This window comes from Emydura macquarii, unplaced genomic scaffold, assembly GCF_026122565.2.
Source record: "Emydura macquarii macquarii isolate MOO-44397 ecotype Brisbane River unplaced genomic scaffold, CSIRO-AGI_Emac_v2 contig_3472, whole genome shotgun sequence".
Taxonomy (NCBI): Eukaryota; Metazoa; Chordata; order Testudines; family Chelidae; genus Emydura; species Emydura macquarii.
This window is the reverse complement of record NW_027133609.1, coordinates 100,785-171,361: the sequence shown is the minus strand read 5'-3', so window position 1 is coordinate 171,361 and position 70,577 is coordinate 100,785. Positions and strand designations below refer to the sequence as shown.

At 46.4% G+C, this 70,577-nt stretch overlaps 3 protein-coding genes and 1 long non-coding RNA gene across 16 annotated transcripts in view; 2 read left to right on the top strand and 2 right to left on the bottom strand.

Annotated features, from left to right (window-relative positions):
• The window catches only part of LOC137144623 (uncharacterized), a 2,436-nt gene extending 1,698 nt beyond the window's left edge, over window positions 1–738 (bottom strand). The window contains exon 1 of the long non-coding RNA XR_010917440.1: window positions 1–738. This exon is cut by the window's left edge and continues 92 nt beyond it. This is a non-coding gene — a long non-coding RNA (uncharacterized lncRNA).
• The window catches only part of NFE2 (nuclear factor, erythroid 2), a 20,302-nt gene extending 9,156 nt beyond the window's left edge, over window positions 1–11,146 (top strand). For both annotated transcript variants that reach the window (XM_067535042.1, XM_067535041.1), the window contains exon 4: window positions 9,958–11,146. In XM_067535042.1, the coding sequence (XP_067391143.1) occupies window positions 9,958–11,064 (1,107 nt within the window). In that variant the 3' untranslated portion in view covers window positions 11,065–11,146. The remainder of the gene's footprint in view (window positions 1–9,957) is intronic.
• Window positions 11,147–16,294: 5,148 nt separating this feature from the next.
• HNRNPA1 (heterogeneous nuclear ribonucleoprotein A1) lies at window positions 16,295–25,604 on the bottom strand. Of its 12 annotated transcripts, none has more exons than XR_010917445.1 (12): window positions 25,061–25,209; window positions 24,640–24,756; window positions 23,390–23,536; window positions 22,747–22,957; window positions 22,540–22,653; window positions 22,351–22,443; window positions 21,927–21,998; window positions 21,429–21,563; window positions 20,831–20,956; window positions 20,289–20,351; window positions 16,697–16,786; window positions 16,295–16,404 (listed from the first exon to the last, which is right to left on the bottom strand). XR_010917445.1 is itself a non-coding variant. In XM_067535062.1 (11 exons), exons 1-10 carry the CDS (start codon window positions 25,475–25,477, stop codon window positions 20,296–20,298), a joined length of 1,086 nt encoding a protein of 361 aa, XP_067391163.1. In that variant the 5' UTR covers window positions 25,478–25,604; the 3' UTR covers window positions 19,712–20,040; window positions 20,289–20,295. The 12 variants fall into 12 exon arrangements, 10 of the variants coding, with proteins under 10 accessions (XP_067391163.1, XP_067391165.1, XP_067391166.1 ...); XR_010917446.1 differs by having other exon boundaries at window positions 16,295–16,401; XM_067535062.1 differs by lacking the exons at window positions 16,295–16,404; window positions 16,697–16,786; window positions 25,061–25,209 and adding exons at window positions 19,712–20,040; window positions 25,463–25,604.
• A 413-nt stretch (window positions 25,605–26,017) lies between these two features.
• Window positions 26,018–64,230, top strand: CBX5 (chromobox 5). Its single transcript, XM_067535040.1, has 5 exons — window positions 26,018–26,361; window positions 54,577–54,755; window positions 55,924–56,110; window positions 60,002–60,099; window positions 63,938–64,230. The coding sequence occupies exons 1-5, from the start codon at window positions 26,152–26,154 to the stop codon at window positions 64,086–64,088; spliced, it is 825 nt and encodes a 274-aa protein (XP_067391141.1). The 5' UTR covers window positions 26,018–26,151; the 3' UTR covers window positions 64,089–64,230.
• The last annotated feature ends 6,347 nt before the right edge of the window (window positions 64,231–70,577 follow it).

Below are 70,577 nucleotides of genomic sequence, written 5' to 3'. Positions count from 1 at the left end.
ACGTGGCTCTGACGAGGTGCAGGAGATGCTGCTATGTTATCCTTGTAAAAGAAAAGACAAGCAGGATCTTATTCAGGGGGACAAGGCAATACGCCAGGTCTATTGTATATGTAAGAATATTAAAAAGCAGTTACATTTACACACACATTTATACCCAAGAAGTTTTGCAAGCTGGTGTGATATAATTACCAGTCCTTTTATGCATTGCTTGAGTCAGCCTAGTGGCCAACTAGACTGGACATGAGGAGGGAGCCAGGCCTCTGTCAGACGCGAATTCAATGCTCCAGATGACAATTGAAGAACAAGACCCAAAGTTTTTATGTTTTTACCCCATTTTTTATACTTGCTGGCTCTCACGTAAGTCTATGGGCCTTTCCGTGTTATGCTGCCTTCAAGTTTAGTATGGTTGTTGATTACCAGCTAATTGCAAGCATGACTATTTTTTAATTTTTGTACTTTGTTTCTGGGGTGGATCCTTCTGTACTTTAGGGTTGTTTATTTGCACTTTACGGTCGTTGATAAGCATTTTTCATTCTTCAGGGTCAGGATGGCAGTTTGCATTTTTACTCCCCGGTCTATTGTCAGAGAAGTTTAGGTGGGTTTTTTTATGCCCTGCACATACATTCCTCACTTACACACACAAAGAGAATTTATCAAGATATTTTTAGGTTTAATAGTACAAGTTTCAGGAAAGAGTTTACTTTAAGAAACTAACAAGATGGAGTCCACTTATGCCACACTAAACAGACCCTTTATTTCTCCTCTTTTGTACCTGATAGAGGATGGTTTTGTAAATACACTTGCAGTGCTCATTGATTATTTTTTTCGCTTTATGCAGTACCTTACCTTTTTTTTAAAAAACACAATACCATACACAACTATGTTAGTAACAAGACAAACAACACAAAACATAAAACACAAAACGCAATCTTTGTTGCAACAGTAGATTCATGGTTTTGTTTTTTAGATGCTTTGCTGGCACCAGCTTTTCCTGAAGTTCTGAAAGACAAAAAGAACATTTTTTTATCCCCTTGGGGGGGGGGGGGGGATATTATTGCTTAAAATACTACTTTCTTTTACAACTGTCCTTTTTGATTGCAGGCAAAACAGAGGAATTACCCTCATATTTTCCTGTGTTTTTGTTATATAGGCAGGCCAGGTTTGTAATGACTTTTACCTTTTAAGGTTTTAGGGTGAATCTTTTTTTTTTTATTATTCATGAAATTCATGAGGTGGTGTACCTCAGTTTCCCTTTCTATACAGCAGGCCAGGTTTGTAACATTTTCTCTGCTGTGCCAAGTTTTAAGATTATCTACAGGTAATAACTGAGAAGTATCGTTACCATAAGGTTTTTAACATGAGGTGTATTTTCAGTTACTATTTTAAAAATACTGTAGCCATTATACATTGTTACAGGGTTACGCATTAAACTTCTTTCAAGGTTTAATAAGAACAATAACATTAGCATCAGATTTATTACAAGTATCACACGTGGGTGTTTGTGAGAATCTTGTTAGACCAGGCCTTTTATGTAGACAACTTGTCTCTGAGGCCAGTGTGTTCAGTACCCTTTTGGAATCTGTGCATAGGCTTTCATTTAATTACATCCTTGGAGTTCTGGTGGGGTAAGTTTGTAAGGGACGATATGTTTCTTACCTTTCTTTTGTGTCCATTATCTGCTGCAGCCCCTTTGTGCTACCATCTCTGGGCAGTTTTCTTCTTTTCTTATCAGCTATGTAATTTGCACCGAGGGACACCACTGGTTGTCAGTTTTTGTTTGTTCTTAAAGCACCCAGTGATCTGAAAAAGAAAACACAACCTGTACTGGCTCCTTTCTGAGCCCTTGTAGGATTTTAATTAAGTAGCAAGTTTGGTTTACATTTTTTTTACCCTTCTACGATATACACTGCATATGTCATGGGAAAATACACATTTCTTTCATAGTTTAACTTCTCTATAACATTATAGTAACCATATCAATTTTTACATAAGGTGTAACTGTTTGTTTTGTGCTTCGAGTTTTCATGTACCCTTACCAAAGTGACAGTCTGATTACTCAGAGTCACCTTAAGGCTCAGTGGTTCTTTTCTTTCCTTTTTTTTTTTTTTTTTTTAACATTGCTTTTCTGTGCATCTTACTCCTGATGTTGCTCCGGGTGGACAATTTCCTTTTAATTTTTTAGTATTTTACTGCCGCTCTGATTTGCTATTTTCTTACCAGAAATAAAAAGAATCCAGAATTTTTTTTCTCCTGTTTTTGGCTGCCCATCCACAGCCATGGCCACATTCTTTGGTCCTTATTTAAAAAGATATTAAACCTATAAAGCATTGAGGTCCCTCTCAAGGGTTAAATGCTGAATAACAAAGCCAAACAGCACTAATTTACCTGTGCCTGGCAAAAAAGTGTTTGTCAGTTTTGTGACTTTGAATGAAAGATTCAAATGGAGTTTTAGTGGCATCATTTTAAAAAAACAAACCAAAACCAATTTATTTTAAATTTACAAAACAGGATTTCACAAACCAAGAATGCTGGTTTAGGTCCCTAAAACCTTACAGATTTACACAATATATTTGCACACACAAATTCCTTTTTTTTTTGCACCAATCTAATTATTTTTACACAGCTGTACACACATTACATTCCCTTTTATACATTTGGAAGTAGTTAAGTTCCAGTGAAATCCTTTTTTCCTTTAGGGATTTTAACTAAATTATCCATATTCAAATTATTTCAATCAGGATTCACAGACCATTCCTTTGGGAAATTTTTTCCCATTTTCCCCTCAGAATGGGTGCAAAGAAACCAAGAATTCTTTTCCTATAACACTTTTCACAACTTTCAATTGCAATTCTCTTAACTCTTCTCTTTTCCTTTAAATCACTTATTTTTTGCCTTCAATTTACTATATCTCAGCTTTATTATGTTATTCTTTGCTGCCATAGCTTTTAATATTTCACTAGCAACATGGTTTTGTAATCTTAAACTCTCCATTCTCTTACTCAGAGTGCTGTGTTTATCGGCCACTGTTTTTACGGAGCTGATTCTAATGTATTTGATTCATTTCTTAAGGTGGGATATTGTTCTTGTAAAACCTGAGCCACCAAGTACCATCTTTGCAACACAGCTGCCTTGGTCTGTGCTTTGTCAAAAAAACCTTTTACATTCAAAGTGTATCCAAAGTTCCTTCCATCAAAATCTCTGAAAAACAGAAGTGCAAGTGGGGGGGAGGAGGGGAGAGGGAGAGAGAGAGAGAAGCAGTAGCAGAGGAAGAAGAAAAACCTAAGCCAAGAAAAGTATAGGCAGTAACAACAAATCTAGAAGTGGGGTTCCATGGGCCAGAGCATCTGAACCCACACCCCAGCCCCTATCCCAGCCAGATTAAATGACAGTGGCTCTGGTGTCCTCCTGGAGCTGTGCCCAAACCTTTGCGAAATTTGTTTAAAAGGTGCAATTTCTTGAACAAAGGGTAGTGTCTGCTGAGTTTCCTGCCCCTCTCTAGGGGCGTCTCCAAGCTGCCTTCTTTTAAACATGTTTCTTGAATCAGATTGCTGTAAACCCCTCTGTCCTTCAGGGTCTAATAGAGAAGCAGGATTGCCAAAACTCCTATATCCTTCAGAGTGTAAGGCAGGCAAACTCAACTCCCAGAGTTGCCAAACAATGTTATGTGCTATAACAATAACTCCCGTTCCCTTCAGAGTTAATTGCATTAGTAATAACACCCAAACGCCTATGTCTGTCAGAGTCGGGGTAGACAAACTCCTGCATCCTTCAGAGTTTGTCTGGTTAACCGAAAGAAAAAACAAACAAACAAACAAATGTTTCGATCTTCCTCTATATTGCCAGGCTTACTAAAGCCGGTGGTGTGCACGCCAGTTTTTACAATAATCGTGGGATACTGCTATGCTCCCCCTTTCGCAATTCTCCTCCAAAACGTTGTACTTGTAAAAGAAAAGACTAGCAGGATCTTATACAGGGGACAAGGCAATACACTACGGTTACTGTAAATGTAAGAATATCAAAAAGCCATCACATTCCCACACACATTCATACCCAAGAAGTTCTGCGAGCTGGTGTGATATAATGACCAATCCTTTCATGCGTTGCTCGATCCAGCCTAGTGGCCAACTAGGCTGGGCACGAGGAGGGAGCCAGGCCTGTCAGATGCGAATCCGATGCTCCAAGATGATAATTGCAGAATGAGACCCAAAGTTTCCATGTTTTTACCCATCTTTGATACTTGCTGGCTCTCATGTCCGTCTATGGCCTGGCTGTGTCATGCTGCCTCTGGGTTCAGTGTCGTGGTTAATCACCAGCTAACTGCAAGCAGAACTAGTCGCTTATTTCTGGACTTTGTTTGTTCCCAAGGTGGATCCTTCTGTACTTTAGGGTCAGGATATGCATTCTCTGGCCTGTAGGGTCAGGATGGCAGTCTGCATCTTTACTCCCCTTTCTGTTGTCAGAGCAGTTTAGGTTGGGTCTTTTTATGCCCTGCACATACACTCCTTACTCACACAGAGGATTCATCAAGATATTCTTAGGTTCAATAGTACAGGGTTCAGGAAAGAGCTTACTTCAGAAACTAACACGATGGAGTCCACCTATGCCACCCTGAACAGTGCTACACCGTTATCATAACAGCAAAGGAGAAATCTGTCTCTATCTCTGTCTCACGTGGGGCTTGTCTTCACTTACCTTGGAGATTCGGCGGCAGTCGACCGGAGTTACGCAAGCGACGCAAAAAACTTGCGTAACTCCCATCGACTTCTCTGCTTCTGTTCTGCACGCCGTCTTCACTACACTGCGCCGACGGGAACTGCATTCCTGTTAACGCAGCGCTATGCCACTTGAGAAGGTGGCCTTAATACATCGATTTCTGGAGCGACTGAGCGGGTCTTCACTGACCGCTCAGTCGATCCAGAGAAGTCGATCTGACGGCAGCAAATTTGCCACCATCCGTGAAGACATAGCCTTATACAATAAAACAAGGAGTCTACGTCTGATTTGTTTGCCCAGCTCCTGGGTTGGCTCACAGTTACACAGTGGAAAGGGAACTACTGGTCGTATCTACCTTCAGCAATGGAAGAGGTTCCAGATCTGGTGCCAGCCCAAGCATGTCACCCTACTGCAGCCACCCTACTGGTGACCTGTTGGCTTTAAAGAAGTCGGGATTCTCTATTAGTTCGCTGAAGGTTCATCTGGCAGCAGTTGCAACCTTCTACCAGCAGGTAGAAGGATCCTCAATCTTCTTCCACCCAACTATGAAGAGGTTTCTTAAGGGCATAGGAAACCCCCACAACCCAGGCTCCCCACTCCCCAGTGGGACTCAGTCTAGTGTTAAAAGGACTGACTAGACCGCTATTTGAACCTGTGGACACTTGTCCATTAACTCACCTTTCCATGAAGACGGCGTTCCTCATCGCCATCACCTCTGCAGAAGGACAGGGGAGTTAGCAGCTTTGATGGCACATTCCCTTTTTACCGTGTTCTTCCCAGACAAGGTCACACTTAGACCACAACTGAAGTTTATTCCCAAGGTGACTTCTGCATTTCACAGGAATCAGCTTATTCAGCTTCCAGCCTTTTATTCCAAACCACCTGAGGATAACAGGGAAGCCATCTTCCGTACGCTCAACGTGAGAGGAGCCTGGGCCTTCTATTTGGACAGGACAAGGGCTTTCAGGAAATCCCTGAGACTTTTCCTATCCATTGCAGAGAGGTCAAAAGACACGGCAACCTCAGCTCAGAGACTCTCTCAGTTGCGTAAGGTAGCTCCACCACCTTCCATACTCAAGCATTCTACGAGGTTGGTCTCCTCGTCCGTCACCTTCTCCAAGGGTATCCCAGAAATCTGCAGAGCAGCTACCTGGGCGTCTGCGCGTACCTTTGCAGAACACTATGCCATCCTGGGGGATTCGGTGCCGAATTCGGTGCCACAGTACTATCCTCTGTATCAGATTCGACGCTGAAATCCCAGCCTCTAGAAGTGGGTACGGCTCCGGAGTCACCTACAGTGGAGCAGCCATAGGGGCACTTCTCGAAGAAGAGGAAGTTACTCACCTGGTGCAGTAACGATGGTTCTTTGAGATGTGTGTTCCCATGGGTGCTCCACCACCCACCCTTCTCCCCCCCGCTGCGGAGCGGTAGTGGTTGACTCTGCAGTAGAGAAGGAAGAGAGGAAGGAATGCCAGCACACTCTGGCTGGGCTTGTGGGCGGGACGGCCTGCTCCCAAGCGTCTCCGATCAGCAGCGCAGGGGCACAGACACACCTGCAGCGGACATAGGGACACCCATCTCGAAGGGACGTAGGGACACACATAGGGACACCCATCTCGAAGAACCATCGTTACGGCGCACGGTGAGTAACTTCCCCTCCCTGGGCGGCTGCCCGCCATAGGCTCACACAAGTGACATGCGTCTGGCCAGGCGCAGAGCCCTGACCCCTGCGGGTGACTCGCTCCCAGCACCCAGCGAGAGGAAATTCTGATCCGGATCGAAAGTGACATGGGTTCCCTTGAGCCTGGCACGGGGAGGGGACTCACCGCCCAGCCCCTGCCCCACCTTGGCACAGGATGGCTCTTGGCCTTGGCCAGGCTAGACTAGTGGGGCGCTCCTGCGATGGGCCGGCTGCCCCAGCCATTCTGGCCCTGGCTGGCCCCAGTCTCCAAATTTGGATCAAGTTTCTCCAGACTGTTCCTGCTCCCCCGTTTGGCCCCAGTTCCCAGTGGTGGCCCCCAGGGCTGACTGAATCCCCCTGCCCCTAGCTGGGGTCCCTGAGCGAAGGAGCAAGGCTGCCCCCTAGTGGCTGGGCCCACCAAGGGGCTCAGGGAGCTAGTAGCTGCCCAGGCCAAGGGAGCGCTCCTCCTCCTGTTGGTGAGTTCTCGCCCTGGCTCCCTGAATTCTTTGCAGCTGCTGGATCCATCCCACCAGGGACGGGCAACCGGGTCAGTGTGGGGAGGCAGTCCAGGCTCTGGGGGCACACAGGCCCCCCCACAGCACCCTATCCTCCCCAGGCGGAGCAGCAGGTATTCATTACATGCAGCCGGCTCTTTAATCTTCCCAGTGGGACGGAGCCGCTCACCTGCCCCCGCGCCAACACTGCCCCATTCACTGCAGGGCCCTGGCTGTGGTGTTCGGCTGGTGGGGGCGGAGCCGGGGGGCCGGGCGCACAATGGGGCGTCTGTCTGACGGGATGAATCAGCTCCATTGTTCTGGTGGGGACGGTATCACGCTGTCCATCTCTGCAGGGCAGGCACCTGCTGCAGGGCTGGGCGCCTTCCCAGCATGCTCTGGGCCCTCACCCCCCTCTCCGAGGGTCAAGGTGATCCCAGCATGCTCCATTCCCCCCTCCCACCCAGGAATTACATATTCCCAGCATGCTCTGGGCCCCCCATTCTACCCCAAGGGGTGTTGAGTTCCCAGCATGCTGCATTCCCCCACCCCCATAGCCATAGGCCTCGCTGACCCCCTTTCTAGGGCTGGTGGTGCTGTGGGGTGTGGGTGGAGGGGAAGGGAATGATGGAGCATCCCACCCACCATCCAGCCAGCCTGGCGACACTGACTGTGAAATGCTCAGAGAGGCTACGAAAGCAGAAAGCGCAATAATAATGGGGGAGTTCAACTATCCCCATAGTGGGTGGGTACAAGTCACCTCAGGGCGAGACGCAGAGATAAAATTCCTAGGCACCACAACGACAGCTTCTTGGAGCAGCTAGTGCTGGGAGCTGGTCCACAAGGGGAGAGGCAATGCTTCATTTAGTCCTAAGTGGTGCACAGGATCTGGTCCAAGTGGTGAATGTAGCTGAACTGTTCGGGATCAGCAACCGTAATGTAATTCAATTTAATATCGCTATAGGGGGGATAACACAAAAAACCCCACTACAGTAACATTTAACTTCAAAAAGGGGGACCGACAAAAAAATCAGGATGCTTGTTAGATGGAAATTAAATTAGATGGAGCTGTCCCAAGGGTGAAAAACCTGCAAGCAGCGTGGGGACTATTTAAAACCACTGTAATAAAGGCTCAGACTAAATGTGTATCCCAAATTAGGAGAGACAATGAGAGGACCAAAAGTCCGCAACCAGGGCTCAACAGTGGAGTAAGAGGCAAAAAGGCATTCTTCAAACTGTGGAAGTCAGGTCCCAGTGCGGATAGCAGGAAGACACACAGACTCCAGCAGAGTAAGCGTAAAACTACAGTAAGGCAGGTCAAGAAAGAATTCGAGAAGCTAGTTGTTAAGGACACAAAAACTAACGGTAAGAATTTTTAAAAACACATCAGAAGCAGGAAACCTGCCAAACAGGCAGAGGGGGCACTGGATGACCGAGGTGCTGAAGGAGCACTGAAAGAAGACAAGGCCATTGCAGAGAAGCTAAATGAAATCTTTGCATCGGTCTTCACTGCAGAGAATGTGAGGGAGATTCCCACACCTGAGCCATTCTTTTTTAGTGATGGATCTGAGGTACTGTCCCAGATTGAGGTGTCAGTAGAGGAGGTTTTGGAACAAACTGATAAATTAAGCAGTAATAAGTCACCAGGACCAGATGGGATTCACCCAAGAGTGAAGAAACTCAGAAATGCAATTGTACAACTACTAACTGTGGTATGTAACCTCTCGCTGAGACAAGCCTCTGTACCAGCTGACTGGATGGTAGCTAACATGATGCCAATTTTTAAAAAGGACTCCAGAGGCGATCCTGGCAATTATAGGCCGGTAAACCTAACTTCAGTGCTGGGCAAATTGGTAGAAACTATAGCAAAGAACAGATTTATGAGACACATAGATAAACACGATTTGTTGGGAAAGAGTCAACATGGCTCTTGTAAAGGGAAATCATACCTCACCAATCTATTAGAATTCTTTGAGGGTTTCAGCAAACTTGTGGACAGGGTGAGCCACTGGATATAGTGTACTTGGACTTTCAGAAAGCCTTTGATGAGGGCCCTCACCAAAGGCTCTTAAGCAAAGTAGGCAGGCATGGGATAAGAGGGAAGATCCTCTCATGGATCAGTAACTGGTTAAAAGTTAGGAAACAAAGGGTAGGAATAAATGGTCGGTTTTCACAGTGGAGAGAGGTAAATAGCAGGGTCCCCCAAAGATCTGAATTGGGACCAGGGCTGTTCAATATATTTATAAATGATCTGGAAAAAGGGGTAAACAGTGAGGTGGCAAAGTTTGCAGAGGTTACAAAATTATCCAAGATAGTTAAGTCCAAAGGTGATTGTGAAGTGTTACAAAGGGATCTCTCAGAACTGGGTGACTGGGCAACAAAATGGCAAATGAAATTCAATGTTGATAAATGCAAAGTAATGCACATTGGAAAATACAATCCCAACTACACCTATATAATGATGGGTCTACACTGGCTGTCACTGCTCAAGGAAGTGATCTTGGTGACGTCATGGAAAATTTCAGCTCAATGTGCAGCGGCAGTCAAAGCTAACAGGCTGTTAGGAACCATTACGAAAGGGATGAATAATAAGACAGAAAATATCATAATGCCTCTATATAAATCCCTGGTACGCCCACCCCTGGAATAGTGCGTGCAGTTGGTCGTTCCTTCTCTAAAAGGCCATAGCAGAACTGGAAAAGGTTCAGAGAAGGGCAACAAAGATGAGTGGAGGAAGGGGGCTGAGGGAGCACGAGTTGGGGGAGGGGTCATTGGTCCAATCTGAATCCCGTGTTGCTTTTGCACCAATATTTTGGGCTTAGGGAGTGGGGAGTGTGGCCATAGGGCTATAGGAGGAAATGGGGAGTCAGGACTCCTAGGTTCCATTCCTGACTCTGCCACTGACCAACTCTTATCCAAGCAAGCCACTTACCCTTCCTGTGCCTCAGTTTCCCCACCTGTACTATGGGGTCAATACCCCAGACCCCTTGGGTTGGGAGGCCTGGCCAGCAATGCCTCAGGGGAAGCTCCTGGAAGCCACTAACCAGCCTGCATCTCTTAACTCTATAGGGCTTGGATGTGCCGAATGAGACCCCCTACGACCCTGCGCTCTACACCCTCATGCACCAAATGGCACCCGCTGCCAACTACGGGCACTGCCCAGCGGTGGGGGACAGCCCGGTGCCCAGCTGCAGCCAGTCTGCCCCAGTCTATGACCACCACTACCTGGATATCATGGCAGCCACATGCCCCCGGCTGGGGATGGGCCCTGGGCCCGCTATGGACTCCCCGTATGGCTACACCGGGATGCTGATCTCCTCCACCCTTGACCCGGGAACCACTGCTGTGGGTCAGATGGGCACCAACAAGACTCCATCCCTGTCTGGGCCGCTAAGCGAGTCCCTGGGGGAGGCCAGGGCCCAGGCCGAGGGGGGCCGGGCTGAGGGCTACGGCCCCCCACAGCCCTGCAATGCCCAGGAGGACTTGGAGTCAGACTCGGGCCTGTCGCTCAACTACAGCGATGCTGACTCCATGGAGACAGAGGGGCTGGAGCCCAGCAGGTTGCAGCCCAACTATACAGAAATGTACCCCGTGGACTATGGCCCACACTACCCCTTGCTGCCCACCTTGCAGGAGGCGTCACCCTTCGCCATGCAGCCCCCCCAGCCATTCAAGCCCCAGCCAGAGAAGGGCCGGGTGCCCCCCCGGGCCGAGCTGGCCTGCAGCCGGGATGAGCGCCGCGCCCTGGCCATGAAGATCCCCTTCCCCACCGAGAAGATCGTCAACCTGCCGGTGGACGACTTCAACGAGCTGGTGTCCAAGTACCAGCTGACGGAGCCGCAGCTGGCCCTGATCCGGGACATCCGGCGCCGCGGCAAGAACAAGGTGGCGGCCCAGAACTGCCGCAAGCGCAAGCTGGAGAACATCGTGCAGCTGGAGCAGGAGCTGGAGCAGCTGGGGCGGGAGCGGAAGCAGCTGCTGCGGGACCGCTGCGAGGTGGACAAGACGCTGGGCCTCATGAAGCAGAAGCTGGGCCAGCTGTACCGCGAGGTCTTCCTCATGCTGCGGGACGACGCCGGGAACCCGTACTCGCCCGACGAATACTCCCTGCAGCTCACCGCCGACGGCGGCATCTTCCTGGTGCCACGCAGCAAGAAGTTGGACAGCGGTGACTGAGCGGGGCAGCCCGGGGGCGTCCCGACCAGGCCCTGCCTGTGTGTGCACTGGAGGGTGGGGGGGCTCTGTTTTTTCCCAGCAACTACACATACTTGTTGGGGGGGCCCTTTAGTGTGTTACACACCTGAGCCCTGGACTAGTCATCTGGGGTTGAGGGGGGCCTGGCACTGTATTACACGCCCATGCGCTGGAAGTGTCATCCGGGGATGGGGTGGCCTGTCAATGCGTTACACGCTCACGTCCCAGATGTGGCCCTGTTTCTGTAACGATTGCCCCGTCCCCCTTCACGCCCGCCCAGAGACGAGTCCTCTGGGTTCTAGCAGGGGGGGATTTCTTGCAGCAATTGCAGATCCTGTCCCTGCCAAGTCCCTTGCCCCCACCCCCTTAATCTCTGCTCCTCGGGGATGTTTGGGGTGGTGCTACCCTCTGCCGACTGAGGCCGCTTCTCATGTCCGCTTGCCCCACGGAGCTGGCCCGGCCTGGAGAGAGGCAGAAGGTTTCAGCCCCACAAGCCCCCAAGGAGCCAGCCCGGCCAATGGGGGGAGCCAGGTTCTGCCCCGTGAGCCCCACAGAGCCAGAGTCCCTTCCTGTGCATCAATAGGCTTTTGCCAAACTCCAGTCAGAGCTCCAGGTGGCAGGGCTCTGGGGAGCAGGGGGGCGGGGATGGGGACAGGAGGGGATCCCTGACAGCAGGGCGTGAGCGACAGAGCCTTTCTTCCTGGCGTTGCGGGGCAGGGAGAGGCCGGCTGGACCAGGGGCTGTGGTGCTGAACCCGTGTGGCTGGGAACAGGGGCCAATCCATTTTCATGGGCCATGGGGGCACGTGCTGAGCACAGCAGCCTGTGGCCCGGAGGCTGGCCAGCAAGAGGACACCAGGGCTCAGAGGATTAAATGTAGGGAGCCACGGGCCCAAATTGCCCTGGCACAAGGCGCCCTGGGCAGCGTTTCCCCCCTTTGGATTGTTGTAAATAGAGACGGGACCCGGCCCGCGGCTGCCGACTGTCCAGCAATAAAGTGTGCCCAGAGGGACCTGCTGGGGGCCCGCGTCTTGGGGTCTGTTGTTGGGGGGGGCCACTCACCGATGCACAGGGAGCGATTGGGGCGACCCATGGGAACAGGCCGCAGCCTGTGAGAGATGGGGAGGGGTGTGGGCAGTGGAGGGGTTTGTGTGTGTGTCAGGGCAGTGGAGGAGTTCATGTGTGTGTGTGTGTGTATGAGGGCAGTGGAGGGGTTCGTGTGTGTGTGTGTGAGAGGGCAGGAAATGGGTTTGTGTGTGTGACCTAGCCAGTGCCTGCATTGGTGGGGGGAAGGGGGGTCTGTGTGCAGCTGGGGGCCTGGCTGAGGGGCAGCGGGCAGAGCCCAGTCCTGCCCCCCATCCCCAAGCTGTAGCTGATCCTGGCTGCCCCGATCCATAGCCTGCAGCTTCTTGGCATCCCTGCAGCACGGTGGCCTCGGTGACCAGACCAGGGCCAGGCAGTGCTGCCCTGCACTGCCCCTGGGCGTTGGGGAGGGGCTGCTTGTGAGTCCCCCCCCAGGGAAATGGATGGGAGCTGGGAGAAGTGGGACTTGGGGCAGTGTTGCTGGGAGAGGCCAGGGGGGCAGAGCATGGGGGACAGTTTGAACAGGCCATGGGGCAGGGCAACTTTCAGGGTCAGGCTCTCTGCTCCTCCCTGTACTCATGCCTCTACCACTCCCTCCCCCCAGCCCTGGATGTTGGGCTTTGGTTCTGGGGCTATAATTAAGGAAGATCACAATTACTGATGGCCCCAGAATGGGCGTGTGGTGTACGTAGTGTGTGCAGACCTTGTGCAGTGTGCATTGCGTGGTCCAGGTGTGTGTTATACAGTGTGTCTGTGTGTTGCACATTCCCTTTGTCTTGGCTGGTTAGACAAACTCTTTGGGGTAAGACCCATCTCACACTGCAGCCATACAGCCACAAGCAGGCCTGGGACCCGACTGCTGCCACAGCATGGTACCATTACTGGGGTAGCTGATGTGGAATAACACCCCCGCCTCACCGCAATTCCCCTTGGAGCAGCCAGCCCAGGGCAGGGGCGAGAGGAGACAGGATGATGGCCTGGAGCGCAGGATGTCTACAGTGCAAGCAGAGCGCACTGCTGATGAAACTGGTGAACGATAAACAGGGCAGGCTGTCCCACAGGGTGAGCTGCAGCACCTGGGAAGCCCAAAGCAACTTGGATTGAAGGCCCTAGTGCAGCCAGCGATTTACACTAGCCTCCCACTCTTTGAATATGGATGGTCAGAGTGGACAGTAGGTTCCACAGGGATCTGTTCTAGGTCCAGTGTTAAACATCTTCAGTAATGACCTGGATGCAGGAATAGCCAGCATGCCGATCACATTGACAGGACACAAAGCTCGGGGAGGTTACAAACACTTAGGAGGATAGCGCTAAAATTCAGAGGGCTCTTGATAAACTGGGCTATAGCCACAAAATGAAATTCACCAAAGATAACTGTAAGGTGCTACACTTGAGAGAAGAAAAACCAAATGCACCATTTCAGAGTGGGGGTAACTAGCTCGGCGGGAGCACTCCTGAGGATGCAGGCGCTGTGGTGGATCACATCAACGTGAGCCAGCAACGCAATGCTGCTGCAAAAACAGACAAGGCAGTTTTTGGGTGGCATTAAGAGAGGCATAGCATGCAAGTCACAGGCGGTGCCAGTCCTGCTCTGCGCGGTATTGGTTAGGCCTCAGCAGCAATCCTGTGTCTAATTTTGGATGTGGAGAAACTGGATGAAACTGGATGTGGATGTGGAGAAACTGGAAAGGTGAGCAACAATGATGAAAGGGATGGAATGCAAGCCATGTGAGCAAAGGCGGAGTATGAAGGAACTGAGCGTGTTTAGTTTAAAGAGGATATTAAGGGGAGGGATATGATAGTCATCAAGTACTTAAAATGCTGCCATGAAAAAGATGGAGAAAAGTTGTTCTCTCTTGCTGCAGAGGGCAGGACCAGAGGCAGTGGGTTCAAACTACAGCACAGCCGATTCAGATTAAATCTCAGGAAAAACTTCCTGACAGTAAGAACAGCTGGGCAATGGACCAGACGGCCTCAGGAGGTTGTGGAAGCTCCTTGACCGGCAGTTTTTGAAAAGAGGCTGGACAGCCATCAGTCTTGAATGGCTTAGACACAACAAATTCCGGCACCCACCCAAGGAAGTGGTGCAGCTGCTTGCTCCACAGCCCAGCCAGGCTTGCAGGCAGAGTTGCGGCCCAGCTGGGCCCTGTGCAGCAGCTGCCCCTGCCACTCTCGGCTCACTTCATTCAAATGCCAGTTGTTTGTTTGTTTGTTTGGCTGAAGGCCTCATGTCTGTGCATCAGCCCAAGCCGAGCTGGGGTGCAAGACTCGTCACTGCAGCAGGATTCAGCAGATTTCTGTGCTGGCACCACAGGGCAAGAGATTAGGGACCACCACATTTACTGCAGCCCTTACTGAGGACCAGGGACCAGCTTCAAGCATGGCTTTGTGGGGTCTTCTGCTGGGCCTAGGAATCAACGCACTTAGAGGATCAGTAACATGGCACGATCTAAAGCTTGCAGAAGCTTGTCACTTTGTCTTGCTAAATTCGGGATGCTCAGAATCACGCACGGTCAGTCTGAGAAGCAGCTGGTCAGTGATGGTGCACAGGGCTGGAGAGCCGCTAGAGCATGACTCCAACTCTGCCATAACAGCACCGAACCCGTAAGAGAGACTGACCATGTCGATTGGAATGACACGGCCTCTCCCCCCCTGCATGGATACAGGTTTCTGTTCTTCTGTCCCCTCCTCCACTTGGCCTAGCCACCTCAATCCCTTCCCTAGCTGCCCCACTTTCGGCCCCTCCCTTCACCTACACCTCTGCCTCACTCCCCTCCTGATACAGACATGCTTCAGGGTGTGGCTGTTTGGAGTGATTTGTGATTAAGTGTGCACACATGGTGTTCAGGAGACAAGCCTGTAGCATCTTCCCTGTTAGTGAATCCACCTCTTAATTCCACTTGCTTCGGACTACATCCAACAGGCTCTCTGGTGCGCCTATCCCATTTTAGACTCTCCAATCCAGCTTCTTCCCCACACACTGCCCCCAGAGACCTGTTCCTGGCCAAGGATGAGAACCAATGCCCCCGCCTCCACTGCAGACTGTGCTTTTCTCAATACCTTGCCCTCCCTTGGCTTGTGACAACCCTCTCTGGGTTCTCCTCCTCCTCTGTCTCTAATCACTCCTGCAGCAGGTTTGGAGGACTCCCCTCATCCCCCTCAGCTGTCTGCGGGGGTTCCATAGAGCAGCAGCCATGGTCCCTTTCTCCACACAATCTCATCCACACGTACCACCTCTACATGGAGGATTTTCACAACCTACCTCTACTCCACAGATGTCTAATGTGGGCCTATGCCCAAGACCTCATGTGTGTCCAGCATTGTTTGAGCTCAGCATCAGCAAGCTAGACCTCCCAGTCTCCATCACTCCTTTTGTCACTCAAGCCTATTACCTGGGTGTCACCTTCACCTCAACCCTCTCTAGATTCTCACGTTCTTAAGTGCCTTCCTCTTCATCCACACATCTAAAATTTTCATCCAGGTTCTCCTCTTGAACTGATGACCACAACATCTTCTTCTCTGGCCTTGACAAATGTTACCTTGCCCTGCTCCCATCCATTCAAAATGCTGCCATAAAGATCATGGTCCTAGCAACAAGCTAGGACCATGTCACCTCTGCGTCCTTCCACTGGTTCCCCTTTCTCCATCACATCAAACATAAACTAGCCTTCACTTCCATGTCCCCTCGCAGCCTACCCGTCTGACCCATCATCTCATACACTACCGAGATATCAACTCCCACCTCTGATTGCCTAAACATGGCAGCTTTTCATAGCCCCTTGGTTAGAATTTCAGCCAATCCATGCTCTCTCTCCCCTGGTGCCCCTCGTGCTTGGGAGGAGCACCCCACAAAGCCACCTGTCTTTCAATGGCCTTTGTCTACAAAGTCTTGGCAATGGCCCTGCAGCTGCTCTGCTAAGACCACTGTCTATCATGTTGACCAATACGGTCATGCTCCCTTATCTTTGTATTGACCTGTTGTCTCTCGTTTCATACTTAGATGTAAGCTCATCGGGACAGGAACGTTCTTTGTTGTGTGTCTGTACAGCACCTAGCACAACAGGGCCTTGACTCATGCCTGAGGCTTGGAGTTGCTACTGCAATACAATAAAACTTTCAACCACAACAGCTTTACTGTAAAAAAAACTTTATTTAAAAAGATGAGTTCAAATATGAACCAGTGAACACAGCTACACAGCAGCTCTGTGACTCTCCATGGAGACATCAGCTGGGCTTCCTGCTGGATAAGAGAAAGCATTGCAGGGAAATGAGAGAGCACATGAGTAGAGACTTCACAACTGCAAGTCTTTTGGGATCACTAGCTGGTCTGCTTCTTGTGTGGGCCTCTAAATTCCTTCACACTAGACAAAAACCACATCCCTTATTCCTGTCTGAGGGTTGAAATCTACCTCCGGACTGAGATGTAATTTTCCAACAAAGCACACTAGAGCCGTGAACAGAAGATACCAGGCATTAACAGCAATCATGAACAGAGCTTGGCTTAACATGAGGAAAAACCCCCGAGATCTCACCTTTTAAAGCAGCCACTGCAGATGTGCACGAATCCTCTAGTTTAGAGGGCAGGCTTAGCAGAGGGCAGGCTTAGCACTGGGCATTTCCTCCTACAAAAGTGAAGGCACACGTTAGATTCTTAGCACAGCTGCTCCCCGTGACATTTAAAAGCTACCCTGCATGACCACCCCGTTGCAATTTAAACAATTAACTGCTGGCCAATTTGAGTGCCCTCTGAAAGGTACAGACAAAGCACGAAGGCAATTTACAGAATCTGGACTTCAGTGCGAAGCACATGGGTAAAAATTAAGCAGTTCCAATAATAATGGCAACAGAATGAGAGGCAATGTGACTTCAGAATGAATGTGCCATAAATAGATTGGTGAGCGTGACTGACTTTAAAGTCACTATATTCTAGCCATCTGGTGCTTACACTTACAGCACTGGGCGAGTTTAAAGAGTAGTCCATCTTGTTGATTTCAAGACAGCTAGCCTGACTACTTGGGTGCATTTACATAGAGCTTTAGAAAAGTACTTGACAAATTAATTTCAGGCAAAACCATATGGACGTAAGTAAAATCTGTTCTTACCTACCAGCATAGAAATAAAACCTTGCCTTCTGGATCTGACTGCTAGTCCTAAGACCAAGGATCTTTACTCTTGTCTGCCTCCTTCGATGGTCACTGATACTCCACTCCCTCCTAGAGTGCAGAGCCTGCACCTGGCTTATCTGTGTACACTGGACTCCACACACAAGTGTCTACTCTCTCTCAGCTGTAGCAGTGTCTGAACTCGAAGCCATTGGTGCTATGCTTGCTAGCAGCTCCTAGTAGCTCAACATCTGCATGTCTCCTGGATCTTTAAGCTACTTAGTTCTTGGCTCCTGGAGTGCCTTCCTCTGTTGTGGTATGCTACCATGTCCTCAACGTTATCAAGCCATGCCAAGAGTATACTCCATGAATCCTGAGGTCTCGTCTCCCTCTATAGTTTAGGATCCACCTGCTATTGCAAACTCAGCCACATAAAACCCAATGGGACTAAAACTTTTTATGCATTCCACATTAACACACTTCGCAATCATTCAACTGAAGAGATCTGTTAGAAATAAGCCAACATCATTTATAGACAGGCCTGCTTCAAACAGTTACCATGGATCTAAGTTGTTCTTTTATTGAGATCACAAGTGAATGCCTTCTGATTTGACACACCAGTAGAATACAAGAACTGAGAGCTCTGCAAGGACTCCTGTGTACAGAAGGAAACTAAAGCTATGCTTTTGAGGCAGCTGTAGAAAGCAGCACCACTCATCTACAATCTGTATTAGAGGGCAACTGCAGAACGAAGATTTTATGCTCTGATGTTAGAAACTTCAGGTCTTCACTGTGTTGGAGGCTTAGATCAGAGGGAGGGGGTACCAGTTCAGAGTTTTTATCCCAACTACTTCAGCAGGTGGAATTTAAACCTTTTACACCGACAATAAGATTGTAACGTTCTTCAAATTACAGGGATGTCCTAGGGGAGCTTGTCTGTCTCACCTGATCTCCAGCCCTCTTACACATGCCAGCAAAAGATCTGATATTCCTAACGAGCAGAAGCTTGTTTACATTTTGGGGCCATCTCTAAGGCCGGTTTCTTCCTCTGCAGTTCCCTTTAAAACAGGCTGAGGCATGGTTAGTTACCAACCAGTAAAAAAAGGAGATTCAGTTACAGCAGTTGGATGTCTAGGTTTATACACAGGTTTAAAAGTAACTGTAATGGAATCTCACTGCATCAGACAGAAAATGCCTCAGATATCAAGAGGCTACCATCCAGACAACTTCTGCAGAACCCACTCAGTGCTTAGAAGAGGCGGACATGAGTTTGATTTCAGTAGTCTTTGAGAAACTGCAACTCCTTCTCAAAGCTGGGAGCTGTATTTGAGAATCTACCCCTTTGCTGAGCACTTGTGTTAAGGAAAAATGCAGTGCAACTTTCCCAGCATGAAGTTCAAGCTGATCCAGTGTCACGCATCTACCACTTAGTCTGCTTACTTACAGTCACAATGCCACTGTCTAGCTGTTGCAAACACTTAGCATAGGCATCTGTGCTGGATAGATTTGCAGTTTACTTTAAGAGAAACAAAGGTGCAGCTTTCTTTTAAAGTAACCCTGGATGCACTCAGCTTTCCTTTATCATTTACACATGTAAGATTTCACGGCCACCTAGACTGGCCTCCATCTGAATCTCCTGCTGCTTGCGGTAAATTTGGGGTGTGCTTTTTGGCAGAACTAGACCCCACTCCCCTCAGTGCAAGAGTTGGGCTTGCGCCTCCTTTTCCAAAAGTTGGCAACAGCAGTTTTAGCTCCGACCTCTGCCAGCCATTAGGGTTTGGTTAACTGGATAGAAGGGCCCATGCCAACAGAAATTAATCCCCCATATTTTGTGAGCTAACCCAGGGACAGTCTCTTATGGGAAGTTTTGGCTGGCAGGGACTGGTCAATATCACTTCAAGTTTACAGCCCTCGCTACTCAACTTCAACTGACATTTGTTCTTAGTTCTTGTGTAGAGCAGGATCCTGATACTTTGTTCATTCAAGTTAATCTTGTTTGGTGAGAAAATGACTTGTTACATGGACATGTGCACCATACCAGGCATTAGCCCCTTTTGGTTGCTGTAAAACTAAGACAGTTTCTGGACCCATCTACACTGGCAGACTTGCAGCTGTAATTCACCAACAGCTGCAGAAGTTGCAGCTGGAGTACAGGATACACAAATCCTGTCTACAAAGGATACAATAGGTAGCACAACTAAATCTACTTGTTGCCAACACTGGTATTAGTTACAGCTGTGAAGTTTGCACACAGCCTCTGGCATTAGTATTCAGGACCCAGCTCTGGAGTGCTTACATGGCCCACAAAAGGCTGTTCCTGCCCAGTGACATCGCGGTGAACTTTTGCTGAGCTACATCTGGTCTAGTTACATACAGGTAACTGAGGCATTCACATAGCTAGGATGGCATTTGATTGACTTATATCAGACTAACTTACACAGCACATTTAAAAAAGACACATTTATTCAGCGTCATGATCAGTCTATTACAATTAGCAATCAACAGCATGGGTGCGGAAAAAAAATAAAATAAATTCTACATAAAAACCCTTGTTGGAATGCTTTGCACTTTCCACAGAACAGAAACTAAAATAACCTGTTATACAATTAGTCACAAATACAGTCCTTATGTTTGCAAAGGAGAGTTTGTCTAACACATGTCTTCATGTAGCAGCTACACCCTGCCACAACTGTGTTTGGCTGAGTTCACAACTGTTGTAACCTGTAGCTTCCCTGTCCCTTCTCTGGCTCTCCTCTCCTGCTAAGCTTTGTTTCCTGTTGAATAATATGGAATAAAGTTGTTAATCTAAACACATTGATACTCAAGGCTATAATCCAATAGCAAGTTCGTTCCCACAGATTGCTGATCTGAATATTATCTTAAACATCCATATTTTACTGCAATTAAGTCTTTTAACTACTGTGTACTTGCTCCGCTACATTAGTTACTATTACGGATTCACTTGTATGGTACGTTTGACTGAGGGGTGTAACATCCAGATGCTAAACATCCAGATGCTTACCTGGTAGTTAAAACCTTCTCCCACCGCCATAACTACTGCCGCTACTTGAGCCGCCATAGCCACCTGGGGAGAGAGCAATTGGAGACAGTGTTATAGGGAACACTGGAAGAGGGAGGGTTTGGGAAAACTGACAATAAAGGTGGGGAAATGGATTAGATTCAACTAAACCACAATTGCAAAGGGCTGCATTTGATCCCAACTGTATGTTTGAACGTCTGCAATATAAGCATGCTCTGAAGTTAGTTGCTGTTGGATATTCCAGTTAGGACATTCAGCTAAAATTACATTTGATTTACTATAATCACAGCAAGTTGAGCACCTCTGACAGTGGTATAATCAGGTCTGTATCAGGTTAATGGACTAGGACATTTTCATGACAGGAAAAAAGCTTTTGACTGTGGGCTATTGACGGCTCCTTTGGTTAAAGCTGGGAAGACAGATTTCTGGCCTGTAGCACAAGAGTGGCATCGTGATATTGGTTTTGGCTTCCCTCGTGCCTACCCCTGCCTTTACAAGGTCCGACACCTCTTTTTGATACTCACCGCCACTGCCGTATGGACCAGAGCTCCTGCCTCCAAAGTTCCCTCCTTTCATGGGGCCAAAGTTTGAAGACTGGCTGTTGTAACTGCCAAAGTCATTGTAATTTCCGCCACCTCCAAAGTTGCTTCCTGAGGAGTGGAAGAAGCAATGAGCATGCTATGATTTTTAATGCCTTTATCAGAATGCCTCATGGTGATTTATTTGTAGCATTAATCACGCAAATTAACAATACACTTTGCAGTGAATTAGGTCGCAGATCAAGTTTTTCCAGAAAGGATTTGAGAACTCAAGGGCAGTCTTCAGAGTGAAGATGTTTCTCTGGCCTGTGCAACATTGCGCCCGGGGGGGGGGGGAGACGGGACGGGACAGGACGCGCACCCAAGGTTGCGGATGTGACATTATGGAATTTTGGAAAACAGGAGATGAAACATACAATGTGGTAATGGGGAGGTTCAGTTATCTTAGGAAATTACGGCCCATGTCAGTCAACTAATAGTGAAGGCTTTTGCCATGAAATTATAGCATAGCAGAAAAAAAATCAGAGCTGCTGTTCGACAGCTAAATAGTCAACTTTGAGTAAGGGGGAGATACAACACGTACGGGATGGGGAGTTACCTCCACTGCCACCACCAAAGCCACCACCTCCGTTGTTATAGCCATCATAGCTGCCACCGCCACCATAGCCTCTGCTTCCTCCAGAGTAGCTAGGGCCACTGCTGCCGCCACCACCATAACCTACGAAAGAAAAATACAAGACTACTGAATTCAAGCATTTCACAACCAAAGCTCATTGATGGAATTAGAAACTTCCATAAGAACTGATCACAGCATGCACTTGGGTAAATCAATATATCTGTGCAGAAACTTTGTGATCAATCAATCAGTGTGACACATGCTTAACACAATTGTTTTATCTGGATGGATCCAGTTGGGTCCATGCTGTAGTCAGTTTATATCAGTCATCCACCAGGCCAAGGGATTGCAGTTTAGATGTTTTCCTCGTGTCACCAGGGCTTCTTCATGGGCTTAGCACCTTTGGATCGGGAAACAAGGCAACCTGGCTGCTGACATGTCAGTAAAGTTATGCTCTGGCCTTACCCTCATTGCCAAATCCATTATAGCCGTCTCCACTGCCTCCATAGCCACCACCGCGGCTGCCACCAAACCCACCTGAAAAGAACAAACCTTTGTGTTCAGTCTATCTGGGAAGGGACACTGTCAGGTGCTGGCGCCCAGGGCACACGTTTTGTAAGCTAGTTTTACAAAACGAAGTGGCTGTACAAATTGATGGAGGTTGTTGCAGGGAATCAGGGATTCCAAGCTGTGCCTGAATGAGCCCTTGTATCATTTGTTAGAATGCAAGATCCAAAAAAGGAGTTATACTTAGTCAAGTGTCCAAAGTAAAAATCATCAATCAAAAGTGCAGCAGCATTTGTGTTAACCTAGGGGCTAAAACTTGAGTTTTGTTAGGCTGACGTAAGAACTCTTAACTTTAGTCTGAATGATCCCTCCAGTCACTTACCACGACCACTGAAGTTGCTGCCACGGCTAAAGTTGTCATTTCCACTAAATCCACCTCCACGGCCACCACTGAAGTTCCCAGAGCTACTCCGACCTAGAAGAGGAGAGCAGCGTTTGTGAATGGCACAGCTAATTGTCAAGTGTCAAATCTGGATTAGTGCCAATCTGATTTATAGAAACTAGCACTCACCTCTTTGGCTGGACGAAGCGCTGGCCATTTCTTGCTTTGACAATGCTTTTCTCACTTCGCAGTTGTGGCCATTCACAGTGTGATATTTCTGAACTGAACGGGAAGAATCAGACACTACTAGGTTGTCATTGTTACATTCCCCTTCAAATACAATCAATTCTTCACTGGTTCATAGAGCTTTGCGCAATAGGCTTGCTGGATACTTACTAACAATCTTGTCCACAGAGTCATGGTCATCAAAAGTGACGAACGCAAAGCCTCTCTTTTTGCCACTGCCACGGTCTGTCATGATCTCAATCACTTCGATTTTGCCATACTGTTCAAAGTAGTCTCTCAGGTGGTGTTCCTCTGTATCTTCCTTAATCCCACCAACAAAGATTTTCTTCACTGTCAGGTGAGCACCAGGCCTCTGTGAGTCCTATGCAAGATAGGACAATATGAATCATCATCAACCCGATATGCAAAATTGTGGTGATTGTACACTACAACTGGGAATAGAAGTTACAGGCTAGTGCCCAGATGAAATTTTGTCCCCCTCCAGTACCATCTACACCATACCCCCCTGACTAATGTCCTTTTTTGCATGTGTTCTGGCAGGCATCAGTGCAAGGAAACATTGTATAGGCAGTTACAGCCAGCATGGTTAACGTACTAGAGCTGTGTGTGTGGGGAGTGCTCCTCTCCCAAGTCACGAAGAGGACAATTTAAACCCTTGGTTATAGCCAAAACAAACTAAATTCATATTAACCTCACCCCACTCCATACACAAGCACATGGGGCCATTTAACACCATCACTGCTCAATTTAAGCCTATAGAAACTTCATGGTTAAACTAAATATTAATTCATACCTCTCTGGATACAGCCCTCTTTGGTTCAACAACTCTGCCATCAACTTTGTGTGGTCTAGCATTCATAGCAGCATCAACCTCTTCAACTGTAGAGTATGTAACAAACCCAAAGCCCCTGGAGCGCTTGGTGTTTGGATCTCTCATTACCTAGAAATGACATCTCCATTAGTGACCAAAATAAATAATGTGAAACAAGAAGCACGCAGATGAGAACCAACAAACGTCTAACGGTTATTCTGTCAGAGAATAGGATACTGGGCTAGACAGACCACTGGTCTGACCCTGTATAGCCATTCTTCTGTACAGTGAACCGTTCAGAGCAACACTAAATATGCAACTAAACCAATTACATAATACTCCACCAAGGCTATGTTACATTTATAGTTACACTATCTAGGGCAGCGGTTCCCAAACATTTTCCCTGCATGACTCCATTTCAGATGTGTTGTTTCCCCACTACCCCAGATTACATGGAAGTTGTCATTTAAAAATGGTGTCCTTCATGCAGAGCAATCTCACACGCACCATACATGAAAGGTCACGCCGCAAGGAGGATACCATTTTGCTTTACAAAACAGCCTCTGGACCGCATGACCTCACACACATATGGTGTGTGTGAGGTCATCCTGCATGGAGGTGGCCATTTTGTAGAGGAAAATAGTATCCTCTGCAGTCAGGATTGACTCCATCTGCTGATGAAGCGACCCCACTCGGGGTCACAACCGAGGCTGAGAACTGCTGATCTAGGGCTTGATCTACACTACATACTTACTTTGGTAGAACTATGTTGCTCATGGGTGTGAAAAATCCACACCTATGAGTGATGTAGTTATACCAACCTTAACAACACCTCCCATCCCCCCCCCCCCACCAAGCCCTAGATAATGCAGCTGTGCCGATGTAAACTGTAGACCTGCAGTATTTTTGTCCCTGCGCCAACGTAACTGTAGATCTACAATATTAAATTTAGGAACAATAATGTAAAGATTAACAATTAAGTAAAACTAAATTAATCATCTCTCCCCACTGCATAAAAACAAATGCTGCTATAAAATGAGATTTCTTCACCCATTTAACTGAGTTTTAAGATGAAATACATACTAGTCCACTTGCCCTCTCGGAAATATTTTTACTCAATTGGGCCAGAAGTATTTGGAAAGCTGCTAAGTGGTTTCAACACAGCTGTCCTGCCCAAGAAAAAAAAAGGCCCTATGGCACTTCAGAGATGGCACTGGGACCAGGACACTCACCACACAATCGGTGAGCGCGCCCCATTGCTCGAAGTGGCCGCGCAGGCTCTCGTCTGTTGTCTCGAAGCTCAGGCCGCCGATGAAGAGCTTGCGCAGCTGCTCGGGTTCCTTGGGGGACTAGAGGGGAAGAGCAAGCCATGAGCTGGGAACAAGGTAAACAGCTCCCTGGGGCAAACAATAGCCCGTCTCTCCCACCCAAGATGCAGTTTAGGGAGCAGGGATGACTCCTTTCTCCCAGATGAGCATAATCGCCTGAGTGGGGATGGGGGAGCCACCCCCATTGCACGATGGCCTCCAGGCTACCCACCGCTCCTGCCCCATAGGCCCTGAGCTCTGAAGAAGGGGAACAGCCGCCCCTCCTCCCCATGCACTTATCTCCGGCCTAGCGCCCTGCGCGGAAGCAGGGCGAGCAGACACGCACGCGCATACGCTGTTCGCCACGCGCTCGGCCGGCCGCCATAGCCCACGTCGGTTCAGATCAGCAGCACAAAGGGGCAGCACACGCGCGCGGGCCGGAGCGCGGGAGGGCCCACCACACCCAAAGAATGGTCTCCGCCACGCATGCGTGAAAAGGGGGGGGGGGGAAAGAGGGGTCGCACTCCGAAGCGCACGCGCAGCATGCGGACGCCCGCGGCGGAGCATGCGCAGTGAAGGCCAAGCAGGGGCCTCACAGGGAAAACAGAAGCCTAAGAGGCCACCGAAAGCAGTAGGGCGCCCCCGAAAGGGGACGATGGCTCCGGAGTAGCCAGGCCCAGGGGAGGCCACTGCAGTGCTGACGGCTGCGGGAAGAAGATGGCGGCCGGAGTCCTGGGACTTGGCTTACCTCGGACTTGGACATGGCGGCGGGTGGGGGGAGGTGTGGGCCTCTGTCTCAGTCAGACTACTGGGCGCGCGATGCTTCCTCCGTGAGGCGCCGATACAGAAAGGGGCTGAATGGCCAGAGCGTCACCACCTCACTCCACCGCCCCCTCGTACTGCCCCGCCCACCGTGCGCTCCTATTGGACGGCGGGGTCGCGCCACGCCCTCCCATCCGATTGGATAGACACGAAAGGTAGTTACTTCTCATTGGTGGAGGAGATCCTTGTCTTACCTACTACGGTAGCTTACTGGCTAAGGCAGCCTAAGCCCCGCCTATGACGTATGTCTTCGGGCGTCCATGCCTTTTCCTCCACCCTCTCTTTCCCGCTCCTCCACTCTCGAGAGACTGTAGCTCACCTCTGATTGGTTCGCTCATGGACAGTCATGATATAAACTGCCCAATGATTGGCTGTCTCTATCAAATGCCGCGTGTGACTGGAGGGGTGCATCGTCAATCACTAGGGTGAGGCGGGGGGGAGGAATTAAATAATCTGGTTTGTGTCGCTGCTAGTGGTTTAGCACTGGTCCGAGGGGATTGATTAACCCTGTGAAACAGTCCGGGCCGAACCTGGGCTCCTGCCTGGCAGCGTCACGGAAAGGGGAAATAAAGACACATAACACAACGAGCTGGCATAGCAAGTGCTCTTCTGCGCATGCGCTGGGGTAACCCCAAAGGCGCTTTCTTATGTGCGCGAACGGGGGAGGGAGCAGACTATCCGCGCGTGCGCAGTGCGGGGAGCCAGGCGCCTGCGCGCTGGGGGGGCTATTTTGGCGGGCGGCGGGCGTTGCGCAGGAGCGGCCTCGGCTCTGAGGGTCAGCGAGAAGGGGAAGTCGGTGCCGTGCCGGACCCGTTTCATCCCCAGGTACCCGGGTGGTGGAAGACCTGGTGGGCGGGGGTATCTGTCTGCTCGCGCGGAAGGAACCGAAGGGAGACAGGGTCTCATTGTATGAAATGAAAGGGAGGGGGCGGGCCCGAGGCGCCTGATTTACAGGCTAGCCAGCCAATGGATGGGTAGGGCGGGGCTAAGGTGGTATGACTGGCAGAGGGATGCACCAGTGCTAGCTGTGCGGAAGAGGGTGGGAGCGATAGCGAACTTGTGAGCGACAGCCTTCTCCGCGAATGAGGCAGCCGCATTGGGAGGGGCGGTGGCCTCCCCCAAGATTGATGGCGCGGCGGGCCAACGGTCGCGCGGTGTTTTGCGGCGCGTGCCTGGAACTCAGGAGGATGGTGCTTCAGCCTGATGGGCGGGGCCGTGGACCAATCGGGGCCTGGCATCGCAGTGGACGCCGTCCGGAGCCGGACCCATGGACTGAGGGTTGGAATGGGAAATGGGGCGTGACCCACAAGTGCAGGAGGGGACCCAGGCAAGGCAGCGGGGAGCGGAGCGCTTCCCCTAAGACACATCGTCTTGGCCTGTGGGACCCGTGCACCGCCTCGTCCCTCCTCGAACCCCCAGTAACACCCCCGCTGGTCTCCCTGGAAGCTCCCCTTGGATTCCCTGCACCGCTGTGTTCTGCAGCCGTGCTCCTGCTCGCCTCCGCCCCCGCTCCCGCTGGCCTCCGCCCCCGCTGCACCGCCTGGTCCTGTAAACCCTCCTCCCCCCAAAACTCCGCATCCCCTGCACCGCCTTGTCCTCCATCCACCACCCCAATCCCCTGCAACACTCCCGCACCTCCTGGAAACCTCCCCCCCACTCCTCCTTGGATCCCCTGTATCACCCTGTCTTCCAACCCTCCCCCCAAATTTCTTGGAATGCCCTCGCTGCTTCCCCGTTACCGCCTGCACTGCCCAGTCTTGCAACACTCCTCACCGCTCCACCTGGGACCCTCGCTCCAGTGCTCCTCCCCCTTGGATCTCCTGCACTGCCCTAGTCCAGCATACACCCCGCCCCCAATCCTGTACTGCACCCCTCAGTGTCCCCTACACCATCCTCCTATTCTCCAACACTGCCTCTGGACTCCCCTGCAACACTCCCTCTCCCTGCTCTTCCTGGATACCGTCCTCTGGGATCCCCCTCAACCCCTCCCTTGAAGCTTTCCTTTGGGATCCCCTCCATTGCCCTGTTCTGCAGCCCTTCATCTGGGATTCTCTCCATCTTCCCCTGCTATTCCTCCAGATCCCTTACAACAGCCCCTGGATCCCCTGTGCCACCCTGTTGTGCAACCTCCTTGGGATCCTTGCAACCCCCTTCAAGGCTCTGAAAATCCCCCTGCAACCTCCCCAAATCCTCTTCAGTACCCCCCCGCTGGATCCCCTGCAACATCCTCCTCCCTACTGCTCAGTCCCTCCTAGATCCCCTGTAAATCCCCCACCTCAAGATTCCTGCTACCTCCTCTCCCCCCCTTTCTGGTGTCCTGCAAACTTCCCCTCATGCACCCTCCTGCAAAATCCCCAGCAACCCACCTCTGGGATTTCTTGCACTGCCCTGTCCTGTAACTCCACCCTCCCAGGATCCCCTGCAGCTACTAATACAGTTCCCTTTCACAGGATCCTCTGCAACTCCCCCCACCAGCTGCCCACCACAGATCTCCTGTATCCCCTCCCAATCCCCTGCTACACACCCTTATACTTGTCACTCCCCCCCAGGATCCCGTGCACCCTTCTGCCCGAGAACTCCTGCAATCCCATCTCCCCTAGTGCACAGTCCTCCCCCCTCAGGATTTCCTGCAAACATACCCCCACAGCATTCCTCCCCATCTCCTGCAAAAACACCCTCCCTGCAGCCCTCGTCCCCTGCAGGATCTCCCATAACTCTCTCTCCGCAGCTGCAGCCCTCTTCTCTTTGTCTCCTCTCAGGAGGATCCCCTGCAATTGCCCGCCCACACCCTTGGGTGGGTGAGGGGTTATTACAAACTTCACTCTGAGTCTGCCCTGCTGCAGCCCCCTGCAAACCCCACTTAGTTTTTTGGCCCTCCCCACTATTCTTTGCAAACTTCATCATGGGTGTTCCTAGCCCTGAAACCCCACAACACATCCACTATCTTTGGATCCCTCACAGTAGCCCTGCTTCTAGCTCTGCAAATCCCTCTGTAGCCCTGCTTGGGATCCTTTGTGAACATCTTGTCCACTCCCATTTTTCATATCAAAATCCTGATGCTCCCAGGTTTTCACCGGCAAGTCCCATGCTGCTCCCAGCCCTGCATAGCCTTCTGTACCTTCTCTTGTGCCTATTCATCCTCCCAGCCCTGCAAATCCATGTCGACACCCTCTGCTCCCAATGCTCTCTGTAGTTACACTCCTCTTCCCCATGTGGGTTTCATGCCTTCGGGAGAACTGGCTTCATTTCACATCCAGATCCAGTTTGTTGTAAAGCCTTCAGAGTAGTGATCCTGTCTTAGAAGCCCAGACTCTGCCACATTCATTCAGGATTCCTCCTGTCCCAGGTTCCCCCCCCCCCCCCCCCCGCGCCACACACACACATCCCAACAAACTAAAAACTGTCTGCCCAACTATTGACCCATCTACATTCTTGGGAATAGTAGTTTGCAGATGTGTTCACGACATTTTTGGTTTTGAGGACAGTATAACTCCACAATGTACTAAAGTCTCCTGGGACAGGGTCTCGTGCGTTGTTATGGTATTTAAATTTGTTTACACATGTGAAAATTAATCCGGAATAAAGTAGGATGTGAATTTACAGTGGCTTATTACAACTATCTGTAACCCACTAATTCTCCTTTGTCCTATGATTGTAATGGTGGTAACTGCTCTCTTCACCTGGAATGGTCTCTTGCAATGTGTTAATTTCTTATCTGTTCCACCCTTGTATTTAGCTATAACACTGCATACCTTTCTGGAAGAAGAGCTCTGGGTAAACTTGAAAGATTGTCTCTTTCATCAGCAGAACTTGATCCAATAAAAGATATTACCTTACCCATCTTGCCTCTCTAATATCCTGGGATCAATATGGCTACAACACTGCAACTTGATGTGGGTAACTATTCCTGACCACCTCCATGTATGAATCCATTTATTCCAGAATAAGCGTGCCTTGTTCTAAATTAGTTTAAAAAGACATGCTTATTCTGGAATAAGTGTCCATATATGGAGTTAATCAGAAATAGTTAATCCAGTTTAAATTCATACACACTCTACCTTATTGCGGATTAACTTTCATGTGTAGATACAAAACTAGGAGCAACACAAGGGGCAGATGGAATATGGACTTTTGTGTGTTGTACACTATAGCACAGTGGTTTTCAACCTCTTTTCATTTGCGGACCCCTAAAAAATTTCAAATGGAGGTGCAGACCCCTTTGGAAATGTTATACATGGTCTGTGGATCCCCAGGGATCTGTGGACCACAGGTTGAAAATTACTGCTATGGCAATTACCATGTTGGGGCACTCGGATACAAGTTACTGTTCTATACATAGCAAGATAGAAACAAGCTTTAACCCTGTATGTAAAGAAAAAGCATCTGGATGTCTGACTGAATTTTACCACTCCTGTAATTGTATAATAAAGCAAAGGAAATCTAATTTCATGCTGATTGTCTGAATTCTTATTAACTCTTCCTTTACTCTTGCCCGCAAGATTGGTCTGTGTGGCAAAATTGCCTAGGTGTCTCACAAGGATCAGAGCGCCGTTTCCTCCCTCTGAAAGAAGGCGCGATTTCAGAACTTGAACCAGTTACCTGCTCTCGTTAAGCAAATCCTATGGTTGAGTGTTTCCTTTGAGGAGACTATTCTGCCCACCTACTTCAGAACAGGGGCAATGGGAATTTAATGGCGGGAGTGGGTATTCCTTACTGAAAAACAGGGTTTATTTCTCACCCCCACTGTCTGATCAGTCACCATGATGTTTGGAAACCAAGTTATATATACATGCACATAAATTAAATAAAAATAAATGTGAAAGAATATTAAATTAGACGAGGTAACTGGGGCCTACATATCAGAATTTACATTTGGGTAACTTTAATTTCTGTCTGACTATATACTCGTATGGCTCTCATTACCCTGGTATCTGAGCGCTTCCTAATATAATAACAGCCAGATTTGCTTGTTTTAATAACTCTCCAATGCTGTTTTAAAACATGTTACTAAATACGTTTGTATCCCTACACCGTGTGTTCTATATAAAGGCCTTTTAGTTGTATATCCTAAAGCAGAGACAGCCCTTGTAATTTAACACCCCTGAGTTTCAGATTGGTAGCGGTGGTTTTATTTAATAGTCCGTTTAGTATAATGACAAGACTAAATGTGTTGTTGTTCCAAATGTTTCTGTTTGATCTGTAACTAGTTTTCATCCTCCTTAATATTGGTTTAGCCATCTTCTATAATGCTTCTATGTCAGTCACTTCTGAGCAAGATGGCTGCCACCAGTTTGAGATTCAGAAATGTCAATTGATACTTCAGATTTAAATCCAGTTGATGATTAGTCAGCAGTGATTTTGGGGAAGGGGCTCTGATCTTTGAAATCAGAAAGGAGGCATGCTTCTCTAATTGATCTCCTAATAGCAGCATTTGTTTGCATGTGTTGTAATTACTGTTCACGTAAAATGGGACAGTAACTTCATGGAGCATTCAATTACATTTTAGCTTCAACATGTTGGAAGTGGAGTTACTTCTGTGCATTAGTGCTCCAGCGATCCTCCTTAAAATAAAGCAACTGCTTTAGAAACTGGTAGATAATTCTGACTTTTATATTTAGCGTGCTGTTTGTCCAAAGGGTACTATAATGGATATTGCAACAAAATTCACTCATCTCTATAGAGCAGGTGGGTTTACTATGTGCAGCAAATGTTTCTTTACCAGATATACACTCACATGTTTTTCATTACTTGTAACTAAAGGGCAAAACTAGCAGTCTCCATGAGTGGAGAAATTATGATAGTAATAAAGCTATATCCATTATCTTCTACCAACCACTCACAAAATCTACATCATTGCAATGTTAAATTTACATTAGGGGATTTCTAGTACTGCAAATGCAGCCAAGTTTGCATGACACAATGGACCACCATTTCATTTGTTGTGCAGATGGGACCTTAACAGTGTCCCATTCAAAGATTTAGCATGCTTTGGGGACTCAATGTTCTGGTCCTAAGTACAAAATTTTACCCCCTGTTCTACCTGGGCCCCAGAACATAGAGGTGGCAGAGGTAACATTGCATGGTTTCTCCAGCTGTGCATCATATCATTGGCGCTTTCTGTGTAAATGTCAACCCAGAGTAGATCGATGCTGGCTGAAAATGCTTCAACAAAACAGGAGGAGCAGGAAAGGAAGGCCCTTGCTATTCCTCTGTTCCATTCACTTGAAAATATGGACTCTAGTCTTTGTCATCCCATTCACTTAAAAAAAAAAAAATAAAATTAAATTAAAAAAAATGAACCAGACAGCCAGGTCTTTTAAACTGGCAACCTTATTAAACCAAATCTAAAAACCAAACTAAGCAGGAGCCAAAAGTATAATTTGCTTCAAAAAACAACTAGCTAAGTTGCTGGAGGATAGGTCCATCAATGGCTGTTAGCCAGGATGGTCAGGGACACAACCCCATACTCTGAGTGTCCCTAAACCTTTGACTGCCAAAACTGGGACAGGACAATGAGAATGATCAGTCGATAAATTGCCTTTTTCTGTTCATTCCTTCTGAAGCATCTGGCAGTGGACACTGTCAGAAGACAGAGTACTGGGCTAGATGGGCCATTGGTCTGATCCAATGTGGCGGGGAATTCACTCCACAGAGTTACTGTATGCTTTATCAAGATCATTGCATTAAGTTACATTTAGAAGTATTTTAGCAACCAGAAAGGCTAGGAAATGTAACTGACACTTTAATTCAAGTTTAAATACTGTAGCACAGTGGTTCCCAACCTTTTTGGCTTGAGGGCCACAAATATAATTTTTACAACCCTGAAGGCCATCAGTCTCCGTCAGCAGTCATCCTCCCCTCCCCTGCCCATCTTCCCCCAGCAATCAGAGGGAAGGAATTCAGCAAGGAGGATCTCCCATCCCCTTGGGAGCTGTGTCATTGTAGTGCTTGTAGTATAGACATACCTTTAATAGTATAGACCTGGCCTTAAGTACTGCTGTCTAACACTGCATAAAATAAGTTTTAAATGATTTGGGATTGGTCTTGCCTAGGCTTTAAAGGAGTGTTAGAGAGTGTTCACATGACATGTTCTAACACTCAGTTGTAGACAAGGCAGAGTTGAGCTGAAGTGTGGGGGCCTTCATCAGCTCAGGCTTTAATTCAAATAGGTTGACATGTATTAGAGGTACATTACTTTGTACACTAGGTTCTTAACATGTGTCCACTAACACCGTCAAATCCTAGTCTGTGCATACAGGGCCTGGCCCAGTGAGGCATTAATCCTTGACTGGGGTTTTAGGCACTACAGTGATACAAATAATAAAGGTGTGATCAAGAGTCGATAAAGGTTATTGGGGACTTAAATTCTGACCCTGATATAAGAGGGTGCAACTCTGTTGCACCAACGTATGCTGGAGCTGAATTTGGCTTCATAGCTGTATCTGTGGCAGTTTAAAACTTTTTTGTCAGCTGCAGCTAGGTGTTCCACTACTGTTGAGTCTCTTCAGGAGAATTAACTGTCCACCACTACAAGTTGCTGGAACCTTCTTGCTTTCAGTAGTATATACAACCTTAGGTTTAAGTGCAAAATATTTTTACTAATGAGACATTTAAGATTGGTTGAACAATTGAAGGCCAATTGAATTGAGCTTGATAAGTTTATGGAGGGGATGGTATGATGAGACAGTCTAATTTGGCAATTAACTGATCTTTGATTATTAGTGGTAAATATGCCCAATGGCCAGTGAAGGGACGTTAGATGCGGTGGGTTCTGAGTTACTACAGAGAATTCTTTCCAGGTGTCTGGCTGGTGAGTCTTGCCCACATGCTCAGGGTTTTGCTGATCGCCATATCTGGGATCGGGAAAGAATTTCCCCCTGGAGCATATTGGCATAGGCACTGGGGGGGTTTCGTCTTCCTCGGCAGAATGGAGCATGGGTCATTTGCTGTTTGATTCTCTGGTGGATTCTCTGTTGTAGTCTTTAAACTATTATTTGAGAATGTCAATAACTCAGTCATAGGTTAGGGGTCTATTACAGGAGTGGGTGGGTGAGGTTGTTTGTTGTGCAGGAAATCAGACTAGATCAGGGGTTCCCAAACTGTGGTATGCAGGCCACCTCACAATGGTATGTGTCTAAGCTGCCTGATGCTCCAGTAGCCAAGGTAGCTTAAGTGGAGCATTAGCAGCAGTTTAGCCCGAAGTTCTGCTGCTGACGCTCTGCTTAATCAACCTTGGCAACTGGAGCATCAGGCAGCTTAGTGATTCTCGGCCAGTTGCTTCCCGAACTTCTGCCTTCTAGCCACGTGACTGGAACTGGTGGTGGTGCTATAGGTGGTGGCGTTTTATGTTGGTGGTACACAACATGGTAGAGTTTGAGAACCGCTGGACTAAAAGATCATAATGGTCCCTTCTGATCTTAAAGTCTATGAGTTTAAATGCAAACATGTACTTTCCATCAGGAATAATAAACTTTGTTGCATTGTGCTGTAAAGCACAAAGGATTCTTTCTCCAAGAATCAGGCAGCACAGACAATACTAAAGAGGTTTATTCACGATACTGGGAAGTCTGATAAATCAGCTTCAACTTCATGGTGTTAGTGGTCAATTATATATGCTTTCTTATTGATTACATAGTACATTTTAATTTTTTTATCTATTCGCTTATAAATACAGACATTGTCCCATCCGGAGAGAACAACAGTGATAATGGTCATTGCATACATGCAGAGACACTTTAATCTCTCTACTTACATCAAGGATCCTAGGGCTACACTCGGGGCGGGGGTAGGGTGGAGGAAGAAGGGGTGGAGGGGCCCTTACAGATAGGTGGCAGGTGAGACAGAAATTCTAAAACCAAATGTGCTGTTCTCATTGGAACCACTGAGAGGACATCTGGCTTCCTGAGCCATCGGATGCTTACACTCACCATTGTCTTTGAGGATCAGGTATGCTGCTTAGCCATTTAAATGAGTTTTGATCTACAACTTGTTAGCTGAAAACAACCTCAAGCCTTACAGTGCATTCTATACATTTTATATAACACAGGTGAGTAAAATATTAACCTACACACTAAACCTGAAACAGGAATATAAAATACTTGTGTGCATTGGAGTCAAGTTAATGCTGTTAAAACTTTAACTCTTGCATTTCCTGACTTCATATTGTGACAATTACAGCCATAATGTTGTTGCAGCACAGTTTTACACATTTAATTTCCAGTTAAAAAAAATTAAGAACAAAAAAGAAAGGGAAGGCCAGCAGAGGAACAGAATTAATCTGGAGAACTTGATTGGATCCTTGAGTCCAGTAGGACCCTGATCCTATAATCCCTCGAATTGTGCCATAAACCATGCAGAATAGTATGGTGTTTTTCAGTGGTGTTAAATTCAAACATTCATAAAGGTGTTAATCTGTATCTGCTGCACCATTGAGGCTATGGCTGCACTACATAATTATATACTAAGTTATGTCGGTGCACAGCCACCGCAGTAATAAAATCACTTTTGCACGTCCACACTACACTCCTTGTGTCGGCAGTGCACGTCTTCACCAGGAGTGCTTGCACTGATTTAACTATCAGTGTTGGACATTGTGGGATGGCTTTTGAAAGCTAACTAAGTAATCTGGATCACTCTGTATCAGTGATCTGTTCTCTTCGTTATTTACAACTCCCCCAATCTTTGTGTCATCTGCAACTTTATCAGTAATGATTTTATGTTTTCTCTTTGGGTTGTTGATAAAACTATTTAATAACATAGAGTTAAGAACTGATCCCTGCAGGACTCTAGTACAATTCATTATGTTATTCTCTTTTAATTCTTTGTTAATCGAGTCTGGTGTCAGTCATAAGAATGGTCATACTGGATCAGACCAGTGGTCCATCCAGTTTAGTATTCTGTCTTCTGACAGTGGTCATGTCAGGTGCTTCAGAAGGAATGAACAGAACAAGGCAATTTATCAACTGATCCATCCCCTGTTGTCCAGTCCCAGTTTCTGGCAGTCAGAGGCTTAAGGACACCCAGAGCATGGGATTGTGTCCCTGACCATCCTGGCTAACAGCCATTGATGGACCTATCCTCCATGAACATATCTAATTCTTTTTTGAACCCCGTTTTAGTTTTGGCCTTCACAACATCCCTTGGCAATGAATTCCACAGGTTGACAGTGCTTTGTGTGAAGAAGTACTTCCTTTGTTTTAAACCTGCTGCCTGTTCGTTTCATTGTGTGACCCCCTGGTTCTTGTGTTATGTTAAAGTGCATAAGGAAGTGTTATTTACCCTTTCTCTACACCTTTTTGTGATTTTTATAGACTTCTATCATGTCCTCACCAAATTGCCTCTTTTTCTAAACTGAATAATCCCTGTCTTTATAATCTTTCCTCATATGGAAGCTGTTCCATACCCTTCATCATTTTTGTTACCCTTCTCTGTATCTTTTCTGTTTATAATTCATCTTTTTTGAGATGGGGCGATCAGAACTACATGCAGCATTCAAGGTGTAGGCATACCATGGATTCATACTGTGGCATATTTACTGTTTTATATATCTCTCCTCCTAATGGTTCCTAACATTCTGTTCGGCTTTTTGACTGCCACTGCACATTGAGCTAATGTTTTCAGAGAACTATTCACAATGACTCCAAGATTCTCATAGACTTTAAGGTCAGAACGGATGATCATGATCACCTAGTCTGACTTCCTGCACATTGTAGGCCACAGAACCTCACCCATCCACTGCTGTAATAGACCCCGTAACAGCTTTAGACCCCATCATTTTGCATGGATAGTTGGGCTTATGTTTTCCAATGTGCATTACTTAGCATTTATCAACATTGAATTTCATTTGACATTTTGTTGCTCAGTCACCTACTTCTGGGAGATCCCTTTGTAACTCTTCACAGTCAGCTTTGGACTTAACCGTCTTGAGTAATTTTGTACTTTCACTTCACTTTTCACCTCTTTTTCCAGATCATTTATGAATATGTTGAACAGCACTGGTCCCAATATAGATCCTTAGGGGACATGGTTATTTAACCTCTCTCCCTTCTGAAAACTGACCATTTATTCCCACCCTTTGTTTCCTGTTTTTTAACCAGTTACTGATCTACAAGAGTACCTTCCATCTTATCCCATGATAGCTTAGTTTGCTTAAGCACCTTTGGTGAGAGACCTTTTCAAAGGCTTTCTGAAATTCAGAGTACACTATATCCAGTAGATCACCCTTGTCCACATGTTTGTTGACTGCTCAAAGAATTCTAATAGATTGACGAGGCATGATTTCCCTTTACAAAAGATGGATTGACTCTTCCTCAACAAATTGTGTTAATCTATCTGTCTGAATTCTGTTCATTATTATAGTTTAAACCAGTTTGTCTGGTTCGGAATTAGGCTTACCGGCCTGTAATTGCCACAATCGCCTCTGGAGCCTTTTTTAAAAGCTATCCTCCAGTCTTCTGGTACAGAAAATGATTTAAGTGGATAGGTTACATACCATAATTAATAGTTCTGCAGTTTCATTTTAAGTTCTTTTAGAACCCTTCGGTGAATACTGTCTGGTCCTGGTGTCTTATTATGGTTTAATTTATCAATTTGCTCCAGAACCTTCTCTATTGACACCTAAGTCTGGGATAGTTCCTCATATAAGTCTTGGATGTAAGTTATCCGGACTTGCTGATTTAAAAATACTAACTTTAGTAGCTGCTGATTAATATCCTCCTTAGTTACTGTTTGAACAGAAAGTATTTCATCATCATGATATGAATATAGCATCTGGCTTGTTCCCAGCTACAGATTAGAATTACATTTATAGTACACTTTTGCATTATTATTGACAATTTGATCTTTATTTTGACTAGCAAGTATGGGTTAAAACTACAAGTTGCCATGTCTACAGTAGGATTTCTTAATACATTTTTAAAAATACACCCCTTTTCAAGTGTAGACATGGCTTGTGATGCAGGCTAACAGGTCTGAATTAGCCTACCACAATTTAGGTTAGGGGAGAGACTAGGCTAAAGCACAACCAGCTAAGATGGCTTCAAACATACTTAGACTGTGTCTTAATGGAGCTTTCAGTCATTAACTTAACTCGATAGAAAACCACACCTTTTTTGCCTATCACAGGACCACAGGCTACTTCCTAGGTTATGGCAGGACTAACTAACATGATTGTAAGGATTTAAGCGGTATCTGCACTGGGCGCTAAATGATATTTCAAATCATAGAATCATAGAATATTAGAGTTGGAAGGGACCTCAGGAGGTCATCTAGTCCAACCCCCTGCTCAAAGCAGGACTAACCTCAGCTATATCATCCCAACCAGGGCTTTGTCAAGCCTCAGCTTAAAAACCTCTAAGGATGGAGATTCCACCACCTCCCTAGGTAACCTATTCCAGTGCTTCACCACCCTCCTAGTAAAAAACTTTTTCCTAATGTCCAACCTAGACCTCCCTCCCTGCAACTTGAGACCGTTGCTCCTTGTTCTGTCATCTGCCACCACCGAGAACAGCATAGCCCCATCTTCCCTGGAACCCCCTTTCAGGTAGTTAAAGGCCGCTATCAAATCCCCCCTCACTCTTCTCTTTTGCAGACTAAACAAGCCCAGTTCCCTCAGCCTCTCCTCATAAGTCCTGTGCTCCAGCCCCCTAATCATTTTTGTTGCCCTCCACTGCACTCTCTCCAACTTGTCCACATCCTTTTTGTAGTGGGGGGCCCAAACCTGGACACAATATTCTAAATGCGGCCTCACCAATGCCGAATAGAGGGGAATAATCACTTCCCGTGACCTGCTGGCAATGCCCCTCCTAATGCAGCCCAATATGCCATTAGCCTTCTTGACAACCAGGGCACACTGCTGACTCATCTCCAGCTTTTTATCCACCATTACCCCCAGGTCCCTTTCTGCAGAGCTGCTGCCCAGTTCGTTGGTCCCCAGTCTATAGCTGTGCATGGGATTCTTCCTTCCTAAGTGGAGGACTCTGCACTTATCTTTGTTGAACCTCATTAGATTTCTTTTGGCCCAATCCTCCAGTTTGTTTAGGTCCTTCTGTATCCTATCCCTACCTTCCAGGGTATCTACCACTCCCCCCAGCTTAGTGTCGTCCGGAAACTTGCTGAGGGTGCAATCTACCCCATCCTCCAGATCATTAATAAAGATGTTGAACAAAACCGGCCCCAGGACCGACCCCTGGGGAACTCCGCTTGTGACCGGTTGCTAGCTAGACATGGAGCCATTGATCACTACTCGTTGAGCCCTATGCTCTAGCCAGTTCTCTATCCATTTTATAGTCCATTCATCCAACCCATACTTCTTTAACTTGCTGATAAGAATACTGTGAGAGACAGTATCAAAAGCTTTGCTAATCATGTTAGCTGAGGCAAGTTAACTAAGTCAATTTTTAAAAAGCACCTTATTTCTTAATTTAGGAGTTGACCTGCACATAGTTTAGAAAATGATATAAAGTAGCCTCCTAGGGTAGACACTCTTATACTGGTATACACCCGTTTACATACAGCAGTGTCCATGCTAAGGGATTGTACCAGTTTAACTATATTGGTTCAAAACTCAGGCCAGGTCCATGTTAGGAGTGCTTTGCTTTGCAGGTATACCAGTACACTATATCATCAAAGTGCCCCTAGGGTGGATGCAGCTTATACTGGCAAAACCTGCTTTTGCTGGTATAACTGTGCATAGACGAGAGGCTTTGTCTTGCACAGCTGTGTCGGTATGGGATCACACCCCTGACCAACATACCTATGTCGACCAAAGTCTAGTGTAGAGCTGGCCTAGGTGTAAGACAGGGTCCGTGGACTTCATAATGGTTGCTTCTGAGCATTCTTAGTAAAATAATATCAACAACTTTTGTTAAATCAAAAACACTTTTCACACCAAGTAGAGGCTCTCCTTCTTAGCAAGGACCGCATGTATGCCAAGTTCAAATTGAAGCTGTTTTTGCTGTAGCTTTTATGTATTACTTTAAAGTGGCGTCACAAGGGGAAAAATAAAAACAACTTGAGTCCTGGAGCACTTTAAAGACTAAAACTTTCTGCAGTAATTTGTTAGTCTTTAAAGTGCTCCAGGACTCTTTGTTTTTGCTGCATACAGACTAACACGGCTACCCCTCTGGAACTTTTCACAATGGGAAAAGTGATTTTTGTCTCTCTTGTATCTTAAACTGCAGAAGGGACTCTGGTCACTTTTCAGCAAATTTCCTTTGGGGCAGAGACCAGACACCGAAAACTCCCATGAATATTTTATAAAGTTGTAAATCTGTGAAAAACGGGGTTTATAATGGAAAATGTTTTGCAGCATTGATAATTACAGTCTCTGCTAGTCCCAGTTAGAATAACTACAACTCTTCTCTCTGGCTTCCCTTCAAAGACATTTCCATCATTGCTGTGTTGGCACAACTCCACATGTGGAAGTGGAAGCAATAGCGAGAATGCTGGTGTAGAAAAGATGCTGTCAGCTGTTGCATTTTAACCACCATGTTGTCTAGTCTTGTTCGTTTTAGTAGCTAAAATGCAGGTGGCTGCTTTGCACTAATGCTCCCACTGTTGCTCCTGCCTGGGGAGCTGACCTGGCATTTGACCAATGGTAGGAAGATATTTTGGTGGAGGAAGGGCCAGTATAAACAGTGGGACTGGGGCCTGAGCTACACAAAATTCTTGTACCAGTTTCAACTGTTTTGGCTAGGAGTGTAATTCTCCTTCTGAAATAGTTAGATCAATACAGGTCCTTGTGTAAAGGTGCCACATGCTGCCAAACAAGAATATATGCATCCACATTAGGGGGGCTGTAACACTTCAACTGCAGTGGTATAATTCGTGTATGTAGACAAGGCCTGGTATTCATAGCCACAAGCATTGGAACAGCACCAGAAGTGTGAATTCACCTTATTTATCTCAATTTAGGGGAAATGGCAAGACCTGGTTGTTCTCATTTAGAAGCTAATGCTCATAGAAGAGTCACACATTGTGATTCACTAACATGGGGCTGTAACTCATTTAATGTACACATCACTGTGAACTTTTAAAACTCTGAAATGCCTGTTTAACACAAAATGTTAAGATTTTAGATGCAGGTGAGGGTGGCTGCTGTCATAATGATGCTGTGTTTCCTGCACTACTCTGACCATGAGAAGAAGGCTCTATCTATAGGTTACTGTCAGAGGCCACGTCTACACTGGGAAAAAGCATTTTTTTTACACGTTGGCTAACGTGTTAAATACACCTTTTCTCCTAAGGCAGACAAGGATTTAGGGCTGGACTGTATTAAGTGCTTGAACTCCATTAGGCTTCAGCACCTTGCAAGATGAGGCCTGTGTCTAATGCTTGACCTGGCTTTGTTTGTTTATGTTCAGCATATTTTACCTGTGTTGCTGAGAACACCTTAGAACATTAGCACTGAAAGAATTTTCAAAAGCTATGCCTTCATTGCAAAAAAGATGTGTGTTTATATCAAGCTAGCTAAAATCCTAGTGGAGCTAAGGAATGACCGTTTTTATCTTGATGTTAAAATTACACCGTTTTGCAGCCATTGTCTTAACATCTGTCCGTTGATGCAAATTTGTCTTTCATTTAGTTTGGACAATTAAAATAGATGAATTGGTTTTATTTTCTGGTTCTCCTGCCCTAGCATGGTGCTGTAGATTTTTGGGTTGCAAACTGTGAGATAATGTTTATATGTTAAATATTTCTATTAGTGGATTTTGTAAAATGTTTTTTATCTAGAACCTAATATTGGGCCTAAAGTATCCTTGGGAAATAACCATATATGTATGCTGATTTGTGATTAAGTGTGGTAGATGATGTAGGAAGAACCAAGTGTATTACACTTCTCTAAGGCTATGTTCAGACTGATGGCGGCAAAATCGCCGCCGCCAGATCGATCTTTCTTGATCGATTGAGCGGTCAGTGAGACCTGCTCAATTGATCAGGAAGTCGACTGAGTAAGTCCACCTCCTCAAGTAGCGTAGCGTTGGCTCAGCGCAGTGAGAACAGCACGCAGAAGGGAAGCAGAGCAGTCGACGTCAGTTACGCAAACTACTCTGCATAGCTTGCGTAACTCCCGTCGACTGCCGCCAAATCGCGCGGTAAGTGTGGACCAGCCCTAAGTGAACTATATGGAACGCTTCTACAGCCTTGCAAATCTGAAATGGGAATTTCCCATTTCTGTAAAAGTAGCCTTCTCTTGTATGGAACTGGCTTCTTTTGGTGCCATTGAAATAACAATATATCTGTAGCACTGAGCACACTTTTTTATGATATTGTGGCACAATAACTCACGCTTCAACATCAACAGAGATACTTGAGAGGACCTGCAAAGTTCAATAACTGTGTGGTTTGTTTTGCCTATCATCGGCCATTATATTTTTTACAAGCTCTTAAATTGCTACAGAGAGAGAAATTGCTTTGGATTGTAATGGATGGTTAAGAAGCTGCCAAGAATACTTTGTTGTATGGGGCAGAAACAGTTCAATGCTATTTTGGTTTTATTTATCTAAGTTCTAGGCAATATAACTTAAGTATAAGTTGTATTACAAATACAGTGAAGTGATAGCAGGGCACAAAATTATACTGTGCATTAAAGGGACATTGTCAAGGGCTTCATAAACATTTGGAAGCCTTTCCATAGAGAAGATTAAACTTTAGCAAATATCATAGTTGTTTGAGCTCTCTCCAGTTGTTGTTGTGTGAATCCCACACTAATAATCATCCATGCATTGATAGATGAACAAGCTACTCAGGTTGCAGAGCTCTGAGTTTGAGAATTATCCCTGTACACTATTACTGCATGCAGCTCCTTTTTAATAACAACAATCATAATAATAAAAATAATAAGAAACTCTTGAGAGGCTTGATCCAACTCCTAGTAAAGTCCGTGTAATATGTTTCATTAACTTCACAGGGAATTGTATTCATCTCTAAATTAACATCTAGCGATTTCATGTGACTTTTTTAAAGCTGAAGAGTCCACGTTAGAGTGATGGAAAACTTGGGAATTAAAAATTCTTGACATATGTTTATGGCCATGGTTGGGTAAATGTGCACAAATATGATTAGCTTCCATGCTGCAGATCCTGGAGTATCTGGGCCAGAAATTCAGAATTACCATTTTGAGAGAAATTGAATAACATTTTAAAGAAATGTTAGGGGTTGTCTCATTCTGCAGAGGCTAGCAACAGGTCTGAGACTACATCATGAATTTAGGCAAAGGTTTAGGGGTTGTTGAATTTTGATTATTCTTGTGGCTTGTAGATCTGATAAAGATGTGTTAGTTTTCTCAGGAGGATGTTAAACACCATCTTCTGAAGTTAGATATTTTAACATCAGCAGGTCCAGAAAACTTGCAGGCAAGAGTTTTAAAAGAGCATCCTGTGGAGCTCGCTGGACTGATAATGTTGATATTCAATATGTCTTGGAACACGGGAAATTTCCAGAAGGTTGCAAGAAAGCTAATGTTATGCCAATATTTAAAAAGGATAAACATGATGAAACAGGTAATTATAGGCCTGTCTGTCTTATATTGATCCCAGGCAAGATAATAGAGCGGCTAATGCACGACTCAATTAATAAAGAATTAAAGGAGGGTAATATAAATAATGCCAATCAACATGGGTTTATGGAAAATAGATCTTGTCAAACTAACTTGACAGTTTTTTATGAGATTACAGGTTTGATTGGTAAAAGTAACAGTGTTGCTGTGATATACTTAAACTTCTGTAAGACGTTTAACTTGGATATTTTTATTTAAAAAAAAAACCCCCTAGAACGATGTTAAATGAACACAGCACACATTAAATGGATCAAAAGCTGGCTAACTGATAGGTCTCAAAATGTAACTGTAAACGGCAAATTGTCATAGAATGGGAGGTGTGATGCTCCCCAGGGCTTGTGTGGTACCTCGCTACCAGCTGCCCATAGCATGAGGAAGCCTGCTGTCGGTGTCTACTGGGGGTCAGCAGCTCCCCAACCCCACTGGCCATGGGCAACACAAGCAATCCCTTCCCAGCCCAGGCAGGCCCTTCTCTCTCTCTCTAGATTAGCTATATGCATGCTCCAACCTTCAAGCCTTCTGAACATCCCCCTGGATCTGGAATGGCCATCCCCTAATCCACTGGACACTCTCACAAATCACAGAGCTGTAGCTCCTAAAGGGGCAGCATGCACCAGTTTACAAATTGCACCTCAGGATCATTACTCCATTTAACACACAGCTCTTAGATATGTTTATAGTGAAAAAAGTAAAACTTTATTTAACAAGGAGTAGAGATTGAAATGACAGCAAGTAGAAATATTAGAAACAAATGGTTACATATAAAATAAAATCATAACATGCGTTCTAGAACCTAGACTTACTTAACTAGTTACTGTTGTTACCCTGAAAGCAGATTTTGGGTACCCCCAGAATAGCTTACCTATTAGCACCTCTCAAGTTTACCAAGGGTTCCCTCCAAACAGGTCAATTTAAATATCCCCTAACAAGGTTTTCCCTGGGTAGGCAAAATTTAAATTTCCCCTAAAAGCTTTTATCTTAGAACTGCCCACCTGTTCTCCTCAGATACGGGTCTCCAGGATGGCTAAGCAATTTCCCAGAGGACACAGATACAGCCTTCCAATAAATCAATGATTGATACAAAACAGTATTCTTTCCAAAACAAGGCGCCTTTTTACTGGTGCAAATAACAATCCCTAATACAATAATAATGTAAAACACAAATCCCTTGCAAGTTAAAGAGCACCCCAAACCATAATAACATAGAATCATCTCAAACTGTAAGTAGCTGCACCATGCTTTAGGTGGCCAATCTTCCACAGGATGCTGACAGCAGCTCTTAAATGTTTCTTAAAATCTTACATATACATTCCCTTTACAGCTAACACACATTCGTACATCTTTATTAACCCAAGCACACCCATGTACTCACCTATGCTATACTATGTTATACATAATTATGACTGACAGGCTTACTCTGTCTGCTGACTTTGCTGTCTTCTCGTCAGGTTTCTGCCTTTCCTAGCTCTGTTTCCCAGTCTGTGACTCTGCGTTCCAGTGGCAGGGCAGGACTCCTGCTGCTGCTGCTTTATTGTCAGCTCCTAACCCTGTGTCTGCCCACTGACACACTGACTCTTATACTGTCCTGTCAGAACTTTCTAGACACTTCTGCTAATATCTTCCTGTTAGATCTTTCTTGCACATGATAAACTGCCCACATTCCAAACCGCCAGTTTTTAGCTTGCAACCATTGTTTATGTCAGATTTCTGATCTACTGACCTTTCTCATACTTTGGTTTTCCCGCCAATTCTATTTTTAGTGTTAGGTGACCTGCAGCTTCTAATGGTGGAGTGACTCTTGCTTATTTAAAATGGCAGAGATACAAAATGGAGTCTGGGGAATTTCTCTGGTATCAGTCCCCTCCTTGATGGTTTGAAAATATTTATATATAACCGTTACCTACTAGTGAGTTTAATGGGTGTTTGGCTTTGTCCAGCACTGGCTCAAGGCTCTCTCTTTGAGACTGAGCATATGTTTCTTTTTCTTGTCACAATATCTTACTGCCTGTTTTGGCCTTACTAGGATGATGTAATCATTTCAACTCTCTCCAACTGCTTACGCTCCCTTTTGATTCAACTTATTAAAATAATCACTACCAATATCTGAAGCATTAAGATCACTATAACAGATGCAAAATTGCTTGCATTCCTGTTTAGTTTAATTTAATTTAATTTGTAAAGTGGCATATGATCATAACTCTGTGTGTATTGGCTTTGACTCTTAAATCTCATATATATAATTTGCAAGAACTTGTTATAACAATTGTTTAACCAAAACTAGGGTAAAACTGTTACATGAATGGATATAAGTTTTCAGTTACAGCAACTAAGTTTGTTATTTATTATTTACATTTAGGTAAACAATTGGTTGACTGAATATTGCTCACGTTAAATTTAATACATGTTTTACAAGTTCATTTTAAATTTCTTTTAAGAAGCCCATTATAATTTCCAACCTTTTTTGAACTAATTGTAATTTAACATTTTCTTGGTCCAACAACACACTAATATCATAAATAATATACAAACAATTTGTATTCCAACCATACAAAATGGAGCCTGGGAATTTCTCTGGTATCACTGTCATGTCTTATAGTACTGCTGAAGTGTTTTTCAGCCATATAGGCCCCAATCCCTTTTTCATGAAATAAGCTACGCTCTCAACTTGTCTCCTTAGAGAAAGATTTAGTGTGTCTCCTTGCATTCTCCTGTTGCACCATACTAATTCTTTAATATTAGTCATCAACAGGACACCCTCCTGCTGTGTGTTCTCTCCTGCAGACTTTTGTGATCTCTTGTCAACTTTCACAGTCTTGATTAGTTGGTGGTTCCATATGCAAATAGACTTACAATGTAAGATTCACAATGACCCACCAGGGAAATAAATGTCTACTACCTCCTGCCTGACCAGAACCTGTTTATCTTCTGGTGACCTGTCTTACCTTATATCTTAAGAACATTGTTTTCAGTGTAGATATAGAACTTCTTAAATAACATGCGTACATACATTTCACAGTGATTATGATGACCAGTCGAGAACTGACTTGACATCCTTTGATTAACTATTATGTAGCTTTGAACTGGCGGGGGGGAACGGGAGGGGCAGGCCACTGGGCGCCGGCCTGCGTGGGGGGCTGACCCAGCCCTTCACAACATGCAGGAGGCAGGGGACACAGGAGGCTCTGAGGGGTGGCCCTCAGAGCCCCCTCTTCCTTGCGCATCGTGAAGAGCCAGCCCGGCACCCCACCTCCAGGCCGAGGGGTGAGTCTGCCCCGTCCAAGCCGGCACCGGCGTGTGGGGCTGGAGCAGCTGGTAAGTGGAGGGGTGGGCACCAGGCCGGCCCTTCACGACAGGCAGCGGGCGCAGGAGGCTCTATGGGACATCCTTCAGTGCCTCTTCCCCACGCATCATGAAGGGCCGGCACAGCCCCCCTCCCCAGGCCAGGGGTGTGGCCGCCCCGTCGGAGCCAGCACAAGGCTACAGGCTGCAGTGGGAGAGGGGGATGCTGTTCAGGGGGCGGGGGGGGGGGGGAACCGGCAGAGCCAAGCCTGCATTTGCGTCCTTCCAGCCTCATTTCCCCCCGCCCGCTGCAGGTACAGACCCCTTCCCAAGGGCAGTTGGGGGGTGATGCCCTCCCAAGGGCAGTTGGGGGGTGATACGTGTGCAGGGCAGGGCAGGGGCAGCGGCGTGAGGCCGGGGTGGATCGCAAATGTAGGCTTGGCCCTTGGTATGCCACTGGATCTGAGACCCTGGGGATCCCTTTTTAAAAAAAACCAAAAACAAAAAAAACCCATGCATCTCTTATGCCCTCTGCCAGTTGACATCAAGGGGTCCCTGGTCAGAATGTGGAGAGGGTTCAGGGAAGAGCCAAAAGAATGATTAAAGGATTAGAAAACATGTCCTATAGTGATACACTCAAGGAGCTCAATCTATTTAGCTTAACACAGAGAAGGTTAAGGGTCACTTGATTAGAAGCACCTACGTGGGGAACAAATAATTAATAATGGGCTCTTCAGTCTATCCGAGAAAGATCTAACACCATCCAATGGCTGGAAGTTGAAGCGAGACAAATTCAGACTGGAGATAATTAATAAATTATTAATAATGAGAATAATGAACTATTGGAACAATTTACCAAGGGTCATGGTGGATTCTTCATCATGACAATTTTTAAATCCAGACTGGATGTTCTTCTAAATTATTATTATTATTATTATTTTATTTTGGGGAAATTCTATGGCCTGTGTTATACAGGAGTTCAGACAAGATGATCACAATGGTCCCTTCTGGCCTTGGAATCTATGAATGATTATGAAAAATCCCAGTTCTCTAAACATGCTACTTTGTAATGATCATGGGTTAAGGAATATGTGGTATTTAATGCTTTTTCAAACTCAGCTACTTAGCAAAGATTCCTTTGTTATGTACAAAATATACTACGTGCTTTATATACCTCTAAGAAGATGGATCTCTGCTCCTAGAGTTTACAGTGTACACAAATAACATAGGTCTTGTCTAGACACGTGTTAGCTCTGACCTCTAAGGATTGCCTTGACCAGCTACCTCTTAAAACCACAGCTGTGTTGTCTTCACTAGATTTTAACATGTTAATACATTCTCTTTGAAAATCATTTGAGGCTGTGCAATGACTTAGTCTTGACTGGTTTTCTTAACCAAATTCTACCTTAATTACACTGGGAGGTCTGAACTATGCTTGCTGAACATGACTGTCAGATCAAGGTTTTGAAAGCCATTTCCAGCATGATGATCTCTTATTGTGTGCAGAGAGAGACAAATAGATTTTTTTTTTTTTTTCTATTTCTAGAAGTGGGAAGTGTAGCGTTTCCTGGAGGTTGGGTGATTTATCAGGACAATTACCACTTTCATCCTGGAGGTATTGGAATGCGTAAAGATTATTAAGTACTTTGAGATCCTTACAGGGACCATATCATGTTTTGTGTTTGTGCTGCATCTAGCACTTTGTGAGTACTGCCAGAAACAAATGAACCAAACTTGATGATAGCAGTGGCTTAGGAAATGCATATCTTGTTTAGGATACTTTCAACCTTTAGCTTTATATTACTAGGTTCTTTTACAGTATTACCAGAGTAATGTAAATACCATCCCTGTATAGCCTGTAATAACAGATGCCATGTAGGCTTCCATAAAACTCCTACAGATTTCCAACTGTTTAATTTTGTCCATCTTCCTTCCTTCCAGGAAGACTAGAGACATCTGCCTTTAGAAAAAGACTGTCAATGGATTCTGTAGTAGCAGTACTTAAGACTCCAAAATGGAAAGGTGGTTGTGCTACTTCACAATATGTCCAGCTACTATAGACATATACAAGGGAAAAGCCCATTAGTTCTCTCTCTCTCTGGATCTGGATTGCATCTGGAGTTGGCATTTGTATCTTGAGTTGCTGCAGCCCCCATTCCTGTTTTATAATGTTTACGAGAAACTAAGCCTGACATTGAAAAGAGCTCAGAACTCCCATTAAGGCATGAAAATAAATGGCCAGATTTTCAAAAGAGCTCAGCACATTGGGTAGATGCTGGGTGCGGAGCAGTTTTGAAAACCTGGACGAGTGCACTTCAGTGGAGGGGCCCCTTAGTGGGTGGTCATGTACATGTGATTTCCTAAAGTTATTAACTTAATAAATTCCCACTCTTAGGTGTGTATAGGATGCCCCTCACCATGGTACCACAGCACAACAAACTACAATTTATGGCTAGTTTTTTCCCCTCTTCCTCTTTGTTCTTTTAAAGTATTCAGGACTAACTAACATCTTCTGAAGTGCAGATTTGTTTCCTCTGTTAAAACTCTAGCATACATTTTTTTTATAGCATAGTTTTGTAATAAAATAGCAAAGCACATCTTAAACAAGCTTAGCAAGTGACTTGTTTTAAAATCAGACTATGCTGAGTCTGCTAGTTTTGTGGCCAGCTACATTCTGGGTTAAAATAAATTGTTGAAAACATGTAATCCCCAACTTTCTGAGGTTCCAGGCAGCTAATCCTAGAGCTGTAATCTCTTTCGGGAAGTTAATATATACAGTCTCTTCCAAACCTTATTCTGCAAGGAACTGAGAGCGCCTTCAACTCTGGTGCTTGGTACTTTGCAGAATTGAGCCCTCAGACTGCAGCACGTGTTAACGCTGGGTGGGGTGGTGGGAGCAGCAGGCCGCTTACCAGCTTGCAACATGGTCTGAGCCAAATGATAACATGACAGAAAGACAGATGTTACACATGAGTATAGTCTACAGGGGAGAGGATAGTTAAGGTGGGGGTTGGGTTGAATCCACACCCCTGAGTGATGCAGTTATACCAGCCTAACCCCTGGTGTAGTTAGCGCTATATTGATGAGAGGGCTTATCCCATTAACATAGCTATTGTCTATCATGGAGGTGGATAATTATGCTGACGGGAGAAGCCCTACAGCAGCACAGTTCATAGAATCATAGAATCATAGAATATTAGAGTTGGAAGGGACCTCAGGAGGTCATCTAGTCCAACCCCCTGCTCAAAGCAGGACTAACCTCTGCTATATCATCCCAACCAGGGCTTTGTCAAGCCGCAGCTTAAAAACCTCTAAGGATGGAGATTCCACCACCTCCCTAGGTAACCCATTCCAGTGCTTCACCACCCTCCTAGTAAAAAACTTTTTCCTAATGTCCAACCTAGACCTCCCTCCCTGCAACTTGAGACCGTTGCTCCTTGTTCTGTCATCTGCCACCACCGAGAACAGCCTAGCCCCATCCTCCCTGGAACCCCCTTTCAGGTAGTTAAAGGCCGCTATCAAATCCCCCCTCACTCTTCTCTTTTGCAGACTAAACAAGCCCAGTTCCCTCAGCCTCTCCTCATAAGTCCTGTGCTCCAGCCCCCTAATCATTTTTGTTGCCCTCCGCTGGACTCTCTCCAACTTGTCCACATCCTTTTTGTATTGGGGGGCCCAAAACTGGACACAATATTCTAAATGCGGCCTCACCAATGCCGAATAGAGGGGAATAATCACTTCCCGTGACCTGCTAGCAATGCCCCTCCTAATGCAGCCCAATATGCCATTAGCCTTCTTGACAACCAGGGCACACTGCTGACTCATATCCAGCTTTTTATCCACTGTTACCCCCAGGTCCTTTTCTGCAGAGCTGCTGCCCAGCTCGTCGGTCCCCAGTCTGTAGCTGTGCATGGGATTCTTTCTTCCTAAGTGGAGGACTCTGCACTTTTCTTTGTTGAACCTCATTAGATTTCTTTTGGCCCAATCCTCCAGTTTGTTTAGGTCACTCTGTATCCTATCCCTACCTTGCAGGGTATCTACCACTCCCCCCAGCTTAGTGTCGTCCGCAAACTTGCTGAGGGTGCAATCTACCCCATCCTCCAGATCATTAATAAAGATGTTGAACAAAACCGGCCCCAGGACCGACCCCTGGGGAACTCCGCTTGTGACCGGTTGCCAGCTAGACATGGAGCCATTGATCACTACTCGTTGAGCCCTATGCTCTAGCCAGTTCACTATCCATTTTATAGTCCATTCATCCAACCCATACTTCTTTAACTTGCTGATAAGAATACTGTGAGAAACCGTATCAAAAGCTTTGCTAAAGTCAAGGTATATCACATCCACCGCCTTCCCCACATCCACAGAGCCAGTCACCTCATCATAGAAAGCAATCAGGTTGGTCAGGCATGACTTTCCCTTGGTGAATCCGTGTTGACTGTTCCTGATCACCTTCCTCTCTTCCAAGTGCCTTAAAATGGATTCCTTAAGGACCTGCTCCATGATCTTTCCAGGGATTGAGGTGAGGCTGACCGGTCTGTAGTTCCCCGGATCCTCTTTCCTCCCTTTTTTTGAAGATGGGCACTATATTTGCTTTTTTCCAGTCCTCAGGGACCTCCCCCTGTTGCCACGAGCTTTCAAAGATAATAGCCAATGGCTCTGAAATCACCTCAGCCAACTCCCTCAGCACCCTCGGGTGCATTGCATCCGGCCCCATGGACTTGTGAATGTCCAATCCTTCTAAATAGCCTTGAACACAGTTGCACTGGTGCAGCGCTGTAAGTGTAGACAAGCCCTTTATTAAACAACGTCGGGGAGGGATTGTTTGCAGAGCAGCTGAGTTGAAGTGAAAGTAAAGCAAGTTAAAGAATGAGGCCTGGTCTACACTAGAAAATTAGGTTGCCTCAACTGCATCGCTCAGGGATGTGAAAGATCCATACCCCCTGATTGATGTAGTTAAGCCAACCTAAGTTCCCATGTAGAAAGGACTAGGTTGACAGACGCATTCTTCTGTTGACAGAGCTGCTGCCTCTCAGGGAGGTGAATTACCTACGCGGAGTGGAGAACCCCTCCTGTCTGTGTTGTGAGTGTCTCTGCCAGGGGTTCTCAAACTTTTTTTTCTGGGACCCCCTTCGAAAATATTTCAGGCTGTGACGACCTCCCCAAAAAAGCAACGACTCCGCCATGCCATGCCACCCACACCCCTATGCTATAGGACCCTTCTGCACTGCTGCTGGGAGTGGCACTGCCTTCAGAGCACCCAGCCAGCAGCCTCTGCTCTCCAGCCACCCATATTTGAAGGGCTTTAGATGTGAGCCATGCATGGGGCTGACAGCCGCAGCCACAGCATGCGTGGGGGCTGACAGATCGTGACCCCAACCCCTAATAATAATCTCACAACCCTTTCAAGGGTTGACCCCCAGATTGAGAATCCCTGGTCTATGCTGTAGCGTTTCAAGTTTAGACAAACCCAAAGTATCTACTTTTTTTTTTCTCTCCAGGAGAGGCCAGACTTTGACATGTGAAAGTACTTATTCCAAGGCCCTGTCTCTGTGTTAGAACTGCCCCATGTATAGAATTAGTCCTGGACTACACTAGAAAATTAGGTTTTTTTAACTGCGTTAGTCAGGGGTGTGAAAAACGCACACTCCTGAGTGGCGTTATTAATATGACCTAAGTTCCGGTGTAGAGATCGCTAGGTCGACAGAAGAATTCTTCCATCAACCTCGCTCTCAGGGAGGTGGATTACTGTGCTGCAGATGTGCTGCTGTAACATTGTAAATGTAGACAAGCCCTTACTGTTCTAAGACTTTGACTGTACAGATAGAATGGCCTGTGTGAATAGGCATAACGCCATTAAAACTGGTTTTAAAGTGCAATTCTACTCTGAAGAAAGTCAGTAGAAATACATCATGGGACTCCATGTTTGTTTTTGTGTGTCTGGTGCATGATCTGATATGCTCAGTTGCACAAGTAAAAAGGCTCAGCAAACTCCCCTGGGCGTCTGAGAAGAAAATTAGGCTCATTGTGGATCATGCGTCAGCATGGATAAAGATTCTGCATTTGTTAGTTTGGTTTGCAGTTCTGTTGATGCACCAACCAGATTAGAATCCCAGTTCATGCTCCCTGGTTCACTGAAATAGTACAATTAAAGTGGGTCTGCTGGTGATTGGCTTGTTTTAGGCTCTGTCACTGTGCTTTGTCTGCCCTCAGACAGCTACTCGTGAACTCCCGGGCCACAAGGATACTAGTGCCTCAGAGGACTAAACGCATAACTGTTTAAAGAACGTTAGCTGTGTGGCCTAAATTGACACAAGCCAGGAAATTCCAAGTTAAGAACTGGGAGTCTGCTTTAACTTGGAATTTCGTGGTTTCTGTCTAAATCACACGCTGCCTGTTCAGAGGACGTGGGGGTGGGTTGTTTAATTCCTCTTTTTAAAAAAAAACAACTAATGAGGTTGTAAAAATATGTATTTACCTGGGAGCTTGGGAAGGTTCCCAGTTTGGTAAGCCTGTGTACTAAGAGACACTGTTAAAAAGTCAACATGTTTTCCCTCAAGCTAAACTGGGGTACTTTTTCTAATTGCCTTTGCCACGTGCAGCAATGGCTGTTCAGGCAGTGCTCTGTGCACAGTGGCAGAGTTTTATACTAGAGGGGATCTGTAATTGAAAAATAAAATAAAACTTAATACCCAGGGCAGTTGGACCACACAAGGTTTATGGACTAATAATTTGCTAGACTTGTTAAACTGGAAGCAGAGTAAGTTATAGGAGCACAAATCTCCTATAACAACTTTTTCCACTTTTGTACCTCAAATGGTGTAATTGATTTCCCTCTCTACCTCCAACCTTTTAATTTTTGTCTGAACCTTCACTCTGGGACTGAAACCTCCTAAGCCTAGTTTTCAGCCTGGAATGGGGTTTATGGCCAATTTAAAAACCCCTGGAAAAATGCTATTTTATAATGAAAACTGGCAGAACTTTAACTATTGCCTCATGAATACCTGCCTTTAATGGCTACAGCCCAATAATATCACAGGAGTGACATGATAGTAAAGGTTGAAAGAGCCTGTTTTATTTCTCAGTCACATGAATTCTTTTTTTGGGCTGAACTTTCCTTTGCGACCCACGTATCTTTTGCAAAGTGACGATAATCTGTTCAGCTCTTTTAATAATACTTGCATAGCAGCTTTCATTTAACTATCTCGAACACTGATTAATTTAACCCCATTACTATCTTGGGACATTGCTAAACATTATTCCTGGCTTACAGAGGGGAGAAACTGATGCTCAGAGACAGGACCTCGAGCTCCATTACCTCAATCTAATTGTGTCTCGTATGTCAGGATGCAACCTAGTTAAATCGCAGCTGGATCTTGCCATATAGGTTGACATGGTCTAGTCTTGTAACACAGTCATGATTTTAAACTCTGAGCCTCATTTTCTCGCCTCTGTAAAACAGGGAGAATATTTGCCTTGCTAGGAGATAGGGTGGTTAAGTCCATTGGTATGTGTAAAGGCAGTGGTATTGGTTCAAGAACAGCCAAGCCATCTCTACACTGAGGAAACTGGTTTAAAAAAAAAAATCCCCCATTGCTAACATTCAGCTTCACTGCTGTTGGACGTAGACAGGCCACTGGAATTTAACACGATTTGATAACCCTGGCTCATCTGTGCTGTGGCTTCCAACATTGCTAATCTTTGTGGCGTTCAGAATTTCTATAAAAATGTCCCAGGCATAGGGAAGGTCCCATTGTAACTGGGTCCCCAGATGTGGCTGTATTGTAGTTCTAGATGGGGGCATTCCTGCTGGTCCAGTTCACTTAACTCTGAATCCAGCCCCGTGTAGATAGGTCTTCCCCAGATAAAAATTGATCAGTTTAACAGTGGATCAACAGCTCCACTGGAAATACCAACTTGCTCTAAGAATCTTGCAACTCTGGACAAAGTAACTTTGTCAGGTCCTTAAATGACAGGCCTGTAGCCTTGTTCACGCTCATTCTTCCCCGTCTGTTTAGAGTGGCCTTTTAAGGCCTGATCCTGCAGTGAGCTCTGCCCATGGATCTCTCTACAGCATCAGTACTTTAGTGAGAAGAGTTGGAGAAAGCTTGGACGGCCCCAAATGGGTGGGCAACACCTTGGCTGGGAGCAGTGCTGAAGCCTGCATCAGTGCCAACAATTAACAACATTTCACTTCCGATTTGCAGGAATTGGGTGGCCTTGGTGCATTAGGTGGAACTTCCTGCGCTATGGGAAAGAAAACCAAGAGGACAGCAGATAGTTCGTCCTCTGAAGATGAGGAGGAGTATGTTGTGGAGAAGGTGCTAGACAGGCGTGTTGTGAAGGGTCAAGTGGAGTATCTTCTCAAGTGGAAAGGATTCTCTGAGTAAGTCCAACTTTCCTTCTGACTTGGGCTATCTTCTTTAGCAGCGCTGCAGGCAGTGCTTCAAATTTGACCTTCGCTGCCCTCATTCAAGCTTTCCTAAACACCTTCATGGGTGGGAGCTTGCCTTCTTCACTCCAGATAAGAGTGGCGTGCATCCATTTAAATGAGTGGGTCACGAGGAGAGGGCCTGGGACCGTAAGTGGGTTGTGAAACACTGGCAAAAGCTGCTTTCCCTTTGGCGTCTGCGTTCCCTCTCTCACTTCATGGAGTTGGTAGTTCCACTTGAGTTGTTCACCAGCACTCTCGTCTATAGTCTTCCTCCTCACTTGAGCACCAGTGACTGACTCGTGGGTGAAGATGCACCTGAGCAGTTTTTGTCTAAACCTACTGTGGAGATGCTAGAAGCTGCAGCTTGGGCAAATGGCTGCTTAGAAGGGAGATACTTCAAGTGCTTTGAAAAAAAAAAATCCCCCTTAACTTCCTTTTAGTCTGGCCCAGTGAGGAAGCTTTCTGCAGGTTGTGTGTCCTCTGTATTTGTCATGGCTTTTGGCCAGACCATTGGGGAATCTAGTGGTTACCATGAAGCACAGACATGACTGAAAATGTGCAAGGTTTATATCTTGGCATGGGATGTTTAAATGGATGCACACTGCTTTATGCTGGGAGGGCAGGATATTTAACACAGATGTTCAGGAAGGAAAGTACTGGGGGGAAAGGTTGGGAAGTTATGTCTTTGTATAGAAAATCTGGTAGTACCTTGTTTAGTCATACCCAGTTTATCTGAATGTCTTCACTCAAGGTAATGACCTCCATTACCACCGCAGGGGAGAGGTGATTTCATAGCTCTGCAGGCTCCCAGATGGTTCTAGAATAATCAAATGCATTCCATGTCTCCTGTTAGCCTGAGGTTATGCTTCATTTTGAAACTTTCACCTTACCAGTCACTTAGCAACATGGCAATCTGTCTTCATGAACTGCAAGGGTGTCTAAAGTATTGGGACTGCAGGTGTCTGGGTTCCCAAAGGAAATGGGGAACCCAGTTCAAAACCTTTGCTAACAACTAACTTTCTTTGCCCTAGAGTGGGTCAATGTCTATGATCCTTGGATGGCAGCATTAAAACTTCTCTCCCTCTGTTTTGATGATTGTTGACCTTCTTTTCCACGGCAGGGAACACAACACTTGGGAACCTGAGAAGAACCTGGACTGCCCTGAGCTGATTTCTGAGTTTATGAAAAAATATAAAAAAATGAAGGAGGGCGAGAATAACAAATCCAGAGAGAAATCCGAAAGCACAAAGAGGAAATCAAGCCTCTCCAACAGCACTGAGGACATCAAAACAAAAAAGAAGAGGGAGGTAAGCTTGTTGGCTTTTCCCTCACCCCATCCTGCCACAAGCATCTAGCAAAGCAGCATATAATATTAATATATATAATTAATATATAAGATCAATTACTATATCGTATATATATATTTTAAATAAATAAATACAGAATATGTTGAGCTGTGCTGGTGGAAACCATCTCCTACCTGCAACCTCCTAAAAATTATGTAGGAGAGCTTTAAAAACTAAAGAGTCAAGAGGGTGGGTTCTGTTAGGCAAACTGGCCTAGAGCAACATCTCTGGCTGGGCTGTGCTTCAGTTTGCTAGCTTTGTACCACTCACAGGAAAGCTGCCCTAGAACAGGATAGTGAGGATTCCCAGTGCCTTCTGTGCAAAGTAGGACTCAGCTCCTCTGCCTTCCCTTGCTTTTGCTATTGAATGCTGTCTTCCATTTGAACACTGCTGGGCACATCTCCTTTGTTTGTAGAGTCCTTGTAGCATCCCCTGAAAGATGCATCTTTTGGTGCAGTTGGCAAGACACTGTCTCCTCCTGGCACCCACAACTGGGTGTTCTACAGACCTCCACTGTGACAGCTCTGGCTCCGGAGAATTTAGCCATGGACTCTGTCAGCTGTACCACCCTCTAGTTGCAATGACATGTCACTGAGAGAGAGGTTTTCCAAGATGGGTATAGCTAGTAAGGGTTTCAAAGATCAGGAGTGAAATCCTGGCCTCAATGTAATCAGTGGCAAAATTCCCACTGACTTCAGTGGGGCCAGGATATCACTCCAGGACCTTGTATCTTTAAAGCAGACCTGATAGTGAACGGGAAATCAGAGATGGTTTTATGGCAGTTGGGGCCTTAGCCTTGTTGAAACAAAGCACTCTTCACAGCTCTGAAAGTCTGACAGGCCTTTCTAATCTGATAGCAAATATTTAATGAAACCCAGCTATTTAATTTTCAAACTCTGGAGGTCAGAACTACCATATAGTCTGATGGACAGTAATGCCAAGGAAATGGGGGAAAGTCATGCAGCTATTGAGGGAGTGTCACGTAGTCTGTCCTACCCAGATTGCAGAGGTCATGGAATCAGCTTTTCATGGTCAAGAGAGGAAGGGAAATCAAGGAATACAGCATAGCTGCAAAAACATGGTGCTTTCCCCTGGAACAGGAGCTCTGTGTTTCAAAGCACTGCTCAGACTTTTAACCACCATTAAAAGCCAATGGGGCATTGAAAGTAAATCCCTAGACATGGCTGTGAAAATGTAGGAAATTCAGACAGGATGCTGGAGGTTATGATGCCTGTTGGTTAAATTACTGGTACTACAAGCACCTTGATACTCAATTATGATGAGGGCCAGGAGGCCTTGTTGGCTGAAGTATAAAATAAAAACGTTGGCTCCCTTTTTAAAAAAAATAAAAGTTTCCCATATGTACAGATTTCATTATCCAATTCACAAAGCATGAGAAGATGGGTTATTAAAGCCCATCTTTGTGGAAGAACGCTAATATATAGAATGTTATAAAATGCTGCTCAATGGTTCCTCATTTATATGTCTCAGCTTTTTCCTTTCCTAAAGAAAATCTCCTGCAGATCTGTTTTCTCGTTGCTTTTTTTTTTTTTTTTTTACAACCTTATTTGAAGAAATGCCCTGCCCTTTACAGCTGTGTCAGCCATAACTATGTACAGTCATTGGAGATTCAAAACTGCATTGCTACTGTCTGCCTGTAATGAAATCATAAGGGGTAATAAGGTCATATTTTGTATCCAGAAGGTTACCCTTAGTGTGTAGGGATTACAGTTTTATGACCCATTATGTATCCTATTTAAAGTTTTGGAACTAAAGCTGTCCACCAGTAATGAGCAGTTTGATTTCTGCAGCTTAGCTGAAGCATCTTGTCTCCTGATCCCAATGTTCTAGCGTGGCACAATTTCCCATAGAGATGGTGCAAATCTCAGCACACAGTAGTTTGGGTCTTAAAAATCCATGCCATGCTTTCAGTACTTTTCATGGTGATTGCCATGTATCTGAAGCTGGAGTCTGCCCTGCTGTGTTATATCAGCCATGATAGACCATGAATGAACATTATAAGGCTGGAGACTTACATACATCTTGGAGAAGGAGAGGAAAAGCAGATATTTCATAATCGTTGTTACAAGGGACATTGTCTGTTTTGAAATCTAGATAATTTTTAAAAAGGAAGTAGTTTGAGATAATGCACCTGTTTCTGAGTCCCCTGCCAATTTCTATGGTTTAATCAGACTGTCTAAAAAAATATTTTTCCTCTCCTTTCTTGTGTAAAAGACAAAAGGGAAGCTGGGTAATTGTAGGGGAAACAGTGAAACTGATGATACACAACGGGTTGTCAAATGCACAAAATAAACTCCTGGGAAACTTTTTCTCCCTCTAATCTTTTGGTGGTAGTAATCTCAGTTGACAATAATAGGGCCACTATTTCAAACAGAAATATGATCTGTTGTTTAAGCTCTGTCCCTTATACCATGTGATGTCTTGTGTGGTGCCTGCAGTAAAACATCCTGGAGGTACATGCCTTTATTTACCCCAAAATGCTCCTTTTCCCTCCATATCTCAGCTAGATCTAGTAGCTGAGCTGTCATTGATAAGACTTCCCTGTTTTATACATTCTGTGGTATATTTGGTTAGGGTTAGATTTTTAGAAAGTGCTGAGCACCCCTGAGTGGCATCAAACAGATATTTTTTTAATGTACTCAGCTCCTGTTTAGGCACCTAAATAAAGTGGCGAGACTTTCAAAAGCGCCCAGCTCCCATTGTTCTCAAAGGCAGTTGTTTGGGTGTCAAGCACTTTGGAAAATTTGGCCCCAACACTGTAGTATTGCAGCTGAAGATAGTGATGAGTTCCATCCACAAAGTTCTCATCCAGACCAAACTCTTCTAAAGTTATAGAATGTTTAGGTCTGTAATTTAGACCTATCTCTAATATAAAAACTAAACGCCAGTTGTCTCCAAATTGCAGCACAAATTGTGATGCATTAGCTTAGATTTTTTTTGTATTTTATTCGTTTACTGATTCACGAAATTCATTCATTCCCAGTGGGTCTCCCAGTCGCTAATGAAGTAGTCAGATTTTGCTTGGGTCTATATTCTCTCATCATCCTCTGAACGTTTCTTCATTTGGCAAATGTTTTTAGTGCATCCAAAGCCAAGCTGGCTGCCTCTTTGTTTGCCTCTTGATCTGCATAGCAGCATCTGTTGAACAGCATGGCAAGCAGCAGACGTGCATGTCTGAGAATACTGTGCGCTGCTGCAATGAAAGAGAGAAACCACGTCCCAAACATTATGGCCTGTGGTGACTGAAAGCTGTCATGCCACTAACAGCCGTCAGATGGTATGTGCAAGGAGCTGCGTCCCCCTCCCCCCACTCACAAGCCCCATCTCAAACAATCAGTAAAAATGCACAGATTGTCCCATTGTTGGTAGCCTCAGCCCAGAGACCTCATGGACAGAATCAGACTCTCCTTTGGAGTGGGTCGTAGGCTTGAGAAGCTAGCATCACTGCAGCCAGAGCTGTACTTCTTCTGGGGAGAGAAGACTTGGATCTCTGGGGATGTGTGTAATCAATCCAGCACCTCTCACCAGCTGTAAATTTAAACTGACTGCACTAAAGTAGGGGCTGGGTTTTATGGATTTCCTTGTTTTCCCTCTCTCCCTGTTCATTATTATTGACTGTGTTGACTTATGAATTGTAGATTCCAAGCAATGATTTGGCAAAGTTAAGGAGTCCAGCCAGCTCTTTATAACTCCACCATATTTCTACATATCAGTCAGTTGTCGGTGCCCTTTGAAGTCTGCTTCATTCTAAATTGTCAGGATGTAAAGAAACGGCCAAAGATAATATCAATCGTTATACATTTTTTCCCCAACCCATTCTCTCCTTACTAGAGCAACGATATTGCCAGGGGCTTTGAAAGAGGATTAGAGCCAGAAAAGATCATCGGTGCCACAGACTCCTGTGGAGATTTAATGTTCCTAATGAAATGGTAAGTCTGGGGTGTGTTCCCTTCTCTTCTCCTCCTCCTTCACCCCCCACTCTCCCAGATTAGTAGCTTGGATGGTTTTCTGGTCTGATTTCTCGTCTCTCACACCCAGGGAAGGAATGGTTCCAGGTGAAACACTATAGTAAACAGGACTAGGGCAGCTCTGCTTTGTTTTGTGTGGCTTCATCAGGCTTGCCATTCCTGCCTTGGGTTTTACCTCTGCTATGCCCCTGACCTGGCATTCATTGGTTCGGGGGCTCACCCCCCTCTCTAGGAACACAACCGAGTTCAAGCTGCCTGCTGGAAGCTCTGCTCCTCCTCCACCCCAGCCTGGTGATAGCGCACAGGAAATCCTTTACAAGAGATTCCCATTTGGCTCTGTTGGTTCCTTTGCTTTTCTCAGTCGAGTTGGGTGTCTCGCTGGTGTGCAGCCAGTGGCCCCTCCCCCTGCACAGACAAAGAGCTGGGTGCTTCATGCAGAGTAACCTTGCAGCTTTGCTCGGCAGGAGAGTGCTGTAGATTTGCTCTGAGGAGCAGACTCCACCTGTCTGCTCCAGTGCCCAGCCCTGCCATAAGTGGCACCTGCCCTCGTTGGCCTAGGGTGAGCCTGAAACCCAGAAGGACAGAAACAGCTGCTAGCAGTGCAGGTTGGCAGACTCCAGCTGCATCTCTCCTAGGGGTGGGGGTGGAGAAATGACTCTTGCCTCCCTTCATGGGTTACAGCTTTGGCGTAGTGCCTCACATGGGCTGGGTGCTCTGGTGGCGGATAGTTGGGCTCTTTCCTACTCCTCTCTGACACCTGCCTCAGTCACTGCTGTGGCTGGGGCACGCCTGCTAGGCACAACTGCCCAGCACATCTGGTCAGGCCAGCTTGCTTGCTGGTATTCTCAGACTTGCCACCGCCCCATCCGTTGAAGCACCTTGATGGCTCAGTTTGGTCTCCAGTGGCAGTAGCCCACGTAGGGCCAAGCTGAGCTTACTACTGTTGTTACTAGCACTAGCTGGATTCAGGCGAACTCAGATTGGCTCCCCAGGCACAGCTTTGCTGCATGTCTACACAGCAAATAGTTTGTCTGCAATCTCGCCAACGACAGGAGTAAACAAACCCAAGTGGTTTTTGTGTAATGCAATTCCTGATAAATCACTGGGAAAGTCTGAGTGTAAATTTGGTCCTGGATTCAATTCTCATGCCACTATTTTGTAGCCTTCACTTGCACCGTTCATAGTGGCATTCCTGGTGGCCCTCACATCAGCAGGCAGAGAGTCTTGTACGTCCCACTGTGACTCTGTGCTCAGCTTTCATACCAAAAGCATGGCTGTGTTCCACAGGTCTCAGGATCTTCTGCCCTAACTGGGCACCAAACCTAAACATTGTCTGGACAAACTGATGCACACTGGGAGTTGTTCTTACAGCTGTTAATAGAGCTCATCTTCTGGTAAGCACTCGTGCATCTAGAAACCCTACAGTTCTGTTCGTTATGGACTCATCAGTTAAAGGGGAAAAAGCACCTAACACCTACGTTACCAGGTGGTGTATTAGAGCAGTGTTTTCTCAACCTTTTAAGTAGCAAGTACCCCCTAACTTCTGAAAATTTTAATAAGTACCCCAACATTCAATTTTCCACAGAATTTTATGTTTACAGACTAATGTGAGCTGTGTGTTGGAAGAAGGGCTGAGTATATAAGGCCATGATATGATAGATGTCAGATCTAGCGTGGGTAGGGTTACCACCTTTACACCAGGGTTATGTACCTCGGCTAGAGGTGATGTTGGCCAAAGGTAGGAGGCTTTGAGTGGCATGCCAATGCTGGGGAACGTAAAGTGCCGCGTCAGATTTGAGCCAGGGACTTTGAGCCAGGGAGGGAGGCTGTCACCTGGGCAAGTTGCAGGCGGGCAGCCTGCCTCCCAGCTAGGAGCTGGGACCGGGCGGGAAGTGGGAGGCTGCTGCATGCCTCCCCCAGAAGCTGGCAGCTACCACCCGCCTCCCAGCTCGGAGTTGTGACAGGGCAGGAAGCGGGGGCTGCTGCCCACCTCCCGCAGAAGCCGTTTTCCCCGGGTATCCCCTTCTTTGTGTCTCGCGTATCCACGCATACCACAGGTTGAGAATTATGTATTAGAGGAACGTAAAGAACAAAGCTTATAAAGAGTGAGCACACTTTTACATTGTTAACTGAAAATTCACATGCCGTATGAAGAAATGTGTAAGGCAGCAACTCAGTCGTCTTGTCAGGCTTTCTCCAGAGGCTACAAACAAGGACTAAAGGCAGCATCTGCTGAGGCCTGTGGTCCTGCGATATGGCTTTACAAATGGAAAGCAAAAGTTTTGCCTCTATATATTCACTCTGAGCCCCGCCAGGGAGTTTTGTTGCTGTCATTCCTGCATCGGGATTTGAGCCAGGATAATATCTGATTAATTCTCTTTGAATGTTCAGGCATGTCCTTCTAACTCATTGTTATCCTTCTACATTTTGGGTCAGTTCAGTAGAAGAGTTAGGCTGGTGTGTTCTGCAGATGGATTGAATTGGGGAAGTTAATAATGAAGTGGGCTTTCAGGTTTGGACGCCTTCTCACTGAGTTGCATTCCTTAAGGTGAAGCCAGCCCCTGACGTGGCAATTGACAGGTCTCATCCTGCCACCTCAATTGCACAGCATAGATTAAACCCAGTGTAGGAATGGTGATACTTGGGAAAGAAGTTTTGCATAAAAGTTTCCTATATGAATGGACTGTTTATGGACCAGAGATAGAGACTGCAAGTGATCTCACAGGATGAAGATGGCAAAATCTTGGTAGATGAGGGAGGCAGATAATATACAGCAGGAGTGGCCAAATGTACTGACCCTCCCTGCAGGGCAGAATCCTCTAGACCCACCACCCTGCCACAGGGCAAAAGCTCCGAGCTCCCCAACCCAGTCTGGTAGGCGAAGAATGGGGGGCGGCACAATTTGGCCACTCCTGTATATAGCTCCCTGATGAAGGGCAGATACAGAACTAATGTTATTCTTGACATTACCAAAGTGGACAAAATTACTCTCTCATGGGTGGAGAGAGAAGTGATTGTAGGGAGCAGAAAATGAAGTTTCTTAAACTCACTTCATGTACTGGCTTATATCTGGCAGTTTCACTTGATGGTAGTGCTGGGTAAGTTTAATAGGAAGCAGCATTATTCACTTCCTGCCTTACATATGTGGGTATCATTGTGTTGGGCTGTTCAAACCAGTGCAGGACTGTGAAGGGTTCATAATAATTCACTAACACCAATGGTAGTTGGGGTGCTTAGAAATTAGTCATGCTCTAAAGTGGTTTTGGGAATGGAAAGCATTCCCTAGAATAGAAGCTGCTTAATAATCTGGCATTGACACCTGACGAATGTTGCTTCTATGGCTTCCCTTTTCTCCCTCTAACAAGATATTACAGCTGTGTACACAGTACTGTGTGCTCTCAAAACTCTGTCCAAAACTAATCTGCACACCAAGTGAGAATGGTCTAGTAGACAGGAACTTGGGAGATCTGGGTTAAGTTAATGTGTGTCCTTGGGCAACTCACTTAGTCTCTCTGCCCCTTGGGTTCCCATCTGTAAAATGGGGGTGATGCTTCCCTTCCTTCCAAGGGTGCTTTGCAGGTAACCCCCATTAATGGCTGGAAACTGTTCAGGGATTGTGGTGAGCAGGGGCAGCTATATACTTAGAGAGACAGACATACATCCTGTGAAGGAGGGAGGTATCTGGGTGCATGCATGCAGTTGCTCACAGAAGAATGTAATAGTCCTATTCGTGTTGAAATCTGGCCACTGGGAACCCAGAGCTAACCAGGATAGTAATCCTCTCTCTTTGAATCCTCAGGAAAGATACGGATGAGGCAGACCTGGTCCTAGCAAAGGAAGCCAATGTGAAATGCCCGCAGATTGTGATAGCGTTTTATGAGGAGAGACTGACCTGGCACGCGTATCCAGAGGACACGGAAAACAAAGAGAGAGAAGCAGCAAAAAGCTAAAGCGCCGTCCTGGGCCATTCTTAGCTGTACATACACATCCACCCGACCCGACCACGTCCATTGAAATGTGCTTATTACTGTGCTCCCAGGAGAAACCTTGTTATTGGTTTGGTCATAACATAAATGGTTTGCTTCATGTTCAGCTTCATCTCTAGTGAAACCCACAAGATTTATGTGCTGTGTGTCCTCCTCTCTCCTCCCCCAGCCCTCCATAAAACGGTTTTAATTTCTCACATCCTCTTAGAGCCTCCAGGGTTTTATAGAGTTGTTGGTTCCCTTTGATTCTGTCCCTTTTTGCCACTTTAAATGCCAAAAGTGGCAGCAGTGCCCTTTCTAAACAGAACTAAATGTGGTTATCCTAGCCAGGTGCACAAACGGCCATTAGCTGGGAAAGCGATAGGAGCTGTCTGCATTTGGGGAATCCCTCCCGTCCCTCCTGCTAGTGCTACACGGTGCAAGGTCCTGAGATGATCAGCATGGCCCTGGTATGCTGGGGCTGTGTGTTGCTACATAGCTGGCAAAGTCTTGTTGAGAATGCATCTGGACTCCTGGGGGTCACCAGTTGTTGTCCTGGGTTGTGCTGCCTTCCAGCCTGTCTTGTATCTAGGATGATTTCCAGGAGAGGTGCATTCTCTTGGCAGGCCCAGCCTGCATTAGTATTTGTTCTCAGACTCAGAGCAAGCCCCCTTTCCTTCAGGAGGAGTCTAATGTGTGGGGAGATGGGGGAAGCAGAGCCTTCTTAACTTTAAATGCGATTGTTTCTCCCGCTGTTGGGCGCAGGTGGAGGCCTGCCACTGCTTTTGTGTGATCTTATGCAGTATGTATGTATATATTCGTTTCTCATTTGGGCTGTATATTTCCATAGGTGTGAGCCTGTCGGCTGGCCTGGCTTTGTGCCAATGCCCCTGATCCATCTCTCTCATTGGCTGTTGCTTCAAAGGCCACCAGCATTGTTACCAAAGTGGCTTCCCTCTGGAGAGGGCCTCTCCTCCCCTCCTCCATGAGCACAGTTTTGGAAACGTGGGCAGCTGATCTGATCTGGTCTGGTGTGCACAGCACATGCTGGAGGCTCCAGGACCTGTTGGCGGAGGAGAGAGTGCATCGCTGTTCCCCAGGGGTACTAGCACTCGCTTTGCAGGGCATGGCTGTCTGGTACAGCCGCTCTGCTGCCCAGGAGACCTGGCAGTGCAGTAGCAGGATGGTGCAGCACCTCGACCAGCTGCAGCATTAGGCACTGCTTTCAGGGGTTCCTTTTCCTATGCCTCCCTAAGTATGGTGAGGCCAGAGTGGAGAACTGATCTAGGGCTGGTTGCGAGGGCTGCTCCTTAGCATCTCGGCACAGGCCCCTTTTGCTTTCCAGCATCACATATGCTCTTCATGCTGATCCTAAGTACTGTCGGTGCTTAATTTGTGCCAGGGCTGAGCCCCAGCACCTCTAGGCTTGGCAGTTCATAGCCCCGGCATCTCTGGACTTGCCGCATCAGTTATTAAAGTAAAAAATTTGCTTGATCCCCGGCACTTCTTTCATTACAAATTAAGCACTGCATGCTGTATAGTTCAGCTGGACTTCAGCTCTCCTGCCTGTGGCGGTCTCCTTGCTCTCAGGAACTGATGGATATCCCCCTCCCTCCCCCCATCTCATATTGCAAACAGAGTCCTCCTTGAGCCGTGACTAGAAGTAATAAAATTATGGTATTGTGGTATCGATGTTGGTTTCTGGCTGGCTTGTTCCGCTTGCAAAGCTCCTGCAAGAATGGGAGCTAGTTGGTTTTGTGGCCTTAGCTGTAGCTTGGAAAGGCTTATTGCTTAAAGTGCGGACCTGCAAGTGGATGAATTGTGAGTTGTGGTTTTATTCTCTGGAATGAAAATATCAGTGTTGCATCCTGACTTTCCTCAGTACAAGGCCTGGCCCTATTCCCATTTATCTCCCCTCATTCCCACCCCTTTGCTACCCTGATTCTCTCCCTTTACAGCAAGCTTGGGAATCCTGAGTGGCATCAGGGCATGTCTGCAGACTGGCATTCAGGATATTTTCTCTGGGTGCAAAGGAAGTTTTATCAATGGTGACTCCCTATCTGGCCCTTGGAGCAGTTAGTTCTGTGTTGTGGGCGCAGAGGGTTTTGATTGTTCTTTTTTTCTAAAGCACATGACGCAGTTTGTTTGCAACCTCTTCGTCTGTCTATCTCTTCTGAGCACAAGCTTGTTCAGCGTAGTTTGCAGTGTTGGATGAATTCTGCTTGCAAGTGGTTCACATGCTGTGGGGGAAATTCTGGCTCCCTAGAAATCAATGGCAAAGCTCATTGACTTCCGTGGGGCCAGGATTTCACTCTGGTTTAAACATGACTGCTAGTTGAGTACATAATGCAGTTCTGCTTCACTGACTCCCCTGCCATCGTCTGCTGTGCCTTTTGGAGGTGTGTGGAGGCAGAGGTTAGCGTGGCCATCGCTTAGAGCAGCATGCTCAATATAACATTCCTTTAGAAAGTTCCTGTCGGCAGGGCCAGTGTTTCTAGTTGTATCGTCCGTGATGGTGAGTGATTGAAATGAAAAAAATCTGCCTTCTGAGCCACGCTGCCAAACAGGTCAGCCAAGCTGCAGCTGTTCACGGTTCAGAAATGCTGATGCGCCTAACACTGTGCACTTTTTTATGTGTACTGGGAAGTACCCTTGGCCCCGGGACCCTTTCAAGGCCTCTGCTTAACAGCATTCCTTGACTCGTGAAATCTGACCCTTGGCGTCTTGCTGGCTTTGCTCATCATTAAGCGTCTAAGGTTTTACAACCTCTTGTTCCAATGACTGTGGGGCTTTCCCAAGTACCTCTGGAACCAGCACCATCCACAGCGATTGGGTGGGTGGGTTTTTATAGGGTTGTGAGATTTTTTTCTTTTTTTTTTTTTTTAATTTGGTTTGAGTGACCTTGGGCACTGGTCAGACAGCTCCCCGAGACAGGGCACAACATGTGGTGATGTTTTGGCAGGAGTCTGGGGTGTCCCCGTCATTCTGAGTTGGTTAGGATTTGCGTAGGGTGAGGGCAGAGCCTGACGCATCTGTGTTTGGGTCTGAGCTGGAGAGCATGGGCCCATTCATTGCTGTGTACGTGTTGTCACATTTGATGCTAGTACGTGGTGAATTGCTCTAGGATGGAGTTGGTACAATAGGTAATGGCAGCAGCTGGCTACCTTCAGACTGCATTCATTTAGGAGCTTCCCACCTACAATGTGGGGGGGAGGTGGGGATATCGAAGCGCTGGCTGCAGTCTGTACCACTTGGGATGCTGATTTCAAGTATTAGCTCAGGTCTAGAAAAAGCTGCTGGAATATCATTAGGCCTCTAAACTGGCGGCTGCCCCTTCTTTTCTGGCCTCATCATCATATGCTTCTCATTCTTCCCCTCCCCCTCTAGCCAGCAGACCCACTGCTGTTGCTGTATCCCTGCCTCTGTGTCAATTTCTTTTCTTTGAAGGCAATCAATTAGCCACCCCTGCTTTGCTGGAGTCTTGATTCTTGCCAACTCTGTTCTCTTCTTCCTCTCCCTCCACCCCCAACCTCTTACAAACCTGCCCACCAAACTGAGAGGAAGCAAGGTCGCTGCTCTACAGGAGTTGCAAGTAAAGATGGATTAATGATCTTTTTGTGCCTCTCTCTCTGCTGCAGATGGGCGTCTTCTGTGTGGGAGTGGGGAAGCATGCTGGTGATCTCTGAGACAGCATGAAATGCTATAGACCATGGAGCTTGATCTCCGCACGCAGAGGACAGGCACCGTTAGCAGCAGACAGGCCCCCTTCCTCCCGCACAGACTCTTTCGCATGGGAAAGAGGAGGCCTTTTTGCTTTCTGGAAGCCAATCTAAGCAAAATCTACGGTCGATTGTGTTGTGACCAGAGCTAGTTGTGAACACTCCACATGAGCCTCCTGGACTCTCATTTTAGCTGCGCTGCCTGTTCTAATAGAAGCAGCAAATCAGCTCTGGATAAAAGGCCTGATGTGAATCAGATTAGAACCACATGGCTCAACAGGTTTGCTGTTTCAGGTCTCTGTTTCACCAGTCAGTCTTCTCCTTTCCACCCTGAATTACGCCCCTTTTGGGAGACGCAAAATGGTTCTTAAGTTGCTTCGACGTTCCAAGTGGCCTGTGGACAGAGTAATAGATTGTGTTAGTTGCAGCCTCCGGCAGCGTAGCATGTGGGGTCACCTCCTGCCAGGGCTGCTCTGGACCAGCCAGCAAGCTTGTGCGCCAGACAGACCTGTGCCTTTCTAGCCTGCCCCAGATCCCTCCCCTCGGTAGGAAGACCCAGTCAGTCTCTTTTAACTGCTCTTGAGTGCTAGTGTCAATCTTGCTGCTTTCCCTGTTGGGGAAAGGAAGGTTCTCTGCAGCTGGCCAGCCATCTTCTCCTCTGGCTAGACTTTGTTTTGCTGATTTCCAGTATCCGTATTGCTTGGAAAGTGGATGCAGCAGCTGGCATGGGAGGAAGGGGATGGGTAAAGAGGTGATGTCAGAACTGTGAGTAGGTGATTGGGGGGGAGGTACTTGGGTAGGGAGTGTTATAGTGTTTGTGGCCAAAACAAAATAGTAACTACTGCAAAACCTTGTAGATGGATGAGTTACCAGTAAATGCTAGGCTGAAAAACTCTCCAGGCATTATTTGTTTTGTGTCCCAATCTGCTTGTCTATTGTGAGCTGTACCCTGACCCTAATCCTCTTCTCACAGGACTTTCGGGGCAGGAGGTTATGTGCCAAACTATAAGTTTCTGGAATTGCATGTACCATCTGAAAGAGGAGACATTTTGCTTGTGGTCTTTATCAGGAACCATAACTCCACCCTTTTCCTTGGCCCCACTTTTCGCAAACAGCCCTCTCAAATTGTGTCCCTCACTCAAGAAAACAGCTTGTGTCTGTGAGAAAGCTGCCTGTAACAGTGCGGTTTCAAACGAATCTCATTAGATTCGTGCGAAAGGCTGTGTGGATGCGCTTAGTTAGCCTATTAGGAATTGGCTTAAGCTAAACAGAAATGATTTCCACACAAGCATTCACACTGGTTCTGCAAAATCAGTTCATGTAGATAAACTCCAAATTCCTTTCTGTAAGGAATTCAGGGTGAGGAGAGAGACTGGGCTGGGAATGCCGAGCCACTGGCCCTCAAGAATCTCCCCCACACGTCTGTTACTCTGTCCTTCTTTTGCAGTATAAACCCTGTTCTCTCTACCTTTTTTTATGATTACTGCTGCTAATGGGGCTGCCTCTGACCAGATCTGTATAGACAGCTGCCTGCTGGCAGAAAGCATTGGGGCATCAGATGAAAGGATAACTGCGATGACTACTTAGCCATCTGTGGCATAACCAAATATTTGCCATCCACAGATAGATTTTTAAAGTACAGTGTGTTGCTGTTTTTCTCTCTCCACAATCCTGCATGTTGCTCGTCTCTCTTATTGGTAGCTGCTCTTCTGTTAACCCGTCGTATGACTAGATGGCCTGTGTGGGAGATAAGTTGAAAGACTAAGCCAAAGCTGTGGGAAGCCCAGAAGATGCAGTACAGGCCACATGCCTCCCGTTGTCACATGCAGTCTGCTTCCCCCTTGTTCGGGGTGGGGGGATGGATGCCAGGGTCGGAATCCTCTCGTTAGACCGCATTTGTCAGGTTGAGGCACTGAGGCCAGCTAGGGAGGTCAAAGCGATTGCCCAGCCAACTGCCATTTCAACGCTTGGTTTGTAGTGTTGGGGGGACCTGGGTGATTTTCAAACCCAAACCAGGGTCAGTGCTGACAGGACGTCTAGGAGGGGAACTGAAAAGCATTTCTTGTTGGATCCTAAATCCCCTTCACTTTGCTCAGAAACTCAAACCTGACCAAACGCAAAGGAGCAAGCCTCTGAGAAAGGAAGGACTGGAGGTGGGGGACTCCCACATCACTCTAAGGGAACTGCTCTGTGGATGGAAGTTGCTCTTCCTTACCTGCCAGGAGCAAGGTTGGGGATCCTGGTCCCCTGATGCTCAGTTGTCACTGACCAAAGACCCACATTCAAATACATTCACGTGGGGCTGCAGAAAACCTGGGTTTCAATAAAGCTGGGGATAGGCCACAGCTGTTGCACCTAATTCAACACGGCATTTGGAGGGTGACTGTATCTCAACCTAGGACAGGGCAGTGACTGGCCTCTCCCAAGGAGGAATACAGGGTGTGGGTGGGCGAACTGCTTTTCAGGTCACTCTTGCTCTTTGTTTTAATCGCATGTAAGTGGCTGTAACCCAGCGCAGTCCGGTGCAGTGAAGGCAGCTAGAACTCCCTGTGCCAACTCAATGATCTCCGGCCCGGCTGCACGGGGCAGTCCTCGGACACTTCTTGTATCCATACTCCCCTTCATGGAAACCTGTCCCCTTGGCCAATCCCCGTCCCTCTGTCGAACTGCTGTTCCTGCTGTTGACGGTGTTTTTTATGGCAAAGCAGAACGCTAACATTTTGTCAAATTTCATGTGTCGGCGTCACAGACTGGA

Excerpts from the sequence above, each read along its gene's own strand:
- HNRNPA1 (XM_067535059.1), bottom strand. The coding sequence starts at position 25,099 with ATGGCGGCCGGCCGAGCGCGTGGCGAACAGCGTATGCGC. Across the intron at positions 22,654-22,746 it reads CTCTGTGGACAAGATTGTTA|TGTCTGATTCTTCCCGTTCA; the intron begins GTAAGTATCCAG and ends ACAACCTAGTAG. Across the intron at positions 20,957-21,428 it reads TGGAGGTAACTCCCCATCCC|GAAGCAACTTTGGAGGTGGC; the intron begins GTACGTGTTGTA and ends TCCACTCCTCAG.
- CBX5 (XM_067535040.1), top strand. The coding sequence starts at position 26,152 with ATGCGCTGGGGTAACCCCAAAGGCGCTTTCTTATGTGCGCGAACGGGG. Across the intron at positions 54,756-55,923 it reads AAGTGGAAAGGATTCTCTGA|GGAACACAACACTTGGGAAC; the intron begins GTAAGTCCAACT and ends TTTCCACGGCAG. Across the intron at positions 56,111-60,001 it reads AAACAAAAAAGAAGAGGGAG|AGCAACGATATTGCCAGGGG; the intron begins GTAAGCTTGTTG and ends TCTCCTTACTAG.